This window comes from Episyrphus balteatus, chromosome 2, assembly GCF_945859705.1.
Source record: "Episyrphus balteatus chromosome 2, idEpiBalt1.1, whole genome shotgun sequence".
NCBI classification, from domain to species: domain Eukaryota; kingdom Metazoa; phylum Arthropoda; class Insecta; order Diptera; family Syrphidae; genus Episyrphus; species Episyrphus balteatus.
Genome location: NC_079135.1, coordinates 50510962 through 50583050, shown reverse-complemented (window position 1 = coordinate 50583050; position 72089 = coordinate 50510962). Strand labels below are relative to the sequence as shown.

General features: G+C 32.7%; 5 protein-coding genes across 5 annotated transcripts; 4 read left to right on the top strand and 1 right to left on the bottom strand.

Annotated features, from left to right (window-relative positions):
- Window positions 1-25028: 25028 nt before the first annotated feature.
- On the top strand, window positions 25029-40631 carry LOC129909434 (uncharacterized). The gene is made up of 7 exons (XM_055986520.1): window positions 25029-25085; window positions 25303-25392; window positions 25547-25552; window positions 34844-34916; window positions 36923-37414; window positions 39774-39800; window positions 39874-40631. Exons 1-7 carry the CDS (start codon window positions 25029-25031, stop codon window positions 40467-40469), a joined length of 1341 nt encoding a protein of 446 aa, XP_055842495.1. The 3' UTR covers window positions 40470-40631.
- A 1628-nt stretch (window positions 40632-42259) lies between these two features.
- On the top strand, window positions 42260-46984 carry LOC129910688 (kelch domain-containing protein 4). The gene is made up of 4 exons (XM_055988158.1): window positions 42260-42476; window positions 42538-42843; window positions 42899-43319; window positions 46251-46984. The coding sequence occupies exons 1-4, from the start codon at window positions 42363-42365 to the stop codon at window positions 46904-46906; spliced, it is 1497 nt and encodes a 498-aa protein (XP_055844133.1). The 5' UTR covers window positions 42260-42362; the 3' UTR covers window positions 46907-46984.
- Window positions 46922-47939, bottom strand: LOC129910689 (phosphomannomutase). Its single transcript, XM_055988159.1, has one exon. The coding sequence runs from the start codon at window positions 47805-47807 to the stop codon at window positions 47049-47051; it is 759 nt and encodes a 252-aa protein (XP_055844134.1). The 5' UTR covers window positions 47808-47939; the 3' UTR covers window positions 46922-47048.
- A 2528-nt stretch (window positions 47940-50467) lies between these two features.
- LOC129910251 (melanotransferrin) lies at window positions 50468-57468 on the top strand. The gene is made up of 8 exons (XM_055987551.1): window positions 50468-50657; window positions 54324-54751; window positions 54808-54941; window positions 55005-55165; window positions 55236-55732; window positions 55798-55962; window positions 56238-56904; window positions 56963-57468. Exons 1-8 carry the CDS (start codon window positions 50603-50605, stop codon window positions 57364-57366), a joined length of 2511 nt encoding a protein of 836 aa, XP_055843526.1. The 5' UTR covers window positions 50468-50602; the 3' UTR covers window positions 57367-57468.
- A 2326-nt stretch (window positions 57469-59794) lies between these two features.
- LOC129909808 (phosphoacetylglucosamine mutase) lies at window positions 59795-70211 on the top strand. The gene is made up of 3 exons (XM_055986904.1): window positions 59795-60116; window positions 68256-69702; window positions 69764-70211. Exons 1-3 carry the CDS (start codon window positions 60016-60018, stop codon window positions 69869-69871), a joined length of 1656 nt encoding a protein of 551 aa, XP_055842879.1. The 5' UTR covers window positions 59795-60015; the 3' UTR covers window positions 69872-70211.
- Window positions 70212-72089: the final 1878 nt, after the last annotated feature.

Sequence of the window (72089 nt, the reverse complement as noted above, 5' to 3'; positions counted from 1 at the left end):
TGGAGTCAGTTATAAGGGTTTTTGGTGATTCCCTAGAGGGGAAATGGAAAAGTTATTTTTAAGGCCAAAATAAACGATACTTGCCATAAGAACAAAATGGAAAAAGTTTGTTTTTATCAAAAACAGCTTTAAGGATTTTGATTAAAAATAAATACAGGGTGTCCCAAAAGTAATGGATCAAACGAAATATGCTGATAGGCCTATATAAGGGCTCTCAGAAGTTGGTAACTTGTTCATCCCAAATCCTTACGGTTTTCGATTTAATGCAATTCTTGTGAAATTTCGAAAAATCCCTACTTTGCAACAGTATATTGCTTCTTGCGCCCACTATTGATTTTTGTTTTTTAAAATTCTTTTACAAAAACATTGCCAAATAATTAGGAACAATTTATTAATCAAAATATTTTTTTAATTCCATACGCCATTTCGCTGCAAATTAACTAACAGTTTCAAGTTTTATAAAAAATCACTTTCTAACTTTTATTTATTTTGTATGGTGTGTGGATTGTTTATTATTTTAAAAAGTTGCCCTGTTATTGCAGTTTTCAAAAAGGTATAAAAGTTTCCAAAGTTGCAGTTAGATCGCAAAATATTACAATTTGAATTCAACAAAACAGGGTTTTTCAAAGCAAAAATACAAACAAAAATAGAGGCTTTTGTACAAAGAAAAATAAACAAATAACAGTTCGAGAAAATGTGTTTATTTTTGGTTGTTTTTTCTTCTGAAAAACCCTGTTTTGTTGAATTCAAATTGTAATATTATGAATTTTTTAACATTTTTAGTATTTTAATCAACTTTTAACATAAGAAGAAGTACGTGCGACCCAGTCGTGCATTATTTTTTTTTTTTTTTTTTTTCAAAAAAGTTCAAAAAAAAATTTTACAATAAAGTTATTAATTTTTTTTTCTGATAACTTAACAATTAGCTTTAATATTTGTGTAGTTATTTGAACCTCATCAACAGGTTGTTTGACCCAGTGGTGCATTTTATTTTATCTTTACCTAAGAAAACTTGAAGGTGCGGGGAACTAAGTCCACTGATGTAGTTAGTTCCCACTCAGTGGGAACGAAACCCACTTTAGTAAAGTGGAGTAAGTTCCCATGCTAGGTGGGAATCTAATTCCTAAAAAAAACGTGTGGTTTTCGTTCCCTCTGAATGTTAACTGAATTCCCATTTCACCAAGAAGAAGTTAAATAAGAATAAAAAGAGTGGCGAGTTTTTAATTTGACTTTTTACAGAATCTGGAAAATCAGCAGTTTATTTCGAAATCCAGTTTTCAAGAAACTGAAAAGAGTGTAACACTCACGGAACTAACCCAATTGGATATTAGTTCCATTTAATTTGGAATTAACATCCGCAAGACAAGGCACAGTTTAGTTAAAAAAGTGTTGTTATTGGCGCCTTCCTGGCGACTTTACATACCCTTAGCGGAGCAACGAAGTTATGTGAGCGGGACAGAGAACCCTAAAAGGGATTTAAAATACTGAGAACCCGTGAAGAAAGGCAGACAAGGTTTCAGTTAGTTAAAAAGACGCCGACATTGGCGACTTTAAATATCCTAAGTGGACCGTTCACGCAAGTTCGTTCCTCTGCTAAGGTAATGTTAGATCGCCAGGCAGACGCAAATGTTTGTATGTAAGTGAAGTGTTATAATTTGGCAAACGCGAAGCGGAAAAACATTTGATAACATGAGAATCTATTTAATTTGTACAACCCAAACGCGAAGCGGAAAAAAATTTTGCCCAGGGGAGAATCTATTTTGAGGTGTGAAAATAAAAATCCGCGCGAATCTTTATTATTTTGACTTTAGACTTTTTGGAGACAATTTTGATTTAATTGTTTTCTTGATAAATTTTTGATTAGATTAGGTAACAGAAAAAAGTAAGACCTAATTCGTTGTAAGTGTTGGAAAAATATAATAATGTGTTGTCCATAATTCATAGTTTAATTTGGCGCTTACGATAATATGGCGGAAAGGGCTCGATATATTTGCCTCATCATTTTAAAGAAAAAACATCAAAATCCGAGAAGCTGTCTGTTCCAAGAAAATGACCTTTTTTGAGCTTTTGTTAATCCACTATTTAAGGATTTTTATTTGCAAATATTTGATTGTATCAATTTTACTGTCAAAACTTAATATGCAAAGGTTATGCCTCAGTAACTGAGCACCAAACATGAAATGTTCATAATAATTTCAGAACTAAACGTATGTAGTTTTCAGTAAGTATAAATACACCATGAATAAATAATAAAAAAAGAATAAAAAAAAAGAATAACAATAAATCGAAAACTCCATCAAGCATAAATAATTCTTTATGTATTCTTTCATGACTTCGACTAAGTGTTGTCGCAAACTATAAACACAAAAACCTACTATGCATTCATGTAAGCCTTTTATGTCTCCATCATCCGATTCAATGACCAATAAAATACACACTTTATGTTCTATTAACGTCTCCGAGGTGTGAATAATAGATTCTTTTATGTTTACATGTGGTAATAACAAATCGAATAAGAAATACCCACACGGCAGAAGACTCTGACTGTCCCTGTCCCATCGACCGACAACAACATTCTCCCGCAAACCCAAGCTCCTCCTCAACCTCATTCGAATATAACGAAACGAATCTCACAGACAAGAAATGGCAGAAGAAAAATCCTAAACTGTTGGTATTATTTGTCCAACTGTTGACATTTTTATTATTCCGATTCGAAATCGGAAAATTCTCTCCACAATCGATTTGAATCGAAACCGACCACATTGATGTGTGTGTGTATAGGTAAAAACCTTTAGTGTAAGCTCTTTCTTTGGCAAACATCTGGAAATAAATCCAAAGAACTTGCACTCTCCAGCCCTTCGTTTTCCTTAGCCGCAACTATCTGCTCCTTTTTAAGAAGCATCCAAAGTCCTCCATAAAGACTGGGTGCGCACACACATCCCTATCAGCATCGTATCCGTATTCGTATCGCAAGTAGCGAAAATAAATAAATTGCTTCATATAAGTGAATTCTTGTTTCAATTATTTCCATGTTAACATAATAATTTAGTGAAACATAATCGACTCGCTTCCCACAGTATAAATATGCCGAATGTCGATGCTGCTTCTGCTGGTGCTGCGGCTGCAAACACGCTCATTCCTCCTTCGCCTTTGGGGGACGACAAATATTCCCGCACTCCCAATCTCAATCCCCAGAGAATCCCAACTGGCGGCAATCTTAGGTCTCCAGTATATCGGCTTCGGCATCCACTTTCCAGCCGATGAGCAGGCAGCCTGGCACCTGTATCTTTTGATCTTTTGTTGCCGGGATTTAATCTGATCCTATTGTCCTTTCCGTCCAAGTAGTGGTGATGCTGCTTTTGGACCATTTTGATGTGGTGGTGCTGTTGGTAGTATGGTAGTAGATTCCGAAAAACAGAGCATCAGCACCGTCGAGGCCGGCAATGAAGCAACTAAATCTGCTAGTGCGACCACAAAGCATAAATACAAGATAGTTTTGTATCTAATCTGATTATACTACCGAGTTGGAAATCTTTTTCATGCTTGCCGCCGTCGCCGCTGCCGCCACAACTGCCACGACAACGAGGATGAAGACCAAGACAACTACGTTATTCTGCACGGATGAAGCAGGAACACCTCTGACTTATGATTCCCTCTCCCAGACGCTATTTACATTGTGAAGCAAATCGAGGGGGATATATCCACCAAAGCAGTCACTTGCCTATTCAAGCTCCAGGAAAAGGAATCTTTGATTCTCTGTCCAAAATCGAATGAGTCGTTTTGGGATATGAACTTCCATAACAACAACAACAGGAACGAAAAACCCTAAGAGCTCCCATGGATTTCGAACAATGGACGTGTGCTCGAAAATATTTGTTTGTTGACAGGAATTTATTGGTCTGGACATAATCTTCACGGAAAACCCTGTGGGATTCTTTTTGGTTATTTGTTTTTTATTAAACAAAAAAAAACGAATATGAAATCTATGACCAAAGTAAATCGAACATGTTTTCTGATTTAAGCTAAGATGATTTTAAATAATTTGGTTTGAATGTAATTAAATTTTAATATTATTTGTTTATTCTTTTAAATAATTTAATCTTGAGGTAGCTCATAAAAAAGTTTTATACATGTATCGAAAAATTATATTTCCAACTCAGTTGAGAGAAACACATCACAGTGTCTTACAAATCTTTCTGCTAATTAAGGTGTTCTTTTCACGTTTTTCGTTTTAACTAACCTTTTCGAAGACATCATTACATCAGAAGATACTACTATAATAAACGAGCCAATAATATAAAAATATTGGTGACCGATCAAAATAAACTTAACCGCCCTCAAATCGATAGCATCTGTTTCCACAAAGTCCGTAACTACTACATGGAGATGTGGAAACAGTTAACCAGTTCACAATTTTCAATTTTTGTTTATAATATAATAAACAATTTTTAGAATTTCTTGAAGACATTGGTGCATACCAGTGGCGTAGATAGGGGGGGGGGATCAGGGGGATATATCCCCCTCCATTGGGATCGATAATTGTTTAACATAGTCAGTCATGAACAAATAAGTTAAAGAAACGCACTCCGAAGTTTAGTTCCTAAGTTCCTACTTGAATTAAGTCTAGTTAGTGCTCACAATTAGTACTCTTGACTAGCTTAAAGCTTTTAAGCATGGTTTACCAACTCTCGTTGCAATTAAGTCGTGAGTTTTAAAGAGTGAATTTAGACTTGGTCTAAGCTATGGATATCGCTAAAGATTTAAGCGATCAACTTAAAATTAAACGGGCAGAAGACGACTCACTTTCGAAAGTGTTTGAAGATGGTGATATAATTGTTTTGTTATTTTCTCCCAAACAAACGATCAAATTTTTTCAGGAAATCATACATTTTACTTCGAAAAAACACAAAGCGCCTTTAAATCAGTACACATTAAGAATTTTTTATTTAATATTTTTCAAGAATTTATATGCACTTGTAGGGTTTTGCCAAGAAAAAAAAAATACATTCATGTCGGCGATCAAACTGAAGACTTCAACTCTCTATCTCTTATCGCACATCTGCCACCTATTTTAACACACTATAGAAAAATTGGTCACAGTTTTTGTTTTAGTGCCAAGTTGATAAAAATATTAAATTTTTACTAAAATTTTTAAAAAGATTTTTCTCCATGAAAATAAAAAATCTCTATGGAAAAACCTTAAAATTCTTGATTTTAATAAGATTTCTTCAGTTCAATAAGAAAATATGTTAGTTTTTAGGTGGTCATATTATTCTCTGTGTTAAAAACTCGGAAAAGATATTTGATCAGAAGGAATAATACTTCATCTAAGAACTCATTGGAAGCGCTCGATAACTTCCCCGAAGAAAGCTTTCCCAATATACATATATATTTTATTAAAGATATTAGCTACACTGCTGGCTTTAACGTCAACTACCGAAAGTACTTTCTCCAGTTTAAAGATAATAAAAACAATACAAAGAAGCATTAAAACTTAAAAAAAATGTGCGAACTATGTAGATCTATCCCCCCCCCCCCCCCCTTAGCGAAAAGCTATCTACGCCACTGGTGCATACATTTAGGATTTAGCGACAAGAATGGCGAATACACATTTGTTAGCAGTAGAGGCTCCTCCGTGATTGACTACTGTTGTCTTTCATACTCAGCTTCAAATATCGTAGAAGATTTCAGTGTTGGGAGTGAAACTTTCTCAGACCACAAGCCATTAATCTGTTCCTTAAAATCCACAGAAATATCAACAAATACGAATCGCAGAAGTCTTCGTCGAATCAAATGGAACGAAAACCGGTGTATTATCTACAACACTAAACTCGAATCACTTATACCTTCCATAATTATACCATCGGATTCTATTGAAGTTCGTTGTAATTCAGTTAAGAGTAGTATCTATGAAGCGAATGAAGTTCCTATACAACAAACTATTAAATTTGAGCCCCAGAAGCCTTGGTTTGATTTAGCTTGTTTCTTAGCTCGTAAAACTGCTTTTAAATATCTCAAAACTGTTCGAAAATTTAATCTTGAAGTCTGCAGAAAATAAAATGCACGACTGGGTCGCACGAACTTGCTCTTAGAGTTAAATTTAAGACTTTTTATATAGAAATTTGGAAAAAAAAATAAAATTCGTTTTTTATAAAAATAAAATAAAATCTGAAATCAAATTGCCCTCAAAAACAAGTATGCAGTTTTGATTGATATGTTAAGATGCATTTTTAGAAAAAAAATTTTCAAAATCGTTAGAGGCTTTTTTTAAAAAACTAATTTTTTATAAATAATTTTTTGGAAAAAATGTTTTAAAATAAAATTGGTATGCCATTTTGTAGAATGTTTTTAGATGTTGATTAGTACTTTCTACAAATTGGTATGCCATTTTGTAGAAAGTACTAATCAACATCTAAAAACAAAATTTCAAAAAAATTCAATGTCCCGTTATCGAAAATTTGATTTTTTTAAAAAAAATTTTCAAAATTTTTTTAAAAATCCAAAAATTATTTTTTTTTATATTTAAATTCTATAAATGCTTCCTCACAAAAAGTTTCGTTGAAATCGAATAAGCAGTTTCGGAGATAATCGGATTTGAAAAAAACGGTTCAATGGCAGGTACCTACCTACCGGTAATAATGATTTTCAAAAAAAAAAAATTTCATTAGAAGATAGACCTTAGCTTAAAACTAATATTTGAATTTTTTAAACAAAATCGTTGGAGCCGTTTTTGAGATATTTCAATTTTACTAAAATCGGTATAAGACAAGTACCGTTATTTTTGGTCCAAAAAAATTAATTCCAAAAACCTCTCTGGAGAGTCGCCAAATGACGCGACTTGTTTCTTCAGCTAAAGAATGGTGGAAAATTGCCAAAGAGATACGTGCGAACAATTTTAATACACCAAAAGGTGTTAAATTATGTAAATTTAAAATGTATTATAAGAACTTACTAACGCAGTCAATTAATCTATCGTCCATCTCATAATGCTCTTCCTCAAAAACAAGTTCCTGAACTGGATTGCCCCATAGAACTTGATGAGATATCTTCTGCCATATCATTTTCAAAAGATCTTAAAACTCCTGGTTTGGACGGAATACCTTATGAGTTCTATAAAAATGCGAGCCCGTCACTGGTTGTTGAAATACATAAGCTATTTACCGAAATTTTTGAAACTGCAACAATACCATCGTCTTTCAAAAAGTCAATTATATACCCGCTTTTTAAGAAAGGAGATTCTAATGTGGTGTCTAACTAGGTATAGAGGACTGTCTTTTCTGGACACGCTTTATAAGTTGATTACTACTGTTCTCCTAAATAGATTGACGTCTTGGCTGGAAAAAAAATATCATAAATGAGTTTCAAGCTGCTTACAGGAGTAACTACTTTATTGTGGACCAAGTTTACAACCTTTCTTGTATTATACAGCTTCAATTTAGTCAAAAAAGAAAGCTCTATGCATTTTTCATCGATCTAAAAGCTGCTTTTGATAACGTAGATAGAAATGCCTTATTTTACTAATTATCGAATATATTAATCACTTCGAAGATGATTGCCATTTTACAGTCTCTTTATCTAAATACTGCTGCTGCTGTTTGGGATGGTATGGGTTTGTCGGGTTTCTTCTCCACTAACAAAGGTGTTCGACAGGGTTGTGTACTTAGCTCTCTTCTCTTTGTTCTCTTTTTAAATGATCTGAATGCCAAACTACCTATTGGTTTAATTGTAGATGGTCTTCAAATTAATGCCCTTTTGTACGCTGATGACATTGTCCTCTTATCGAATAATCCTTCTAGTTAACAACAACTTATCAATGACTTCATAACATACCGCAATATGTGGAACCTTGAAGTTAATCTTGGCAAATCTGAAGTTGTAATCTTTCGAAATGGAGGTAGAAGAGCCGCTTGTGAAAAATGGTTCTTCAATGGTACTGAAATAACTGTGTCAAACCAATATAAATATCTAGGCGTAGTTTTCAATTATAATATGTCTTGGAATGAGCACTTAAATAACAGATTGGGATCATCTAAAAACTCCATCAATGCGACATGGTCGAAGCTACTGAGGGATACATCTGTGCAACATTCCACTAAGTTTAAAATATATGATGCTGCTTCCAGAGCTATAATGTTGTACTGTGCACAGATATGGGGATATCGTGAATACAACCAAGTTGAAAAGCTGCAACGATTTTTTATAAAAAGATGTTTCCTGCCACCAGATAACACACCTAATTATGCTTTGCATATCGAAACTGGTCTACCTAAAGCTTTTCTAACGTCTCTAAAGATACACTTTTCGTACATAAGAAGAACCTTATCTCTTCCAAATGGTAGATTACCTATAATCTTATCTGAATCTGTTATTGCCAAAAAAAATCTTCTGGGCTAAAGAATGGTTGGATTTTTTTCATAGAGTGTCGATGGATTTTTCTTTTGAAATAAGTTTACATGAATGGCATGGACTGCATAGTATTCTTCTTTCAAAGCTGAAAGAAAAACACTGGAACGAATTTACCACCAGTGCCACACATTCTCAATTCCATGATGAACGGAAGTTCCAAACTATTTTGATGACTCAAACTCACGTGACAAGATTTCCTTCATCTTCAAAGCCCGTTGTGGGCTTTTGAATATTAATGGAAGAGCGTTCCAGAGAGATACTGATGGAATGTGCACACTTTGTAATATGGATGCTTCGGAAAATACCTTTCACTTCGTCGGAACTTGTCCAATTTTCAAAGGGTACAGAAGAAAATTTTTTGGTAGTCACGTACTCTCCAGATCTCAGTTTCTCAACGTTCTAAATGGCAACTGCTACTCAAACCTATACAATTTTTTAAAAGCTGCTACTAAATATCGCACTTTAATTTTAAATGAATTTTCATTATTAATGTAATTAAAACTACTCACTAAGCTTAGTTTTCAAATTTACTTGTTCAACCTGACAGGCAACTTAAAGTTATTGTCATAATTAATTTTATACCAGCATACACTATGTTTTTGTATTATCTTTTTTGAAAATAAAATTATATATCTATCTATCTATCTACCTATCTAATAAGCCCGGGCGGCGGCGGCCGGTGGGAAAATTTCTTTTGAATTTTGTTTCTATTAGTTATAGACCAAAACTACTTTGCGAAACGTGGTACAGTACAATAAAAGTACCATAAAAGAAGCCTTAAAAAAAAAACTTCAATTAACTGAAAAATTTTTAGTATACTCCAACCCTCGAGCTTTTGAGATAGTCTCTAGTAAAAAAGGTTGTTTAAATTTTTTTTTTTTTTTTTCAAAAATAAAACCAAAATTATCGATAAAAAAGGGTCTTTTTTTGGAGCATTTCAATAAATTGTATTAATTTATTGTTTTAATAGTTTTGATACTGGTTTTCTTATAAATAAGTCAGGAAAAAGGGCAATCCTTGAAAGTGCATCAGAAAAAACACATTTTTTTAAGTGAAAAATTCGGGTGAACCTATTTTATTGACCGGCAGTGTATGTATTTGACACTTGGCGGTTTAAAATTTGTTGCTGTTTATTTTTAGCCACTTTTTTTAAAATGGAAAAAACATACATTCTATTAAAAAAAAAATGTTGCGTCTCAAAAAATTATTACGTAATCCAGAAATAAACTTCTCAGTGAAAGGGTGCCGTTATTATGCTTAAGAAAAGTTCACCAAATTATTTCATAAAAAAAAAAACAACAAAAGTACCAAAATTTTCGCACCATAATAATTCTATTGAGCAGTCAAAATTTTCGGTTCATGACTTGACAAACAAATTTCACTTGGAGGTACTAGAGTCACCCTTTTCCAAATAAAAACAAAAATAGAAAACGTCAAAATTTGAAAACGTTCCCAAGACAAAATCCTGTATTCGGCACTGAGACACACAGATCGACAAAACCACTTTTGAGGCATTCTCTTACATGGGTGATAGTTTGATATCTTCAATTCGATTTTTTTTGTGAAGCCTAAACTAAATAAAATTGAGTACATTGTAGGTACATTAATTTGTTCTCAAAATTTCATAAAATAAAATGCACGACTGGGTCGCACTCACTTTCTCTTAGAACTAGCAACTTTTTATATACAAATTTGGTAAATGTATAAAATAAACTTAAAATTCGTTCTTCAAATGTAAAAAACAACTTTAAATTGAGCTCCAAAAAAAGTATGCAGTTTAATTTTTTTTTATAAAAATGCATATTTAGAAAAAAAATTCAAAATCGTTAGAGCCGTTTAAAAAAAAAATTTATATTTTAATAAATAATTAAAAAAAAAAAAATTAAAAATAAATTTTGTATGTCATTTTGTAGAAACTTTAAATCAACATGTAAAACCAAAATTTCAAAAAAATTCAATGTCGTGTTTTCGAAAATTTAATTTTTCAAAAAACTATTCAAAAATTTTTCAAAAATTTTTTTTTTCAAATTTTGTTTTTGATTTAATATAAATAAGGCAATAAAAATGTTTATGAATAAAAAAAATCTTAATTTAATTATCTGACGACCTTGCCACCACTATCCAGGCGACGCACTTATTTTTTAGTTTCTTATTGCATAAACACTATTTCTACGAACATTTGGTCGGCGGAAATCAAAGTTGTTCTAACTCCATAGGGTTTGTTAAGGACAACCTAGAACTTTTGCCTTAGTAAATATATTCTATGAGCCTTAGTTTTCCTTAAAACATTTTTTTAAACTTTAAAGTATGTATTCCTGTTTTTGTTTATTTGCTCCATATTGAAAATAACGCCCAGTAGCCAGTACCTATGTATTTTGGTTGAAAATAAACAAATGATAAATACGAAGTACATGCACTTTCTTCTTATTGTGTATATCTTTAACACAGATAAGAATGTCACCTGGTGTAAAACCCTATATAGCATACATTTTAAGCTCCATTATAAAATCTACTGACCGATTTCGGAACCCTTTTATTTTTTACATCAGTTGCCAGGAACAAACTAATTCGTGTATAAATTTAATCAACTTAACGAAATGAAATGCACTTTTATAGTTCGCAAGCAATACATAGCAATTAACAACTCTCAGGTCTGTTATTAGCATGCACAGCAGTCGACGAAACAGTGACTTTGCTCCTCTGTAATTTGCCCCAACTACCTGTAAGGCCGAAACCGGCACAAAAGCCAATTTCGAGGGAGGAGGCTCTTGCCAGTCGTTGTTGATGAAAATAAAAAGAAATTAACACGCGAATTAAAGTCGTCTTTACTGGAGCGGTAAACGAACAAAAAAACAAAAAATATAATGCACTACTACAACTAGTAGTATGCAATTTGTATATTCATTGGAAAATAAAAAAAAATATATAAGTACTAGAAGTCCGTCGAATAAAACTGTTGAACAAATCGCCACCGCCCGCTGTTTGTGGATTTCACTATATTGGCATCTGAATGCACGATCATATACATATAACAAGATGTTAATTGAGTTATGAATGCTACTTATTTCCGACACATGAAATGGTTTTTTTGCGTATCATCATCATCATGTTGGAAAACTCTTCTGCTATCAACGGACTTTTATATTAACATGATTGCTAACTCTCTTGCAAACTCAATTATCATAGAATATGATTTTCATTCTACGAGTATCTATGATTTTGTTCTTGCTCACTCTTAATTGAAAGTTATCAGTATCAGCCTTGAAAGGTTTTAGATGTTCTAGAAAAACTTTGATTCGATTTGGGAAGGAAAAATCTGTCTAAAATAAGAATTGGGTCCTACCTTATCCAACTTGATAAGCATTATACGACTTTTCGTTTTTCTTCCGGACCCTGACCTGTTAATAACAACACTGGTCGGCAAAAAAAAACAAAAAAAGTCGGGAGCAAGAACTCTGTAAGGTGATTTTACTAAACTTGAGTGTGCTGAATTCAAAAAAGTTTACAGTTTTTTTCCATCACGTCTAGTTTTTGAGCTCTGCTCATCACAATTTTAGCTATAAAGTCCCAAAAACTAATTTTAAATGAAATGTTTTTTGACATTTGATCTAAAAATATTATTTTTCAGTAATATTTTGCTATTTTTTTAAACCGAATCAGGAATCGAAAACTGAAATTTACTTCAAATCTGCTTCAAAAACCATAAGTTACCTTAACCACCAAGATTTTGAGATATCATACCTTTCTATACCAAATATCTTTTATCTTTAACATATGGACTTCAGTATTTGATAAGGAATCAATTTTGACACTTTATTTTATCAGCCATTTTTTTGTATTGTAATCCACAATCTTGACAAAAATAGTATTTAATGTGTTTTTTAAACTTTTTTTTCCTAAGTTTTTACTTTTAAATCGATTATTTCAAAAACAATTGATTGAAATAACTTTCTTTCAAAATTAGAAAAAAGTGTATAGTTTTAGCTTTTGAAAAAGCTATCATTCATAACTGTAAGTGTTGCCATTGTTTTTAAATATATTTTTTATTATTTAAAGTCATTTTTTAGAAAATTGCCATTCCCGCCTAAACGGAGGCAGATAGACACCCCTCCAATAGTAAAAATGATCGAATTTAAGTCCTCTACAAAATACAGTTATCAAATCTCGGCGCCCAAGATATATTACCCTCCCCCATTTTTCCTTCACTTGTTTTGGTACGATCTTTTTTAAAAATTATTTTTCTTTTATCAATCTAAGAAGAATTGAGCAATATAAAAGCACGGTTTTTATAGTAAATTTGATGAGGAATACGATAAAAATAATTTTAACCGTTATAAAAAACAGTAAAACATAGTTTTAAGGCTTTTTTCAAAGCATTTATCAGTAATTTCGACTTCTAACGCCTGGGAATCAGTCAAAAATATTTTTTTTTTGAAAAAAGAAAAATTGAGGTAGGTAGATCTATTGATACTCAATACTTTTTACTCAAACAGCTTTTCGATAAAAAAATTATTTAAGCTTTAAAAAAATTAAAAACTAAAAGAGCTTATTTTTTTTAATAAAGGGGTGCGCGCAACCCCTAAACATCATCGAAAAATTCTGAAAAAATTAGGGTAGCATTATTTTGTGTCGAGAAAACAAGTTATCGGTAGAGCAAATCAAAATAATGAAAAATAATTTTTTTGGTCCACCCTAATGTACATACTTCGTAAATTTTTGATTCTTCATGAAGACTTTTTGTTTTATAAATTCGATCCTTAAAGAGGTCTTAAGATCGTACTTTTTACTTTGTGAAGTCCTAATCCTTCATTAAGACTTTTTTTTCAAAAATTCACAGCAAGGAGCATAGTATTGCTAATACATAGAGATAAACCAAAGAGATATGGACTGGAATTGAACCCAGATTCTCCTTCGTGACAACCTATTTCAATAACGTTTAAGCCACTGGATACTACAAACCTTATTAAGAAGGAGTAACGCAAGGAACTTAAATGATCTAAATTAGCACAAATTTAAGAGTTATGAACTAAGAACTACAATATTGAAATTATACTATATTATAATCCTTCTGATATTAAACTGGAGAACATTGCATTGTCTAACCCAATAAATACTGAGATACCTACCTACTTACCCAAATGTACTTCTCTAAACTTTCCCACAAATCTTCTTACAAATCCACAGTCTCTTTAAGCATTAAACCACGCACATTTTTCAAATGTGCCTGCGCATTTGGGCAAAATCAAATCCAAAAATCTGCAAATCAGTTTGCATAGAAACCCCAAAAAAATATTTGGCAATAAATCTGCCTGCCAATTCTGGGACACTCTAAATTCCAAGCTGTGAATTAACAAAAATGTTCCATTATACTCTCTGGCAGCAGCAGCAGCACCTTTAGCATCATCTGTATACCAATGTTGCAGCTCTCAAAAGCGCAGCATCGAGCAGCGCTAAAGTAGTCAACACCATTTTATGCAAATAACCATGAACATTTGGTCACAATTTGGGAGCATTCCATAGTCTCTTTATACGATACCATATTATTGGCCAAAGCTAAAACGAACCGGTGCGGTGGTGGTGGGTGCATACCTTATTTATATATACGAGTGTAACTTTGCTGGCGCAATTTGAAATCTCTTCAGCACCCATGTGAGTACATGGCTTCCAGATTCAGGGACTTTATTTGGTCACGGATTTCAAGTTGTGGAATTTTCACAAGGTGCCAGTTAGTATTATTATTATATTTTTTGGTTGCTTCGCTTCTCTCAATCCTCTCGGAGATGCATGCCTTTTTCCCTTAGAATTGGTTGTGTTTGTTTTTGGGCAGCAGCAGCAGCAGCAAAGTCTGAATTCCATTTCATGGTCAGAAAGTGAAATGTTTTTTGTTCTTCTTCAGCTCCAGAGTGGTTGCAGGAATTGTGCGGATTTTGTTGAAAGAATTTATGGCATTCAGCTTCCAGAAGACACCACACATTTTTTCGTTTGTTTTTGTATTTCCTCGTCCTTTGCGAGTCCACGTTTGGACATAAATTTCATTGTCCCCCAAAAGCGTTTAGGCTTTAGTCACCTTTTTCTTCTTTTTCGTTCTTCATCGTCGTGGGTTTCCCATGGCAATATAGCAGATAGTTCTAACGCACTAACTTGATTGTGCTTCGTGTAAATTGGCAACAGCTTGATGTTTGAATAAATCTATAATGTGGGAACTCTCATCAGTGTTTTGAGAAGTAAGTAATGTCCCCGACTGAAGACGACCAGAATCGGATTTTAATTCAGTAATTTACGTGATTAGAATAAGATCGGCACATTACCTTGTCATCGTTGTTAGCCGCCACCGCTATTGCCGACCGGCCAGCCGCACGCTGCTGCCGCCACAGTGCCGGTTGCCTGTTGATTGTTCTTTATCAGCATTCAAGGCGGAGCGTATCAAGGAGCACGAGTTCCATGTCCATGCGACGAGACCCCACACAAATCCCTCGAGACATGAATGAGCTCCCTTGCTCGTTTGACTATTAACGATTTTAGTGCACTAAGGTTGTTCCCTGGCTCGATTTGCATATTCAAGTTGGAAGCGAATCACGAACATAGGGGTGCGTGTGGGTTGTAAGATTTGGAAGGACCGCTTTGATCGTTTTTTTTTTTTTTTATTATCTTTTTTTTTATTTTTTGTTACCCTACGTGCTTTTGAGAATCTATTGAACATTTATTGGTCAGTAGATTAGGTAACGGATGTAAAGGATACTTCTATCGATTGACGTGCGACGACGATAATGCCGACTTGTCGACATGTTTACACATCACATGCAGATTATACAGTTTGTACTCTGTGGATGGGGATTTTTTTTTTCTTATTTCAATCGGATGAATAGAAATATGAATTGTAGTATAATAGTGTATAGGTGCTAGCAAGGTTTTTTGATAGAAATAAAAATCTAGTAATAGGGTTAATACAAGAAGGTTAAGGTTTATATACAAAATATAAACGCTCCTTTAATGTTTGTTTACTAAATCTCAAATTTTAAATATCAGTCAAGGCATGGTTTGTATTAAGTACATCCACATGAGATATCTTTACAGTTCAAAGGAAAAACTCACTAACTGCTATTGAAATCATATGTAGACTGACGACCGAAGTTCTATCATTGACGCACGATCGATAAGAGTTTTTTCAGTTAGTGGGGCGTTTTTTGTATCGTTCAAAAATTAGTTGAGTTTAAACATTATTTAAAATAAACAATTACCGTTTTAAGTAGGTTTTCGAAACTCATAAGCATTTGGAACGGCCAAAAATCAATTTTAATAGGTAAACCGAAAAACTTTGTTTTGAAAATTTTACAATGTAAAAAATTTGGATTCTTTTTTTTTCAAAGTTGAAACAACTTTGATTTAAAGATGTTTTATAACTGCAAACAACTTTAAACTAACAATGTTCTACTTTGATTTTAAAATTATCGTCTTCAACGCTAGATCATTCATATCTACACGGAGAAAAAATAACGTCTGGGATAAATTTACTTCTGGTTTATTCAATCATATTATAATTAAATACCCCATAAATTAGTTAAATATACCAGAAATAAAGTTAAAATATACCAAATGTAAGGTAATATCCGCTTGCTGTGCGGTTTAAGGCTTTTCAACAAGAGTTTTTTTTATATTTTCTTTGTGAAGAAGATCGATTTCTTGCTGTGCGTTCTTCAAGGCCGTGATTTCGTTTCGTAAAAGTTTGATTTCTCTTCAATTTAGGAAGTTGTTTTTTTTTTAATTTTTTTCATATATTTAGTAAAATTTAAATTTCATAATGTAAATACAACATTTTTAAATTCGAACGAACTTTTGCTATAAAACCAAATAAATGCGACCGAATAGTGCGTTTATGTTTTGACGGAAAATGGTTTATGTAATTCTGCTGCATACACAATAAAACTATCAGTTAAAAATGTCAGTATAAGTATTTGCATCTCGGTCAATATTATTTTTTAATTTCTAAATGTAGCAGGTAGTTACTTTCTATAACAAAATGTCAAGTAATTAAAACAAATGCAAAGTACTTTTTTTTTACTTTCATTCTAACATTCTTTTTTACTCCATCATTATGTTTTATTCAAAAATGCTGTCGCCAACCTCATTCAGGCATTAAATATTTAAAAGAACTTGCATTTTAAGTAAACACATAAATAATATATTCCGTATAGAAAAAAAAAATGCAAACATGGTCGCGATAAATTTAATTATATAGAAATTACCTGACTCGATTTGCTTCGATAGTAAAAAAAATTGTTTTTTTATTCCATGTCATCAAACCATTAGCCATCAAAGTGCAACTAATAATAAATCCTTATACCTTTTGAAATCCTTGTGTAAAGGATTAAACTTGGTGTTCCTTGTCAATATATGTAAACAGTGTGTGACAGAAATGCATTTATGTTCTCTATAAAGTTACCTGGATTACACCGTAATGACGTGAAATTAAAAACAAAATAAATAAAATTAAACCAAAAAAAAAAAAACAAATACAAAAACAATGTGTAATGACAACATGAAAAATAAGTTAACAACGAATAAATGTATCTAAATACAAATTAAATGGTATTATTGTTGTTCCGTTCGGTTAACTACTTTAGTCATTAAATATAGATTTTTTTCTCTCTCTCGTCGTACTATAATTATATTTTCATGTTGACACGTTTTCACATTTTCCATCAGTTTTCAGAAATGTTTTTTTTTTTATTGTTTGAAAAAGAGAAACGGATGGAAACTATATAGCAGAGGTGACGGTGGTTATTTTCTTTTTTTTACATTGAAACCGTTTTTAATTAATGGAAATAATAAGGGAAATTAAATGTATTGCTTATCATCTATAAAGAATGAAATGTATATGTATCGTTTCAAAAAAATGTCCAAAATGACAAGTAAATTGAAAAGTTTATTTAACATTTTTTTTGGTTGTGTGTTAACTTAACCATGTTTTTCGTGGTGTAATTTGATTATAATGAGAAATAATAAGACGATAATTCTGACACTTTCGTAAAAATGTAACTTTCTTTGAAGAGTTTTTTTATTAATATATTGAGCAATTAATATTTATATTCTACTTATTTGACTGTAGTCGATTCGTTTTTAAATGGGAAATTAAAGGATAAGAAAACATTTCGAATTCTTAGAGATTATTGATAACATGTTTGTTCAGCTTCAGAAAAATATTTGCATTCAAAAAAAATTTGTATTGCAACTTAAAATATTTTGCATTAAAAAAAAATTTGATTGAAAGTAAAATATTTTCTGCATTGGAAAAAAATTCAATGCAAAATTTATGCATTAAACTTTTTTTTGGCTATTTGACCATACATTAGGCATTTCAACTATAATATTAAACCTAATATAAGGCCAAGTAGTCAAAATTGTAAGAAATTCGATGAAGATTTAAAAAAAAATTATCTAATGCACACACTTTGCATTGATTTTTTTTTTTTTGTTCAATGCACAAATTTTTTATTTGCAATAACATTTTGTTTAATGCAAAATGTTTTTATTTGCAATGAAAATTTTATATCTAATTAAAATGTGACTTTTTTGATTTTTTGAACAAAGTTAAAGACATGAGTGTGTAAGAGTTGAAGTTGTTTTCAAACAATTTTGTACTATGTTTTTTTTTACAATGACTCTTTTTTTGTAAAATCACCCTCACGCCTTTTGTTTAAACAATATAAAATAATTATTCTTAAAGCAAACAAAAATTAGAAAAAATATCATTAAAATCTTAGTGGTTTCTAAGAACTTCGAAACATAATGTCCCTCAAGTTAACAGACCAAATTGAGCAAAATATAGTTAAGTTTCAACTTTTTTCGACAAAATTCGTCTCTTAATTTCGTTTTTATCAAAAATTTCAACTGTTTTGGAAAATCTTGAAAAATTCTTTTGAAAATAGGGTGACCAATTCAAATTAGTTGAGCACTTTAATATTCAAGATAATTTTACAAAAAAAAAGTTGTACCTTTATTTTTTTTTCGAAAATGTTAAAAACAAAATTAAAAATCAAAAAATTTTTTTTTGATTCGTAGAACAATTTGTTATCAGCTAAATGTTTTATCGAGCCCGATTTTTTAATTATATTTAAAGGTATTTTCTGGTAGTTGCTCTGTTATTTTTAAATCAATTTATCAGAAGATTAATGCTTTACAAAAGTAGTAGAGCACTTAATTTAGTACTTGGGGGTATTTAACTACCACTTAATTAGCACTAAAAAATACAATAACAGAGCTAACGTTCTCCTTATTTTAATTTGCTAACTTGAGAGTCATCAAAATATTGCCTCTTTTTCGTCTTCATTTTCCCGACTATAATATTTTTTTATTTTTACAGTTTTTTTTACAAATATAATTTTTCAACTTCGGTGTATAATACCATTTTTCCAATTTTATTATTTTATAAATGTTCTTATAGCAAGGAAATATTTTCGCATTAGCTTGGCTCCTAGCTCTTAGGCGACGTAGAATTCAACACATTTTTTTTAAATTAAACGAAAATATCTTCTTGTACTTATTTAAACGTAATATTATCTTTCTTTTATACTGGCAGAACAAATTAATGATTCAAATATTGCACGAAATTCTTAATTTCATTCTAAAGTCCATGTATAATTATATCATTAACTGCAATAGTGCGCCTGTCGGGTGTCGGGGATTATATTACGTTTAATGATCCATTTTCATATTTTGTATAGGTTGAATCATAAATCCATCAACACTATAGTTTGAATTAAAATGTGTTGTACTCATCTGGAATGATTGGCTTATTATATCGCATTGCGGGCGAAAACGAATAGACATTTGCTGGCGTCGACAAAAATCTTTGAATGTAGATTCTGTCTGGTGTTTTTCAAAAATATGTTTCTTTTCTTTACACAAAACAAAACAAAATTGCAAACAAATTTAGCTCATCGTGGCGCCGATCTAATTCAAAAACTGTGTGTTACACGTGTTCTTTCCAACTCCTGCTCATTTTTGAAACAAGTTAATTAATAAAGTGCAACAAAGAAGAAGCATTCTTTTCTTCAATCTTTATATGAATTTACGATTATGAACTTGTATTTTTTTCCTAACAAAGAGCAGGATTCCATATTTATTTTAAGAATAGAAAATAACATGTTATGATTGATCTCCTCTGAGTAAGGTTAATCGAACAATAATATTGTTTTGATCAGGAAATTCCATGTTTTCTAGTATTTGTTCATATTTTTGAACTGGTAACCTACATTTTTAATTATGAATTTCTGCTAATTGAAATAGAGTTATCGATCTAGTACACTGAGCCAAAAAACAACGTAAAATCAATCTAAACCACTTTGAATCAATGGAAAATCACTTCATTTTTAGCCTAAAGTGGAAAATGATTGAATCAAAGTAGCACACTTTAAATCAAAGTTGTTCACACATTAAATCAAAGTTGTTCACACATTAAATCAAAGTTGTTCACACATTAAAAAAATAAAAAAAGTAAAACTGACATCCGCTGGGGATCGAACCAGCTATACCTGGGTTGACAAGCTTGTGCTTTACCACTGTGCCATCTCACTTATAAAAATTGATGTGACAAACTGTAAGTTAAGCATAGGACGACTTTTTAGAAAATTAATGAATATATTTTTCACCATTGATTCAATGTAGAAAATTACTATGCGTTTTTTCTCTGGGTGTAACACACCATTTTGCTTGCTCTTTACTGAATTGTGAATATTAATAGCTTTAAAGAATGCCAATAATAAATTTATTTATACTCCCCGAAAGTGTCACTTTCAGAATCAGTAAAACCCCACATTGATATCTTTTGTTTTATTTCATCTTAACAACAACAAAATCCCAGCAACTTATTCGCCATACTTGAATTGAACATTATGTTTGTGTAATTTGAATAAATTGATCCACCCGTGACTTTTCGCACCATTGTTCCCGATCTGTCCTCACATCCTCTGCACGAGACAATAACATAATGGAAGGCGATCAACCCGTCGACACATGCCCGACACAGAGAACAAAGCCAAGAAATTGGTTGAACAAATTTCTCGCCTCGTTTTCGCTGATCACTATACCTATACAAAGCTGGGAGCATATTTCTACCAAATTCAGCCCCAGTCAGCAGCAAGTTCCCTTCGTTTAGTTTTGTTTCGTTTATAAACTCCTAACAACATTGCTGGGTACTTTCCTGGGAGAGGATTGCTTTGCGTCCTTCCACCCGCTCGCTGCCAACAACATAGCTAACAGTTAAACACTTAGTCGGGGCGGTAATGGGTAATGGCGGTTACACATTCATTGAATTGGGAAAAAGGGAAGGGTGGGGATAAAATGTCCATCCATTGAAAAGAGCAAAAGGAGCTCAGCAGTGCAAACCGACCGAAAACGAATCCACTAAACCGCCTGAAAAAAGAATGTACATACACGAAAAGACATTGTAAATGTGACAAGAAACCAAATAACGTGCTGATTTAGTGTTGCGCGGATGTCCTCCGCACTTTTGTTGTCGTTCCGATGCGGCGATATACGAAAAACACGCGTCCTCATAAACGGGAACACATGTATCTTGGTTGTATGAATTTCTCTGTTTCAGTCTTGGTCTCAGGGGAGGTTGTTGTATATTGTGTTGCGAGAAAGCAAGCGTTTTAGCAAATAAAAAATTAATCTCAATGGGTTTGGATTATATTTTTATTAAATTGCATAATTCTCAGTTATTGATAAATTATATCTTAGCAATAAAAAAAAAAAATCAAGTTTTAAATCAATATTGGAATGATAATATACCCTTCTTAAGGACTTCCTAGATTGATAGTCTCTCAGATGCATGGAATCATTATTCTTTTTATGTACCTACGTTATGTGTCTTTAGGTTTAGAATTTTGTTTCCTCGAACAATCTCGTCCAGAAAGGTTTATTATAGAAAGTTGAACTTAAGTAGGATAAAAACATCAACATCCAAAAATTAAAAAGGTAGAGTAAATTATAAACTTAACCAATTTATTTATCAACTATGGTCTATTGACAAATTTCTTCTTTTTTTCCGTTGAAGATTGTTGATTAGGGCTGTAAAAGTAACGACAAAATGAGTACCCGCATGTATACGTTACTTTTGATGCTAGTACCCGCATCAATAATATCGTTACTCGTTACTTTCGTATGTTTCGCATATTTCGCATATTTCGTATGTTTCGTGTGTTTCGCATGTTTCGTTTCTTTCGTTACTTTCGCATGCTTCGTGTGTTTCGTACATTTCGTATATTTCATGTATTTGATACGTTTCGTATGTTTGGTATTTTAAGTACCTATGTTTCGTACATTGGTATAAGGGTGTAAAAATTTTTTTTTTTGAAAAAAACCAAAAACAATTTCTATAATCTAAGCTACATTTTAAGGTCATAAACATTAAAATTAGTTGCGGCATTCTCATGTAATAAGAGTTTAAAGGTAGCTATATTGATTTTTTTCGTTTTTTTTTTTAATCAAACGTGGAAACTTTTTTTGATTTTTTTCCAAATTTTTAGACAAAACTTTGGTAATTTTTTGTTTATATTCTTTCAGTAATCTTATCACAATTCTTTAGAGACCTTTATTTCAAAAGTGCAACGCGCAGATCTCGAAATATTAACACTTCAATACAACCATGTCGAACAATTTTTCGTTTATTTTTTCTATTGAGAGTGATTTTCAAACCTCGTTTTCTCTGCTTTTTTTTGTGTTGAAAATTTTGCACCGAAAATAAACTAATTTTTTGAAAAACCAAAAAACTTTTGTACATTCTTAAGCTTAATATCAATACCATTAACACCAAGGCCATAAACAGATTGGTTGCGTCGTGGATATACATATTTCGGCCAAATAGAGAAAATACAAAAACGTCTCTTTCTATATAAATTATCGATAAGACAATGATTATTGAACCTTGGCACTACTGTTTTAATCGAGACAAAAGTAAACTCCAGATAATTATCTGCAGTTAGCATTCTGACTATGGTTACGATACCGACACGAGATGCGAAATGCGACAAATTGAGTGTATCACTTCATTTCGTATCTCTTACATCGGATTTAGTATTGAAACTGGAATCGCGTCGTTACTCGTATGTTTCGTATCTCGTACGTTTCGTATGTTTCGTTACTTCAGTACCCAGTAACGAAACATACGAGTAACGATACTGTTTAGAAAGTAACGTTTCGTTACTCGTTACTGAAGTTAATACCCGCATTTTAGTAACGAATACATACGATTTGCTACAGCTCTATTGTTGATCTCTTAATTAAGGTTACTTAATGTAGGTATAATAAACTGTTAAAAAAGTGGTTACCGTCTCGAGAACAAATTAAACAATGAATATAAAGGATTAATTGTGTAATATTTCATTTGGTGGTTTGAAATTCAACTCCAAAACATTTGGCATTATTTTCAAAAAAAAAAAATCTAAAACTTAAACTTGTATTTTTAATAAATAAATATATTGTACCTAAAGCTATGATTACACGGTCAACGAAATCGGTCAACGCGTTGACTCTCTGACGTCAAGAAAAAATCCATATTCTCTCTGTCATCTCACCGTCAACGTTCACAGTGTCAATGCATAAAACATTGACTATCACACGATTGACACTATTGCGTCAATGTTGTCCTAAATTACGTTGACCCCCAGGTGTGTCAACGTGACGTTTACTTAGCAGTGTCAACGCGTTGGCTCACAAAACTTTGTTGATCACACGGTTTGACACAAAGGAAAAATTTAAATTTTCTAAAAATATTTTGTAAACAAAGAAAAGCGGAGAAAATGAGATTTGAAAAAAGCTCTCATAGAAAAATTAAACGAAAATTGGTTTGACATGGTCGCATTGAAATTGAAATATTTCGAGATATACGCAATGCATTTTTAAGATAAAAGTCTTAAATGAGTTCTAATAAGATTTTTGAACAAATATAAATGTAAAATTACTAAAGTTTTGTCTAGAAATTAGAAAAAAAAAATAAAAAAGTTTCGACATTTGATTTTAAGAAAATCGAAAAAAAAATCAATATGGCCACCTTCAAACGCTTATAGCATAGGAACGCGGCACCCAATGTTAATGGTTATGGTCTTAAAATGTAGCTTAGAATATACAAATGGTTTTTGGTTTTTTGTAAAAAAAAAAATTTTTTGCATCCAACATGGATGCCATGGCCACACCGAAAAGTTTTTTTTGTAAAAAAAAAAAAACAAAAAGGTGAAATGATGAAATGATGACATGAGAACCCCCTCCCTCTAAAACGGTACATCATTCAAAAAATCGCTCTACAAAAAATGTTCCCAATCCAACTTTCATCACATTTCTATAAAAAAAAACAATGTCATTCTGAAACGATGACACGGTATTAAATTCTGCCCCGTCAACGCTCGGACAGGGTCATTGCGATGACACCCAGTCCTAAAATCCTGTCAACGCGTCCCAATAGCATTGACAGAGAGATTACACGGTCATCGAAAATAGTCAATGCGATGACCCAAAAATGTGTGTCAACGCGAGAGTCATCGTACCCGTCAACGCAATGAAAGGAGTTTTCGTTGACGATCACACGACGTGACACTATTGGGACAGATTGTGACGTCATTTTTACGTCAGAGAGTCAACGCGTTGACCGATTTCGTTGACCGTGTAATCATAGCTTAAGTGCTTCGTAATTTTGTAAAAATAATTCTGCATTAACAAAAGATATAAGTTTATCTAAGAAACCTTAAATCTCAGATTAAATTGACGTGCAACTAATATTACAAACATGAAATTTATCATTAGGGAATAAAAAAAATACACCTCATATTGTTAGTATCAAAAAATATTGTATCTTAAAATTTTCTGAGGAAGTTTTGAAAACTTTCCTTCTAAATTAAAATGCACTACTGGGTCGCACGAACTTGCTGTAGTTCTGTTGTAGTAAGAGCTGTAGTAAGAGTTAGGTTTACTAAAATTTTTAAATTCTTTATATAGAAATTTGGTAAATGTAGGTAGGTAAAAACAAAAAAAAAAAATTAAAAAAACATAAAATTCAAAAGATCAAAATCTGATATCAAATTGAGCTCCAAAACAAGAATGTGATTTGATTTGGTTTATTAAGATGCATTTTTAGAAACAACGGTTTGGATACGAATATCTTCTATACTGTTAAAGCAATCGATTTAATACCAAAAACTTTTTTGGTAGGACCTAAAAGAATACAACTTGCTTATGTGATTACCCATAATGGCTTCTTCGTGAATAAGAAAAAGTAATAAATGTTTTTATAAAATTTTGTATCTTTGACCTCGAGTATCTTTCAAATGTGTTAGATTAATGAAAAAAGTATATATACTCCTACATATATATTTGTGGAGCAATCCCTTTGTCTTGACCGTTTGATTACTATAATTTTTCCTTTTGTTATAAAATTAAGATTAAAAAAAGAATTTTTAATGAGTTTCTCAAACTTTGGAACTTGATTGTCTTTTAAACTAAACGAAAAAAGCGTATAAGACCTTTTATTATGAGCGTTCATATTCCTACAAGAACATGTAAAGAAATCTGCTATAAAGTCGAGTGATAAAAAAATTATTTATTTTTGTATACCTAAGATTTATGTAAAAATGGAAAATTGCGAAGCGGAGGATCTTACCATTAATATAAAGCTAAAAAAACAAACAGTTAATCGATTTCTTGACCCACCCTGATAAAAATGTATGCAATGCTTTAAAAACATTTGATAATTTTTTTCGAAAACAGGTCAATGATTTTTTTTTTAAATTCGTTCTCAAATTATATTATTATTCTGATTTTGTATTGTGAACTCCGAAAAAAAAACATTTTTTTCCCTAAAAACAAATATTTTTGTTAATTTATATTTGTTGTTGTTTTTTTTAGACTGCCTTGCACTGGGCTGCCAAACATGGAAATGAAGATGTTGTCAAACTCATTGCCGGCACGTACAAAGCAGATGTTAATGCTAGGACGGTAAGTATATTCTCGTAGCTACAAAGAGTGACCTTTGGATATTATAGTTTTTTTATTTAATGATGTTTTTATATCTTTTCTTACATATACTTTTGACGCTACTTTGGAATTGAATCTTAATCAAAACCATAAATCTATATGAAAAATCCTACAGAATGGGGTGAGTTTATTACATTTTTGTGTTTTATCAAATTTTTTGTGCAACTAAATTTGTTTTTTTTTTTCTTTGATGCAAAAGGTTTATATCTCAAGTCTCAAGTTTTTGATTGAAAACTATTTTGAAAATCAAAACCATTTAAGTTTCGAAAAATTAAGACCACAGCTTGTTTGCAAAATTTTTTTATTTCAGGATGCCTTGAATAAATAATAAATAAAACTCAGAAATAGGAATACCTACACAGAACTTTTGGGAATTTTTGGTGCAATTAAAAATGTTTATAAACCGCTCTCACACGTTTTAACTGCATCTCATATAGAGAAAAATACAAACAATTCATTAATGAACGAACATCTTGTGTCAAATAAATTCTCATTTATACCTGTCACCTGTCAAACTGACTGTGCGGCTATAAAAAATATTTAAATTTTTGTAAATTAGTTAAATTAATAGAAATGCATTTGTCAACAATGCGTGCCATCGCCGCACCGACCTGCCCATAGGTGGGATCGCCGGATGATCCCAAATCTAATTCTACGATCATAGATAAACAAATAATGCCCGGTTATTCCTCACCTTTATCCCGATTCCCATTTTCAATCCTGATTTTTTTTTTAAAGTTTTCCTTTGTCTTGTTGTCAAAGAAAGATCTTTCTTGGTCACCTCTCTTTCTAGGTGAATGTCGCGTCGTCGTCGCTGTTGTCTGCGGCGGCGGCAGTGTATGGCACTATCCTCTTTTTGGTGGATTACCCACATTAATAATGTCCATAGACCTGATCCGTTGAAATGACATTCGTATATGGAAATCACAAACCTAACAAAAACATTTCTTCAGACCTTATTAATGACAGTAATTTCTTGAATGGTCATCAGGAGCAGCAAAAGGGTCTTGAATAATACACCTTTTTGAGAGGAACAGAAAAAATAATATGAAAAGAAAAGAGAACTTCAGCTAAGAGCCGACCATGAGATCCTCATGGATAGTCAGAGATCGGCAGCCGCATTGGTGTGATTGTAATGTGATGTGAATTTGAAACTTTTACGGTAACGCAGTGTGTGTCTCCAAAAGAGGTGTATACTTATGGTCATTGTTAGTATCTCAGTGCCACTGGTTATGATGCTTTGAGACCAACATGCCACCACCACGGCCGGCCGCACCGCTCTATGTCGCTTCGACTTTGACGCTCAGCCTTTTGACTTTTTCTTCTGTTTATTTCTGGGTTATTCCTCGGAATGATCTCCCGTGAAAAGAGAATCCCAGGCGGGTTTTTTTGTGGAAGTTTTGACTTGTTCTCCTTTTTTTTATGAATTAAATTATGAGTTTTAATTTTTCATCTGTCATATGCAACTGCTACTGGTTTTCCAGTGAAATCTGTAAAACGCCGCCGTGCGTCGTTTGTCTGGGATTTAGAATTGGTTTCAGAAAAAAAAGGGATAAGTGCTACATGATGTTGAGCAGTAATGTCCTAAGAGATATTTTTGGGATACAAATATTTGTTTAGGTTGATTTTGCTTTGATTCATTTAGATAATCTGTGATTAAAGTTGGACATTAATTTAAAAAAAAGGGTTCACATAGTTAACTGGGGGTAATTTATTATTGAAAAACTTAAATGATTGGATCAAATCATTTAAAAATTGAATGATTGTTATCATTTGTATTCACAATTTGGGGAAGAATATTAGTGTCAACAATCAGTAATTTCTTCAGACAAGAATTTGCAGGTTTACCTTTAAAAAAAAATTAAATACATATTTCATCTGCTCAAATAAAAATTTAAAACGACTTTTTTTGCATCAGAAACAGATTTTCCAGATATGATTTGTCGAAGACTTTATTCTAAAAATCCGAAAGCGAAAGTGGGTTTAAAAGTTTTGATTGAGTATACACAAACACTTAGGCATACACATTGATCATATGATTAGCAGTCGATAAGATAAAAATTTTGAAAATGAGAAAAAAAAAATTCTTACCTATCCCTCATGTCAAAAAAGTTTCTTGCTCAACTCTTTTGTTTAAACGAAGTTGTATTTGCTAGAAAATATAGTTTCATCTAGTTTTTATGTAAATCATACCTAGACCGATTAAATAAAAGAAAGTTTGTTTTCTTCTTGCAAAGATGCCTCAACAATTAAGGTTAGTTAAAAATATGAGCCCGTTTAAATTTTTCGTCTAAGAGAAAATATCGCACCTTTCGATTTTCCATAGAAAAATTAATTTTACTTCTTCTGACTATTGCAAGTAGAAATGTTGTGTCGGAAAAGTTTTAGGTGTTTTGTATAGAGAACACTGGACGATTTGATAAGCTTTGCAAAACCTAACGATCTTTTAGTAATTGAGATTTAAAAACTAATGTTTATCAATGTCAAAATTACCTATCTTTTGCAAAAAAATGAAGTCTTTATTTCTAACCGTTTAGATTTTAGACGATTTTCTTTTCCTACCGTTTTACCCGGATTTACCCTATTTAATGTGTGAATTTCGTTAAAATTTTGTAATGCAAACCGCTTCATGGATATCTAGCATTTTCCATTGAGTTTGAATTTTTTTTTATTATATACCCAAATAGAGCCAGTGATTATGTGATTTGATGATTTGGTAAAATTCAACGCATTTATAATATAAATAATATTAATCATCTACGGTTCATAAAGGCACAATTCGACTTTTTGGTTGCAAAAAGTATAACTCCTAAAAATATACATATAGAGAAAGCGTATCATTACTTCTTGTTAGATCATAATAAAAGAGAATTTCCATGAACATTTAATTAGTTAATTTTTAATAAGTGACCTATCTTCGTCGTTATACCAGTTAATTTTTCCTAAAACTAGTGTCTAAAGAAACAGTTTACACATGGGTTGCCTAGGGATATCCTGTCAAGCCATAGGGTTGCCACGCTTTAATTTTTTAAGTTTTTTTTTCGACTACGCGACCCTTCTTACGAAGGCAAATTCTAAGGGTTGAAAAAAATAATGATTATGCCAATAAATCCTACTTAATGTACTAGGTGTCGAGAAAATTATTTTTAAATTTTGTTTTCTGTTATACAATGTAATTGAAATATAAAAATTTAAACATTTTCAAAAAAAAAAAAAGTTAAATAAAAAATTTGCAGCCACCATAAAACAACGTAAAATCAATGAAAACCACATTGATTCAACTATTATTCGGAATAATTTTGCGTTGAAGCAGTGTTGCCAGGACCGGCTATTTATAGCCAAGCCGGCTCCTTCAAGTTTTCTCCGGCTCCTTTAAATTCTGATTTCCGATTTATCAAAATTTGGCTCCCTAAGTTTTCAATTTGGCGATTTTTGGCTCCTTCAAAATTAAAAACTTTTATAATAAAAGAACTTGTTTATTATGATCACGCCTTAAAAGTCTTCGAAGTAGAACCAAACTTTTTCGAAGTAGAATCTGACGTCTTGCTGAAAAGCGCAATTGTGAATTGTGAAAAGGTACCTAACCTACTTCCATTTTCATTCATATAGGTATGAGGCGTTCAGAATTATAATGGGTCAAGTCCACTTCTCTTTAGGTATGTTTTAAGGTGTTAAAAATTAAGGGTTTCGTTTTATGTCAAATAAAATAAAAGAAAGACATTTTGGAGCTATCTTTCTGTGAAACATTTATTTCAAAAGTTCCTTTAGTTTCTGAGAAAAAGCTTCTCAAAGTTCAGAATAATGCACAAATTTCAAATTGACTTGACCCATTATTATTCTGAACGCCTAATATTTTGTTTCCACTTTTCCACAATGGGCACGTTCAGGAAATATTAGGGACTAGATATTTAGGCAACGTCATTTTCTGAACGTAAATTTGAGTAAATTCGCTAATTAGTTTGGATGTGATGTTATTAGCTGCGTTCCTTTGGAAATATTTATCTACTTTTTAGTACTTAAAACTACTTTGAAATACTCTTGCTATATTGAAAAAGTAGTTCAAAGCAGCTTTAAGTACTAAAAAGTAGATAAATATTTCCAAAGGAACGCAGCTATTGTCAAATTTCGAAATCTACTTAACAATTTATAGATCGCATGGGGCAGACACCAAATTTCACTTCATTTTAATAAATAAATAAATAACATTAATTATAACCGATAATGCACATTTTACTAGTTTTTCACACAAATAAATTTAATTCAATAAAACAATCAATTTAATAAAACAATCAGCTGTCATGTTGACAAAAAAAACTTTCCTAAATGTTTAGGGAAAAATTGCTTGCCTGACTTTCCAGTTAGCTTTCCAATAAAATTACCTAAATTGGAAGGATTTTTTTTTGACAATTGACTAATCAGAGACCTCGAAATTACCTAAATATTTAGTCCCTAACGTTTCTGAACCTGCCCAAATGATGAAAAAAATAAAAAAAATGGTACAAAATACATTATTATGAGTTTTTATGAACAATTTTTGAAATTGGCGATTTTTGGCTCCAAGACTTCTGAAATTCGGCTCCTTGCCTCTAAAATTCTCTGGCAACACTGCGTTGAAGATGAACATTTTAAAATAAACGTGAGAATAAGGTTAATTTTTGTGGTTTTCTATTTCAAAGCAACATATTTCAAAATAGTTCATCTTCGAAAAAAAAAAACGTTTCAACTTCAATTTATTTTTTCCCTCAGTGTACGTGTCAAGTTATTACACTTTTTATTTTTTATTTTTGGTGAATTATTTCTCAAGCATCATATTTGACAGTTTTTATTTTTAAACGTTCATATCTCGGGTTGTAGATTTTTAAGTTATTTTTTGTATGTGTGTAAGAAAAAAGGTTTTTGAACTTTTTCTAAATTCGCCTTGGTTTACCCTACTCAATTTTTTTTAAATAATTTTTAAATTAAATTTTCTATGAATAATATTTTTTTACACATCTAAGACCTGCTATATTAGGTAAGTAGGGTCGCGTAGTCGAAAAAAAACTCAAAAAGCGGTGAAACTCTTTGCCTTGAGGGGCTATATCGTTAGGCAATCTATCTATGATCCTATGGCGGGATCTTAGACTTTTATAATATACGCTTTCACTCAAAAAATATTTTTAACTTCCGGTTCTTTTGTTTCTTATGAAGTGCAACAGTAATATTCCTTTACTGTGGGGTAATAAACAGCGAAAGCCGACTACACTTCGACCTTTCGTACTTGGGAGTGGATTCTGCAACTGCATAGCTCAAAGTTTTTTTTTAACAAGAGTCGCCTTAAAAAGTTTTATTTTCTAAAATGAATTTATTTAATTTAATTACTTCCCAACTTACTTGAGGAACAAAACCACAAAATATACAATTATTCGGATGCACTTTTTTGTACTATGTTGACCTGCATTACAAAAGTTGACGAAATCGTTTTGTTGTCCCAGACAAAGGCAATAAATCATTTTAATTACTAGCACGAATGAAGATTAATCGTCATTCGTCACTTGTTCAGAAATTAAAACAAAAATCTCAAACAGGTAAACAAGGAATATACAACAAGAATTGCAACCAAGTTGGCTGCATAATTACTTACAACAGATCATTGCACTGCAATTTTAGAGACATAATACAGAGGTTTATTGTTGCAAATTAAGACAACGTTTTCCAGAGCACTTAAGTCAACCCATTGACCTGGGTTTGCTTGAAAAGTATCAAAACTAGTAAAGCTATATATGAGATACTTTATCATTAACACAAGAGCGTATTTGATTCACTAGTGGAAATATAGTTAACTAACTGGGCCTAGTCTCTTAAGACTTATTTAATGTATACGAATGAAGTGACAATAGAGAGTTCTTAACTATTATATCTTGTCGAACATTGAAAAGGTTTACCAAAGCAAAGCATTTTGCAATATTCTGACAAACGCTGTCAGGCGCTTATATAACCGCCATATTTCATCCCTGTGCATATAACTTCATAAAAGTCAAACAATTCTACCAGATAAATGCAAAGACGAAGCCGCGCGCAAATGAACAATGACGCTGTAGCTTCCTATCGCACTATGGTATCCGTATAACTTAACAATAGATGAAATTCGAATCCATGGCTGCTATATACTCGTTGACATCGCTGGTAGCCATTGTCGATCCATTGAAAGAGTTGTCGGCCAACAAAGTATATTCAAGCATTTAGCTCCTTGAGTCACCAATCAAGTCGAGTAGTCAGACGACGACGGATGCGCGACATTATCAACCAACAAAACATGAAGTAAACACGATTTAATGCCATTTTGTCAGGTAAATCGGCCAAGATAACCGAGACAGCCACTCTGTTTCGTTGGTAAGGAAGAAAACCAAAACGACCTACCTCAGTGTTTTCGAAAAATACCTTTAGTTGAGTTTAATGTTGTGTCAACCAGACAAACACGGTCAAAGGTGGTCGTTTCCGTTTTGGATCTTTTGCCAGTGATATGTTTAGTCTATATTAAGGAGGACAATAATTGGTCCTAATTTGTGATTTGGTGATTTATCTCTCTATTTTATATAAATGGTGATCTGATTCAAAATAATATATTAATTTATTATATGTTTTTGCGCAGTATGTATTTCGATTCCTTTTGATCTAAGACAATTTGTTTACATTGAACTTAAAATTTTAAGCATGTCATGTTCCAAAAGTAACATTTAAATGTGATTGACAAATTTTCTTGGTTAAATATGTATTTTGTGATAATTTTGAGCCCTGAAAACGGCATGCCGATGATTGCGGTGTCATTTTTGGAACGCATTCTATGGCCATATTTATCTTATATAACAATCTAGTACCGCCTTCAGTCCAAAACAAAGTTTTCAGAAGTCAATTTTTGAGTTACGACTTTGCTGAATACTTATTGGACTCTAGGTACTAAGCCCTTCGATTTTAAATCTCACCATATGTCAGTCAAACGAAATCATATCGATAAAATAGGATCTTTTACCCAATATTGAAAAAACTCTATGCTCAATATAAGTGACATGTTTTCAAATGGCTACATTTAGCTTTTTTTCAATTTCGACACTTAACACTTGTACCATTATCCGTACATCATAAGCAATATCCACCTTCAGTCTGTGTTATGGTAGCGAATTGTCCTCACATCAGAGAAGAACGTACGTCCTTTGTCGTCGTTTACCCTTATGTCACTCATGTTTTACAACTTGATATTAAAAGTCTTGAAATTGAAAGACTGCGTCGAATTCAGAATCCTTTCTTTTTTTTTAAATAAATAATTTAAGCTTTAGTTTTATAATGCATTAAATTCAATTCAACAACAATTGACAAACCTTTTAGATTTCTTATTGTTGATGTCCTTAAACATCACTAGAAGGAATTTTTCCATTGAGCTAAATTTTTGATAACCATATCGAAAGAAGGGATTTCGAAGGTTTGCCACAAAGTGTATACCTAAAGAAACAAAAGGGAACAAGAGAATTTAAATATAAATTTTAAAATTCGATTTGCTAGTGATTTTCTACCCCTTTTTTGATTCTATATGATTGACATGTTTCAAAGGCGCCTGATGTTATTACATGGAACTCTTATTTTATTATTAAAGCATTTTTTTATGTATGTTAACATTATGGAAGATATGCCTTATTTTGAAATTGACAAATAAAAGAGTTTTGTCGTGTGTTTAAAAAATACACGAAGTTATTAGTGTGTAGTATGTGTATTAGATTCAAAAAATCTGGAATTTTTTGTTTTCAATATCCATTTTGTATGTGAGTTAACCTCGAATATAAGGTGTATGTGCTGCCGACTTCATAGAAATTTTGTTTGCGTTTGCAGTTTCGTCATGCAGCCTAATTAGACGCCATTTCTTTCTTTTGTAAGATGGAAAACTCTGTACTCATATGTATGTAAAAAGACATTTTTATGTTAAATTACAGGGAATTAGGTGTCGTGTCTGGAGGGAAGAGGGGGTTAAAGAGGCGTAGAGTTAAATTTAAAAAAACTGAAACGTACTTATTACAGGAAAAATTGTTTAAAAAGGAAATCAAGCTCTATTATGTACCTACTTAGATACGAAGATCGGACTAAATTTTGTTCTTCCGAGTTTCTTCATATATATTCCGTGCGCTATTTTAAAGATTCATACAAAATGTACAATTGCAAACCAAAATGTAATTTTTTAGTTGGAATTTCTTACAACTTGGATACATTTCTTACTATATTTAGTCATCAGGATCAGGACGCATATAGCTATAAAACTGTATACTTACGTTTACATTCAGGTTATACATAGATCCACTCCTAAAATTTGCTGTGATCTGTCGATCTATTTTTTTATATTTGAGAGGGAAGTCTTCAGAAAGAATTTTTCGACAAACTCCATCGCACAGTGAGCCTGAACAAGTTTAAGGTTGACCTAAAATGACGACAAAAACTAAAGATGAGGCATTGTTCCTGAAGGCCTCAGCAATAATAATCTGTTTTTCCCAAAATCGGATTAGCTTCCTTTTTCGAGATACCTCCCGTAAACCTGTTTTTATCGAAAAAAATTCATATCAACGCAAGGCTCGAGTACGATAACTAAGGCGCCGACAATTTAAAACGGTTTTTAGTAGAGGTATTCAATACAATCATTTTTTGTTTTGGGAGGGAGGGTCTATGTCCCCCCCTTTAGGCGGGAGGGGCAATTTTCTAAAAAATCAAATAAAAAATTATTAAAAAACAATGGCAACACTTACAGTTATGAATGATACCTTTTTCAAAAGCTAGAATTGTACACTTAACTATAGTTTTTAAACCAAGTTATTTTAAACAGTTGTTTTCGAAATAATCGATTTCAAAGTCAACAATTGTGAAAAAGAAGTTTAAAAAAATACATTGAATACTATTTTTGTCAAGACTTTGGGTTTCATTACGGGATAAATTGATAAAGTAAACTACCTCAATAAATTCCTTATCAAATACTGAAAACCACATGTCACATAGGTCGATTTATTTTATAAACTATTGGGTTTGCAGTAACGGTCTTGAAATCAAACTGTAGGAAATTTTGCTTAATTCGTAAATTTTTGCCATGGCAAGAGTTGAAGTGTGAGACGTTTTCGACCTTCAGACTGTGAAGTGATGGTTTTACGTTTTTGAAAGTAAGCGATCTATACAATAGTTGTTTTATTAGTTTTTATTACTCTTTTTATTTTTATACAAATATTTGTTTAGGTTTGGAATTGAGTCTCCTACGGACTAGCTTTTTGCTATTTCAGTTCAATAACAACTCAGTTTTGTTAAATTATAATACCAATAAATTTAAGTGTTACGTTTTAAAAATTAAAAAAAAAAAAACTTATATGTAGCTCTTCGTTGTAAAATATGATTTAAAATTTACTTATTTCAGGGATATACACCTTTACATCTTGCAATGCAGTTTGGAAGAGAAGATATTTTTGCCCTCCTTTGCAATGTTTACAGTAAGTATTCTATAAGTATTATTTATTTATTTAATTATTGAAAAAAATGTACCCCTTCAATATCATATTAATTTCAACATTTTCCATGATGTAATCATAATGTTGATGGATTGAAAGTTGCCGCATTTTGGTTATGTAAAAAGATTTTTAACAAAAAAAAAAATAATCATCAAAATCGGATTTGTTTTATTTAGAGCCGATTTTTCAATCTTCTAACAAACAGTCAGTTAACTATTCGACGAATAAATTTATTAGGCTCATAAACAATCGGATAACAACGTTGAACTTTTCAATCAAGAATAATTTATTCTACAGAATAACAAAAAAAAATTGTCAAATTCAAAAATATTCAAAACTAAACGTCATTTTTATTTATAATTGTTTTTGTTTTCTTGTGTTCCTCTGGATTTTTTTGTCAAAATTATTTCAAAGCAGCTTTGACAATTGACACAGTATTTTTATTGAAATTATTCCTTAGAATAATTTTTATTCGTCTCTGAAAGAAGCAGATAGTTTTATTCATAGGAATAAACTATATCTGCCTGTTGAAAAAATGATTTTTTCTCTATCAGGGGAATAAGTACTAACTGACTGTTTAACTGACTGTTGAAAAATTGGCCCTTAATCAAATTTTATTTCAAATTTAAGTCTAAAATCAAGTTAATTAGTATAAAATTAATCTAAATGAGTACATATTTTATGGAGTAAAATTTTTTTACAACATGAAACTCTATAAATAAATGAATAATAAAATGAAAACTTATTAAAGTTCAGTCGTAATGATATTGCAAACATTAGCCCTGTTCCTTTGGAGGTGGTAGTTTACTCGTGAGTAGAAATCTAGTAAAACAACTACACATTCCTATCTCCTCGAGTAGAAGATTATGTGTTAATTCTAGTTCTAGATCTACTCATGAGTAAACTACCACCTCCAATGGAACGGGGCTATTGTAAGGTTACATAGAATTTTAAACTAACCATTAGCAAGTCAATTTTAGCATATCTAGAATGAATGTATCAGTCGAGATGCTTAACAAAATTTGTCCAAACTTGGAATTTAATGTTTCGAACACTTTGAAACCTAACTAATGTTCTCCAGTGAAACGAATTTTATTCTAAAGGAAGTTCCTATATTTTGTGAAACAATTTTAAGTGTTTTCCAAATATTTATTCAAATCTAAAACTTCAAACATCACAAAACGTTTTCCGGTAAGATTCACACAGACGTTATGAAAATGTGCAAGACCACTGAAACTCCAATTTACCAATCTATATACAAAGCAAGGGACCGGAGACTTAATATCCACATATTGAACTTTTTATGATCTGAGGTAGCCGCTATTTAATTTGTCTTATCACCTGTCAATCAAATACTCATCAGTTTTACCACATGCATTCAGCAAACACAATTTTTTTCGAGTAGGTGCTCATTTGATCAAAGATTAGTGACGTTTGTTGTTGCCGCTATTTCTTTTGGTCGTCCAAAAATTCGATTGATTGGTATCATATTTTTTTTTTTGTGAAGAAGAGGCTTCAAATTTTGACGTATCTAATTGCCTAATTGACATTTACCTAAGCAAGATACAATTTTATGATTAGTTTATTATATTTACATTTACACTCACTGTAAGCGATAATATACCAAATGTGTGGCGGCAAGTTCTATTTCAATAAAAGTAAATCAAAGTATCTAAGAATTGGATGATAATGTCAGTTTTATTTGTTGTGTTAACAGGGGTTGATTAAAGTTGTAAGTAGGGGCTACTGATAAGATGGATATGAACCTAATGGTTCCTTTTTTTTTATAGATGTATACAATTTATTTGAAGAAATAAGCTTGTTCTTTAGTCTGAATTAAGATTGATTTTAATTCAGCGAAACTAATTGATCCAAACTGATCATGAACTTGAACCTTTTTTTATATGTTTCAAGTTTGCAAGGAAACATTTTTTCATTTCCCATTTGTTTTCACCAATAGTCCTAATTTTTTTTATTTTAACCAACAGAAGCAAATCGAGATCTTATGGACTGGAGTGGCAATAAACCCTTGGACTATCACAAGCAACGCACAAGTGTATCAGCATCAACTTACAGCAGTGAGTATGATGTGTTAATGCCTCAGCTGCCGGAAAAATTCCGTAATCTTACTGCTGGCGGAACGGTTGGTTTTTCACGTAAAAAGCGCTCTCAAGGTCGATATGCAACTATGTCTGGAAGTTCACTTCTTATGCGCAATCAATCGATTATGGCCAGTAAGAAACGTAAGACACTTCAATCGATGTTGGACCAAGATGCAATGCTTAAGCCAGCTTCTTCACCTGATAGAGTAATTTCAACAAACAATAATAATAATAATGAAGTTCAGAGTTCTGACTCTGGTTCTCCATCAAATAACTACTATGGCAAAATTCCAAGTCGTCGTAAGGAGAGCTTTTTGCGTAAGACATTCCGAGCCGCCAGCACTAGATCGGAAATGGTAACTAACAACCAGCACTCGGAATAAAATATATGACTAAAACTAATCTTATGTTAATATATATTTTTTATTACTAATATTTTTTTATACTTTCTTATCAAAATTCAATTCGCTTGTTTCTAACAGTTTTTTTTTTATAATATTTGTTTTTTAGTTTATAATTTTCATCAATTGGTTTTTGTTATTTCTTTTTTTTTTGTAACTTTATGCATGTTATAACACTAATATAAATTTTGATAAACTTAAATTAAATTTGTATTTAATCATTTTTATGCATTTTTATTATTCGTATGCTGCTTTAGTTTTACTATTACTATTATTTTTATAATTATAAATATTTGTAGTAAAATTTTCTTATTTTATAATTCTTTGCTGCGCAATGGAACTACTTGAAACATAAATAGAAATTCAGGCTATGCGTTTGCAATTTCTAAACAGTGATGGATATTCTTCGTGGAGGCAAGTTCAATGTGTATTTTTGAGAATGCGTTTTATTACAGGGATAAATAATAATAAAAGTGTTTGCGATTTACTTAATTTTCTAACTTTTAACAATGTTCGAAAAAAAAACAACTACACCGTCAAGTCATATGCTTTAATTTTATTAATTCAAACTTATTAATTGCCAACACAAACAAAACATTCATGATTTTTATTTAATTCAATTAATATTTAATTTAAGAAATTAAAAATGTGGAAACAATACTTAAGTATAAATTACAATCTACAGCCGAAACCATTTGTAGGTAACTATTGGTCAAGACGTATTCTTAGAACCCAGAATCATTGAAGTGCATTCATTGTTTCTGGGTGAAACATTTTCTTGTCCAATAAAGTTATTATTTATGTTATAAAGGTGTTTTTATTACAATTCTACTTAATACTTAGAAGAATTTAAAGGAGTGCACAACCCTATAATTCGCTTGTAAATACAACTGTTGATTAGTTGATAAAGATGATTGATTTCATTGAATAAAATTTAAACCTTTTGAACAGTAGGTACCATGGCTAAAATATTGATCAATATTATCTTTTTTTGGAAAGAAATTCCACCCGAAAAATATTCGTTCGCTTCGGAAACTGAAAACAACATTTACCTATGAGTTTTTATTTAGAAAATTTTCACTTCGAATTTGATATTCAAATTTCACATTTGACATTAAAATAATAGTAAGGAACCACTTTAATAAAATTTCTGACATGATCTAGAAAATCGTTTCTTTACAACGACACTACGGGGTTTTTTAGATCATCTTTAGGTGGGGTTTCAATAAAAAGATATTCCGTTCTAAAATTTTCAAGAATTTCATGATTTTTTTTTTTATAACATTCTGTTTCACAAAGAAATTTAATCTTTCTCGAGGTATAAAAATTCACATTTTCATCAAATCGAACAAATTTTGAACTTTTAAAATTCAAAATGTTATTTTTAATTTTGGATTTTTCTCAATAGTTTAAAAATGATTGAAACTAAAATTTAATAACCAGTATTTAAAATTTATTAACTAAGTATTAATTTCATACAGCTTTTGATCTACTCTTGCGAGTAATGCGCTTCTAAAAGACAATCGTAGAAACCCTGTTACATCAAAACTTTATTTGAAGTAACAAGTAAACAGAATAATGTTAATAATGAATCGTAAGGATCTACAATTCACAAACGTTACTTAAATAAAATACAAATAGCGAAACAGCTTAGTTTACAATCAATTTTGGTCGAAATTTTCAGATTTTCTCAGTATCGAAACTTTTTTCCAAAACAGTACCTACAGAAACCTGAGCTTAAACAAGCGTTGATGAAAAATAAGTTTCCTTTTTTGCTTAAAATTAAAAACAGTTACTGTTATGAACCAAATCTCTTCGCATTTAAAATTTTATTATTAAAATGTACACCAACATAATTTGAAAACAGGTTCTTGCATCAGCTCTTTTGTTTGTTGACAACGTAAATGAAAATAGATTTTTTTAAATCAATAAGGGGAAAAAACATATGTATTTATGTGTATGCACATTTGTTCATAAATTCACTATTACATGGCCGTATTTGTTGCAGGTTTACTGCACGTTTGGTATAATTCAAAAATACAAATAAAATTCAAATTCTTTATTTAAAATATGAACACAAACAACATAATACCTATTTATAAAATGTATGAATAATTAACAACAAAGAGCAATAATTGTTTATTGTAAATAAATAAAATAAATATATTTTTTGGTAAATTATAGTTTATTTAGAAACATGGGTATAATACAGCACTTTCCAACAAACTAAACAAATTTCTTGCATGCACTTTCTTGAATAAATTAATTGGTTTTTTATGACATTTAACAAACATTCAACTCATCCAACACGAAAATATTCTTTATTGACATTACAGAAATCAAGGCAAGGAGAAAACATACAGGTTAGTCAAAAGTGTAAACTATTTAAATTAACAATTTCAACTTTATTTATTATCTTCGTTTTTTGTATTATAGAAAAAGATTTGGGATTCCTGCGGATTGGTTCTTTGAATGTGAGAGTGAAGAAGACAACAGAAGCATTCAGCAACTTCTTGGGAGTGGGAAATGGCAATGGGAATACGAACACTCACGTGACGGTTCCAGCCGGTCATCAACACCATCCCCATCACCGACACCATCCACATGCTATAACAGCTGCGAATCCGATGATGCGGACGATCAAACCCTTAGGGACGTCGACTCAATTGACAACTCGAGCGAGTGTTCCCATCAATACGAAGAATAAATTTGAAAAAATCCATAAAACTTGGGGCTCAGCTGACAACATTCCTCGAGATGGTAGTGCTGGTATGCCCCCGCCCAAAGGAAGTGACTCACTGAAAAATAGGAAAACTAAACGAAACAATACATCTGAATGTGGAACCACTTTGACCGGCTATAGCAGCATGCCAACAACTCCGAATCAACTGAGAGCTCCGATTGGAATATTATCGGAGCAAATTGTTAACATTGGTGATTCTGATTCGGATATAGCTTGTGGATTTGGATCGAATTGGTCAGTGAGCCAAGGTAGCAATCAATCTAATGCTCCAGCCCCAAGATATGGATAACCCGTTTCTTTTTTTTTTAATAATTTAACTAAAATATGGAACAAATGTGTATTTGTTTATTTTTTAACTATGTATGTATGTAGTATGTATCCAATATGACAATTAATGTTTTATTGTTATCTCGAATATGATATTTTTAATAAAAAGTATGACTTTATAAAACTTTTTCTAGTACTTTCCATAATAAAGAACGATGTATGATCATCAAAATCAAGTTCCAAGGACTTATGTATATCATCAGCAACCACATGATTCACATATTAATTGCATATTACTAAAATATTGTTAAAACATAGTGTTGTTAACATAAATGAAAACTTTTTATTATTATTACTATTTTTTTTTTTTTTTTCAATTTGATTTCCTCATTTAAGTTTTATCAAATACTTCATTGTACTCGTTTTCGAGTAGGGCTTTTTTTCATTGTATTTACTTCAATAGATTTTGTTTTTATTTATTCTAACTTAAGAATTTATGTAAACAACTCTTAGTTTTAACAACTTTTATAAAACGCCAAAATATATGAACAATTTTGCTCCTCATGTTTTTTCAAAAGTAGTTGTTTTCGGTAATTTTAGCATTGTATTAAATAAAAGATAAAAACAAGAAAATTGGTCTCAGAATTGGGGAAGGGTATAGCCCGACTCAGGACAACACGACTTTGTACACCCCGACTCACGACAGCCCGACTCAACCCATAGCCCGACTCATGATAACCAGACTCATCGCAACTCGACTCAGGTCGAGTTCTTACCTGAGTCGAGTTGCGATGAGTCGGGCTATCTTGAGTCGGGCTATGGGTTGAGTCGGGCTGTCGTGAGTCGGGGTGTACAAAGTCGTGTTGTCCTGAGTCGGCCTGTGCTTCTACTTCAGAATTGATGTCACAAAAAAAAATAAAGAAATTGTCACATCTTAACGAGCACACAAATTTTAAAAAACAGGCTGGCCTGATATTTGTAAAATTTCTTTAAACTACGCTTCGCAAAATCATGTTTTTGTCCCTTGTTCTATTTCAACCAGAACGTGTAATGGTAATTATATCATTTAAAATTGAAGCTGAGTAATTTTATGTAAGTTCTGCAAAATTATCCAATTTGTCCTTATTGAAACACGGTATTACCAAGTTGAGATTTTCAATCTCTATAAAGAAAGAATACAAATTTTGACCATGGATTGTAACTTTTCGATTTTCGCCCATACGCAATTTTTTAACATTGTTTTTGTTTTCCTTGTGGAACCGCCGTTTTTGAAAATTTGAATAGGTAGGTATTGGTAAAATTGAAATACGACGGTATCCTTGGCCATAAACCAGCGTTACGGAAAAGGCTTAATTTTCCATATTGTCATAGTTGTTAGCTATTTACAAAAGGTGTCTATGGCATGCTTTTGAATTTCAATCCCAAACATGAAGGTTTAATTGTCATTCAACCGTCTTCGAAAGTTAGCAATTTATACCATTTATTCCAGAGATCTTTTGCGATGCTCAGTTTTGGCGCTTTAACTGTCAATTTATTTCTCTATAAAATTTTTATTAATTTTTGCGCCCCTATTCTGCTTTCCGATTCACGTGACAGTCCCAAATATGAAGTCATTGGCTTCGATTGTGTTCTCCTTGCTTGTTCCGCCCAAAAATAGGCAGTAAAAATCGGATAATGAAATTTAGTACCCATTTTTACGCCACCTATTGGTTGTTAGTAAAACTGTATTTTAAATACAGATTAGTGCACACTGTTTTTAGTACCAGAGGCTCTCAAACTTTTGTTTGCTGTCAAGACAAATGTCATTTTTTAAATTTGAACTGTCAAAACAATTTCCATGTGCGAAGTGCTAGATTTTTCTTTCATAGAAAAAAACAATAATTTGTGAGCAATTTAATTTATATAAATAAATAAAATGGGTAAAAAAGATAAAAATAAGAAAAAAGGCAAAGGTGCCGAAAAAACTGCAATGAAAACCGATAAGAAAAATGCAGCAAAACAAAAGAAAATTCTCGAGAAAATGGGTGAAGTAAGTAAACCGACAAATGATTACCTGAAATTAAAATTATTTTATTATATGTATCTCAAAGACTGATATTGCTGAAGTAGTAGCAAACTTGGAAGCTGAACAAGCCCGCCTCAAGACTGTCGTTGAAACTGTATGTCCTCCACCTACACCGCGATCGAGTTTCACAATTGTGTCTCATCCGGAGAAGGAAGAACTAATTATGTTTGGTGGAGAGTTCTTTAATGGACAAAAAATCTGCATTTACAATGACTTGTTCTTCTACAACATTGCCAAGAATGAATGGAAACAAGTGCAATCACCAAATGGACCTACACCAAGAAGTGGTCATCAAATGGTACCTGTTGCTAGTGATGGTGGACAGCTTTGGGTAAGAATCTTTTGAAATAGTCAGTTGTGTTCAGAAATTCACGATATAACTTTAGTTATTTGGAGGAGAACATGCAAGTCCCTCACAATTACAGTTCTACCATTATAAAGATCTCTGGGTGATGCGTTTGAAAACAAAATCATGGGAAAAGATCAATGCACCAAATGGACCAAGTCCTCGCAGTGGTCACCGAATGGTTGCATCTAAGAAGAAGTTGTTTGTTTTTGGTGGTTTTCATGATAACAATCAATCCTACAAGTACCACAATGATGTTCATATATTCTCCCTGGAATCGTATACCTGGTTAAAAATCGATGTTCAGGGGGCAATTGTTCCACCACCACGATCGGCATGTTGCATGGCTGCTTGTCCAGATGGAAAAATACTCATATGGGGCGGATATTCAAAATCACAAGTGAAGAAGGATGTTGACCGAGGAATAACCCATACGGATATGTATCATCTTGTTCCTGACAGTAAGTATAATGTTATTTTCAAATGTAAAGTTGGGTTGCAGTGTTTATAGAGTCGTTTTCATACGATATAGCTAGAATCTTTATCTTCAACCTCAAAGTGAACAAGTTTACGTATTTTTAGAGAGTAATCAGTTCTCTTCATAAAATTCTTTCCCTCTTTATTAACAGCCTGGCCATCCATGAAGGATGAGCAGCCTTGGCATTGTTCAACCGTGGTGTCTAGACCGATTAATATGGAATCCGGATTCGCTTGGTCATTGAAATGAAAATTTCTCCTTTATCGTCTCAAATCTTCCAAGGCCATCTTTTCTGGAGCATTTTTTTCGTCCATACGCTCGATTTTCCAAGCAAGTTTAGTGTACGTGTTTTCTCTTTGTAAGATATATCCACATCTTAGTCAATTATTGTATATTCTCTTCGATACACCCTCGAGATGTACTATTTGTCTATCAATTTTTCAGTGTTAACTTTCCTTTTCGGCTTATTCTGGACATGTTGATTTTGCAAGCCCAAAGATTTATCTTATTCGTGAAATGCTGTAACAGGCTCTCATAGTTAAATTAAGAAACCCATATCCGTGCATTTTTCTAATAACTCCGACGAGCTATCTCTTAGTTGCACTCTGTATTACGAAACTTCTGCATCAGCATTTTACGAGATGCAGTTCGGCATCGAAAGACGTATGCTATTAATATGCGGCATTAAAGTCGATAATGGATCTTGATTTGATATTCGTTGGTCTCTTGCATAGTTAAGATTTTAGCCTATATTTGATCTGCATGGCCGAAAGCCACACTGCCTAGAGCTAACGAATCATACACAAAAAGAAGAGATCAAGTTATGTTCTCTTTTTTTCAGAGTATTTCATTGAGATTGAACTCAAGAAAATGTTGAAAAAATGAGTGAAGAACCTGAACTCATCTTTTTGCATACATTGGATATGATCTTATAATTCGAAACTTGCCAGAGATGTAGTTCCTGCAATTCATAGAAATACCTTTTTGATTCCGATCGTAGGGCATATTTTTTTCAAGATGTTACAATACTCAAGAAAATTTAAAACACCGTGTTACTGGCAGGGACATCCGTTTTGTAGAAATGATTGGGCGCATTCACAAACCTAGGTGCTACGTAGTCGAGTTTCAACTAGCTTTTGGAATGCGAATTTGCACTACAAAGCTAGGTGACAGATGCAATAAAAAAAAATGTGTTTTGAGTGGTTTAAATGGCTTTTTTTCTTTGAAATTCCTCAATTTCGTGATTTATATTCACATACTACACAATTAATTTTATTTTATATGCTTTTTTCACCAATTCCACCAAATTTAAAATTCAAATAGAATTTGTTTCCATCAAACAGCTGACTGAGAAATGTCAGCTAGCTTTGAAGCTGAAAATTTTTCACCTACGTCGGAGGGGAAATTTCAACTAATTTCTTAGCTATTTTCAGCCAATCAGAACGAGTCGCTACGTAGCACCTAGGTTTGTGAATGCGCCCATTGTCTTAACGATGTCTTTCAACAGGTCTTTTACAACGTAAAAATTTGACTAATAGTGAATTTTCAAGTCAGTAAACCATATGGTTAGCTCCATTGTCAATAAGGGCTATCGTGAATTCCCATTTTCCTGGGAATGTTTTCCTTGTTTGAAGGATGGGAACTAAAATGATCGTCAAATGCATTTATTTGTATCAGTATTAAATTTTTCCGGAGTATTAAGCTGTTATTCTATTGATGATTTGTTTGTTCCTTGGAAATAAATTCCGAGGGACGCTTACTCAAAAAGATTGATTAGATCTTATGGATATAAATTAACTAGGAAAATGCGGCTTTTTTTAACAAGGTAGGAAAAATTATGGAAAAATTACCTCATAAAAAAGTCGGATTTCTTAAGAAAAAAATTTTTATCTCGGTTATTTATGAAATATTCCCAACAATGTTATACCATTTTGAAAAGAGAATTGAACACACAAACTTTTAAGGCAACTTGCCGAAACATCGTAGTGCATTTTTTTTACACTACGGCTCATTGAATTAGAGTCATGTAAATTTTTTTAGTACTAAGTTGGATAAAAAAGTAATATTTTCTTTAAAACTGATGCAGCTGAGTTAAAATTTTTGAATGCATTTCATAGCAGGGTTATTCAAGGTTCCGTAACAAAAGAAAAAAATGAGAAAAATTAAGATTTGTAGTCACGGCACATGAAAAACCGTCACAGGGTGACCATTTTTCCGACTTTTTTTCAAATGACCATAACTCACAAAATATATGGCTGCGATTTTTTTTATTATTTTTCTGATAACTGTCACCACCTACCTTATCTACCGTTTTCGTTTCGACGTTAACTTTTGGGACACCCTGTATGGCAGATGAGCTGATGAATCCTTCTTCTGCTCTAAAATCAACAAAAAAATCCTAATAACTTTTTCTAATTATCTACCTTGTTTAGTCTTTCTCTAAAGTCTAAACGCAAATCGCTTTTCTTCCCATCGAAGTGCAATAGTTCAAAAATGGTAGGCACTTTCCACCTGATCCACCGTCCTGGAGGGAAGTTGAAATTGAAGTACGATGCATGGTTCAATGTTCACACACTCCAAGTGCATCCATTTGTATCATCTTAGTTTATTTCACTCTGTCACTGCCTTATGAGCTCTTAAATTGGTAACTGTGACTTCAACCTTCACATTGTGCTAATTTATCTTATCTTACCTATGTGCAAGATTTTGATATCTTTTAGAAACTAGTTATTTTAACTGGTTATTTTGTTATTCGATATCTTATCTTTTGCACTTTCCTAGATTTTGTCGATACTAAAATCGTCTTATAATGTCTATCTTATGTTGTTCAAAATACCCTTCTTTGCATTTCCTTCATTACATATTTGAAAAAAAAACTTAAAATAAAAAACTAACTTTTATTTTTTGCTTTTAGAAACATCACCAAACGAAAAATTCAAGTGGGCGACTGTCAAGTCTGGTGGAATAAATCCTTTACCTCGAAGCAGTGTCGGATGTGCTGTAGCTGCAACCAACAAAGCATACTGTTTTGGTGGGGTTATGGATACCGAAGAAGATGAGGAAGATCTACGTGGTCAATTCGGTTGTGATCTTTACAGTCTTGATCTTGCTTCACCTGCGTGGCGACTTCTTGAAATCGGAAAAGCCTCAAAGTCAAAGACAAATGATGAAGACATGAAGGAAGACGATTCAAGTGCTCCAGCACAAACTACCACAGACGGTGTTTTTACCATCACAGTTGGTGGTTCATCTTCAGCTGCCCCAAAAATGCCTAGTTTATTTAAAACTCCGTCCAAAACTGGCCCTTCACCGAGAATGAACCCAGGACTTTGTGTTTGTAAAGGAACACTCTACATGTTTGGTGGAATATTCGAAGAAGATAACAAGCAATACACATACAATGATTTCTATTCTCTGGACCTGCACAAACTAGGCGCATGGAAAACAATCATTCCTAATAACTCGAATCCTCATGATTGGATTGATTCCGATAGTGATGGAAGTTCTTCATCAGAGAATAGTGACGACGACGAAAGCTCCGAATCTGATTCTGATATGGACACAGATTAAATGAAAACAACATAGTTTTTAAAAGTATAGTTTTATTTTTATAAACTTAATAAAAATTAAAGCGATTTTCTATTAGAATGTTTGTGTTTCTCAAATGCTAGCAAATGCAGTTAAATAGTTTTGTTTGACATTAAATCCGTTTTTACAGACCGAGTAGTTCGGTTAGAATTCTTCTAGTATCATCGGGAGTTTCAACTTTATGTTCAATTGTCCGTGGATCAACAAAGATCTCGTAATCATTGCCGCCTGGTTCGGTCTTATCGCCGAAGAAGTGAATCTCTTCGAAATTGTGGAATTTTTCGATGTGTCGAAGGCAATAGGTCTTATCCCACCCATGTGGAAAAACATCAAAACTTATCTGTCCCCCAATGCTATAGGTCAGATCAATGTCACTGAATTCACGCGTCAGAGCGTTTATCATTGCCTTTCGTACGCCATGTTGGTTATCATATTCGGCAAACATATTTCGCTCTTCTCTGGTGCATTGACGGCCGATTGGACAGATATTCATCATGCCATTGCGAAATTCGAGGAATGTTCCTCTCTTAATTGGCAATTCCAATTCGGAGAGATATCTCAAAACGTAGTTGATGAACCGTTGCAAAGTTTTCTCACCCAAATGCTCTTGAATGGATTGCTTGCCAACTTCTTTGCCAGCTTCGATCTGAACCAGACCATTTTCTGGGAATATAAAGTCGAATTTCTCTAAAATCTTCTTACCATTCAATTGTTCGAACATCTTTTCCAAATCAGAACCACCAACAATGCCAATTGTTGCTCGGGGTTGTACTTTGGAGTAAAAGAATTCTTCGAATTCGGGTGTAATGACGGTACGTGGAAATGTAAGAGTACCATCGACATCAAATAAAAGTAGAATTTCATTGCGTTCTAACTTGGACATGATGAAAAATTAATTAAGATAATTTGTGGATTTTGTTTGAAGAAGATGATACAGAGCTCTTGATTCTGTTTTCCACGTATTTTGTTCTTATCGGTTTGCCGACTAGAAACGAGAGATAACAGAATGGAATGACAGTTTGTTGACAGATATGAAATGTCAAAACTGATAATAAGCGTGTCCATTTAACTGAAAGAAATTTATGATGAATTCCTTTCAATTGAAAAATCGAATTTTCGGCGATCTCGAAGCGAATTTTTTCTGAAAATCATGTTCCATAGAAAAAAAAATCGCCTCAAACGAAGCAGAATTCGAATTTTTTTTAATCCTTCTTTTTTGAGAGATTTACACGGATTTGCACACACACTTATAACATTTGACATTTCTCAAACGTCAAGCTGAAAGTTTTCTTCGTGTTGTTTGTTTATTTGAGAACACCAACTTCAAATAAAGAGAAAATTTTAATTGAATATCGTATTTTTATTGCGGAAAAATATGAAATAAATAAAAAAAAAAACAATGTGCGATCAAAATATATTTTTTCCTGGCATAGTTCTTGTGAAAAAGTCAAATTACTGTGACTTTTCTTCTCGTAATTATCGTCAGAATAATTTTTCTCTGTAAAACCACAGCATACGGCCAAAATAATAACCTTCTACTTCATCTTCACTCAGATCTTAATAATAACTGCAATTTCCCTTTGATTCTGATTAAAATAAATCTATATTACAGAAGAAAATAAACAAAATTATTGATCAAAGGAATCTCTGGTTTTATTTTGCAGAAATTGTTTTGGTTTCAGCTTGACGTTTGTGTAAAAATTGTTGTCAAATGACACACATACAATCGCAAAAAGAATTCGGTCTGTTTTCATGTTCCTTTTTAACACCAAAAATTCGATTTTTTTGAGGCGATTCAAAAAATTGAAAGGAATTCGACATTAATTGTTTAAGCAGTTCTGAAGTTTTCAATAGCCGCGTTCTTTGCATCAGATTCGTATATGTCAACTATTACATGAAGCCTCAAGAGGCGCGCCTCTTTTCAAAACTAATGAGTGCAAAAGAGAAAGAAGATAAAACGAAAAATTATCCGACCGGAGAGTCGTGGGAAAAATTCGGAGACTCTTTTTTGACGTTTCTTTTTCCACTCTTTCTTTTTTCAACATTCCCTTTCATTTCTTTTTGCTTCTTGTAGAAAATACAACAACAACAATACTTAAATCAAAAGAGAAATGTCAAATTTGAGTCTTTGACTCAAGAGGCATCGTGTAATAGTACGTGCCTCACAGAATGATTATCAAAAGAAAATTCGAAAAAAGAGTCAAGCCTCTTGAGGCTTCATGTAATAGCTGACTATTTTTATTGAAAATTGGTAAAGTTAAAATGCGATACCGGTCGTCAAAATTTGAGTTAACCCTCTGTCGGCACACGGGTGCGAATTTGGCAGGACAAAAATTAAAAATTACGATTTTTCAAAAAAGTGGTCACATAAAAGTCTCTTTATAAGGGTAAAAATATTTTTTTTCGGAATTGTGAATACAATAGGGGTATTCACGATCCGTTGTAACAAAAAGGTGTAAAAATGCAAAATTTTTTTTCTACTACTACAACTACAATAGACAAATTTTGCACCAATGTATTTTATTTTTGCAATAGGGTTAGGGTATAGCAAAAGTGTAAAAAAAATTTTAGTCTGTATATTTGTTTGTTTTATTTTAAGAAAATGTTACACTTTTACAACGATACAAGACCATTTGCATCGAATAGTAAATACCCCTAATATTCGAATTCCTCGGAATATTCTACATCAATTTCATACTTGATTCTCTACAAAATATTTTGAAAAAATTTCTAGTGACATGAAAAAGTATAAACCAAATTCGCACCCGTGTGCCTATCACGTCACAAAAAAGAGGTGTGCCTACTACAGAGGGTTAAGGCTGTTCCGACCGTATACAAAAAACTCCGCTGACAACTTTTTTGTATAAGAAACTTCTAAACCGGAACTTTCATCGACGTACGTTCAGTTTGGAATTGTTTTCATACAAAATCGCAGTGCGTTACTGTCGACGTCGTCGCTCGTCATTGTTGAGACAGAGCCTTTAAAAGCTAAAAAAAATCCCAGCCGGAACGTCGAACGTCAACGTTTTCGGCTGTGGAACTTTTTTCAAACAATTACCCGTACCACTATTTCTTAAAGCCTATTACGCAACTGAAGCGAAACGAAAAAATTTTCAGTTGCTAACGAAAAAATATCATCGAAGTCCAAATAAAAAAAATATTCAAAATCAAGAAAAAAAATTAAAAAAATAAAAGGCATTAAAAAATGTCATCCATAACACCTTTGAATCAAGAAAAATGTATGGAAAATTTCGTTTCACTTCAGCTGCTTATTAGGCTTAAAGGGTTGACCAAACCAGAAGTCAACGTTCAGGTCTGGAATTGTTTACATACAATTACCCGCTACCGCATATCTTTACTTGTACCGCATACTTTTCTGTGTGCGAGCTCTTTTGAAGCACACGATTCCTCTACCCTTGGAAACAGGCACATCTAATACCTAAAGCGAATGTCATCAAAAAAAGAATCTGTTAAAAACTTGAAGGAAATCAAACAGTTCTTTCTGTCAAAATCTAGTACTTTTGTAACAAGTTTGATATTTTTGATTTTTGTTGTGTCTTCTTGTGTTAAAATTTCGTTTGAAACTTGGGCGTGTCGACAAAAAATGATATTTTAAAAATTTCCTAATTTTACCTCAATAAAATAAATTATAAAGTGCCTTATTCTTAAATATCAATTATGTCTTATTTGTTAATAATTTGCTCAACTTTATTTGTGCTCCCGTACATCCATGGTTAGTTTATTTAAAAAGTGAAAACAAGTGACTCAAAATCTTCGAATGCTTGTTTAGAGTTGGGCGTAGCTTCCAAATTACAAGACAAAGTGATTTAGAAAACTATTAGCGATAGTTAATGTTTAATAAATGAAATATGTTTTTATTTAATATGGTTATTAACTAAAATTGTTGAATTCAATTATTTAAAAATCACTCAATGGATTTTATTTGCTCAACAGGTGTCATGGCGTCATGATTATTCAAGGGACAAGTGGATCATATTTTTTCCATTCTTTATTTCTTTTTTTGCTATACAATTATTCATCATGTTAATCTTTAAACCAAACTTAATTAAAAACCTTAGCTTTGGACAATATTTTCCATCTATTCCAAAATTATTTTTCATATTCTTACCAGCGATATGGTTCATTCCACTTCAAGTAAAGTTTTGAATGCATGCGTCCATATAAGCTGTGGCAATCTTTTATACTTGCAACTCTTCTAAAGTTGAATATCCTCGCGCTTCTTTCTATTATACAAGCGGGTTGGCACAAACCAGAGTAATCAGATAAAATTGATTTTAAGGCGCCCAATATTCCATAGAAGTTCCTTTCATTGATTAAAGTTCACGGTCTACGTAAAAACCTTACCCAGGCATGACAACAAACTGGCAAGCTTCAAGTAAGCCTTAAATCAAGTGATGCTAGGGTTTAAAAAATTTGAGCTCCTTGCCCTTGACTTGAAATTCAATGTATGTTTTTTTTTTTTTTTTATTTGTAAATATTTGGACTATGGTTGATTTATAAGACCAAATGCAGATGAACTGGGACGTGTATTTAAGTTTTGCAAAATGATTTTATACGTTAAAAAATTACTATGGACAGGACTTGTATGCAATTTAAATCAAGAATTTACCTCTGTGATACTTCCTTGCTACACTATCCTGGGTAGTTGGATTAAATCTTCATTGACTAGAAATGAGTTGTCTTTTAGTTATCCACCTATGTCTGTCTGAAATTCTCTGTGCTTCGGAGACCATTTAACGGTATATTTTTGGAAAAACTTGCTTCCCGGTGTTATATAACTTTCGACAGTTATACTTGGGAACTACGCAGGGATTTCGCAAGGATTAAATTTGACTACTATTTTTCTCTACGTTTTGAATGAGACTCAACTTGTCGTTTCATTCCGATAGTCGCGAGCCCAACTTCCTCAGTGGATAATCGTCGGCACGTTTAAAGAGTCAGCACAATTAAATTATTGTCTTATTGCACTTTGATTGACCCAAAACAATATCCGAATGATGATACCGAATGGACAATCAAAGTGAACATTATAATTGAAGTGTGCTGAGTTCAACGCACGACGATTTCCTCTGGTAGTTATGGAAGAGGGCACAACACCGGTTTAAAAGACTGCAGCTAGTCGTTTAACATTTGTTTAAAAACCATTAGTCTGTTTCTTGAAACGTGAGCCTTTTCGATCCTTTTACGACTAATTGTATGTGAGCATCAGCCGAGCGAAATAACGCCGAATTCCAAAATTCGGCCTTATTTCACTTTACAAAAGCGAAATAACGCCGAATTTCAACATTGGGCCTTATTGCGCTTTGTCAAAGTGAAATAAATGCAAAAGAAACTTTGAATAAGATAATGATAAGAAACAAATAAATCCCACCTGTTTTAATTGGTGGAAGGCAAAGCGGAAAAAAATTTCTTACATGAGAATCTATTTCATTTTTGGAACCCAAACGCGAAGCGGAAACCAATTTTGCCCACTGGAGAATCAATTTTAAGGTGTGAAAATAAAAATTCGTGCGAACTAAATCCCACTTACAGTTATCCAATTGGGCCTTATGTCCCTGTGCCAAGAATATGGCATTTCAATACCAAACTGACTGCAAGTGGTTACATAAAAATTTTTCCCAAGCTATACTTAGCAGGATTTGCCTCATTGCAAAAGTGAAATAATGCCGAATCGGCGTAATTTCACTTTATCATTGGCCGAATTTTTCACGGCACCATCTTCAGCCTTCCTTCAAGACTCCATTCCTATAATTATTACGCCAAGGAGTACTACGGTGTTAAAGCACCATAAAGCGTTTCAATCAACTCGGTCGCTAGCTTTTTAAAGTTGAGGTTATTCTGCACTTGAATTGGACTGGTGCATCGGTGTTGGTATGCTAGACACGTATCCCAGTCTTGCTTCGGCAATCTAAACTGCTGTACTTTCAGATTTATATCAGGTCGATGTTGCAGTCCGCGTAGTTCTTCGTTCTCTACCGAGTTTGGAGCCAGAACTTTTCATCCGCTACTGTCAACACCCATGAATGAATGAAATGATTACACTGGTTAACAAGGGTTCTGTTGCCGGAACCAAAATATACTTTTCTGAAGGTTTTCGGTGTGTTGAACTCGAATCCGAAGTCAAAAAAATTCTCGCAGCTCGCGTTTTTTAAATATTACCGTTAGAAAATGCAAAAAAAACGTTTTTTTGACTACTTCGGACGTTTTTTTTTTCATGTAAGAAAATTTTTTTCTTTTTTTTTAAATTGTAACGGTTTCTATAAGACCTGTTTTTCTTCTTTCAAAATCTGTTTAAATCTTTCCGATATCTTTCGTATAGGCCGAGATATATTAAGATGAAGTAAGTGTGTTTTGCTCAAAAATCATAGAGGATGTAATAACTTTATAACAGGGCCTTGATTCTTTAAGAGTAGAAGCAGCAATATTGACAAGAGTGATTATTGACAGCATTTGACAATGTTGGACCTCTTTGCTTGATGAAAATTTAACTTCCCCTTAAGGCCAAACATTAATGTTGTAAAAGAAGTTATTAGTGTAAAAATTTTAAAACTTAATGAGGTCAGTTTTCAAAGCTAATCGCTATAGTAAATTGTGGCAGAATTCAACATTTACCGAATGGAAACAATATATTATTCTGACTAAACTTTTGGAAAATTTCTAGTTACTGAACAGAGATTTGCAAATTTATTTATCAATGAAGGAAGCAAAGTCAAAAAAATTTAATTTGCATATTCATGGTTATGGCTTCTGGGGGACGAATGTACTTTGTTTTCGTTCAATAAACAAAAACAGCCAAACACATTTTCGAATCAATACAAGCAAACCCACCAAAGACAGATGTCTTTTTTCTTAATAATGTATCAATACCATCAGTATCACCCAGAAGTTGAACTTAATTTTTATAAAATTAAATTATCTTGTAGGTTAGGAAGACGGATATTTCATTGGATTGATCCATTATGGCAGGCTTCTTTCCTGGGTTCTTATCCTCATAAAGATTGTTTCAACCTTTGTTAGAATTTAAGAATATTTCACGGTCCGATTGAACGACCAGTGACCGACATGACGGTTACCAATAAGAAGTAAAATATCCTTAACTTGTTTTTAGAAAAGGTTCCAGTCGTTGCGCAGCGAACAATCGATCTCAATCGGTGAAAAATTTTCGAGTTTTATATATTTTTCAAAATATAATAGAATCATTATGCTATTCGAAACTAAATCAAAAAAATGTCAATATAAAAAAACTTTTATTCCTAAGCTCTAACTGAGGTTTATCTGACTATTGAAAAATTAGCCCTAAAAGTTTTTGTATATTGTTAAATATAATTTCTCTTATAAGTTATGATTTAGATCGATATTTATTCTTTTATTTTTAAAGCTCAATATGGATTTATTGAACAAAAACCAAGCAATATGATATGGTGTACGAAAAGCCTACAAGAACTATATAAATGTACAAACCTGACTAAAGCTATTGAACGTGATATAACGTTTTTCGATGATGTATTGCTGAATGTAACATGCTTTCAAGCATACAGCGCTCAAGAGTGCATAGAACATATAGACAGAGAACGTGCACATATAACTTCACTGGATGCTGGTGATGTATTCATGGGTGGACGATATCATTCATTGATCCCAATTATGCAAGAAAAATTTGAAGGCGGTTTTACCAACTACTATTCTGTTGCTGTAATGAAAAAGAATGATGTACCAGAACTGACGAGTATTCGTGACCTCCGTAACAAAAAAGCTTGTTTCCCATGGGTTGGCAGCTTGGCTGGTTGGATAATTCCAATTTATACGGTTAGTTAAAGAAATCTTATATTGAGTTGGTATTTAAAAGTTTTCCGTTTTTTCAGCTACAACATGAAGGTGGAATGGAAGTTATTGACTGCAATAATCAAGTTAAAACGGCTGCAAATTACTTCAACGATTCTTGTGCGGTTTATTCATTGATAGATAAGTACAATCCGATTGGAGACAATTCTGACAAGTATGTTGTTAATTCTTTTTTTATTTGAATAAAAAAACAATAAAATTGAAAACATCTTTGTAGATTATGCAACTTGTGTACGGGTAAAGTACAAGAAGGCAGATGTACATCGAATGATCCTTACTTTGGCTATCCTGGTGCATTCAAGTGTCTTCTTGAAACTGGACAAGTTGCTTTTCTTCGGCACACAACAGTTAAGGAAATGATAGAAAGCCCCGAATTCAGTAATATTTTTTTATTTGCTTAAAATTGTATTTTATTTTGATTTATAATTGTTGTTTTATTTTTGTATAGATACTATTTCTGCAGACCGTTTTGAATTGTTGTGCAAAGACGGTCGTAGAGTTCCTATAACTGAATTCATGCAATGTAATTGGGGTCTAGTTCCATCCGATGCGATCATTGCATCCTCTGCTCGATCCTTTGACGAGCGCAAAAAATATCAACGATTTTTGGAACGTGTAGCCGAGGTTTATGGAGAAACTCCTATGTTAAACGATACAAATACAAACGATAAATTTAATCGAAAATATAACAATGATCAACAAAGTGGTGGCAATAGAAATAATTACGACCAGGATAGATACAATAGTAGAACCTACAATGATAATGGATATTCTCAAAATACTTACAATCAATATGATAGCAGTCGACGAAAAAGACAAATTGATTCAAGTTTTCGAACATCAACCGATCGTAACAATGTTGGAAACGGAAATGAATCGACTTTAATAGAGACTTTTAAAATTTTCGAATCGAAGAAGCACGGAAAGCCAAATCTTTTATTCCAGGTTTGACATTTATATTTGATAATTATTGGATTTTGTTATTAACAAAAAATTTCGTTTTATTATAGGATGTTTGTAGATCACTTGTTCGGGTGAAAGAAGAAGAACAGTCATTTAGTAAATATTTATCAAGTGTAATGCATTATATTTATGGAATTCGAGAATGTCCAGTCGGCAGAATGACATTGTGTGTTACCTCTGATCCAGAATTGGAAAAGTGTATAAAAATGAGGGTAAGTTTATATTTGCTAATTTTAACCTTTTGACGAATGAAACAGGTATGTAAATATTTTTCGTACTACTTATACTCTTCTTTCACTTCTAATTTGAAATTTTCTTTAGCTCGATAAGTAGAGCAGTGGCCGCCCGCTCTATTATTAGTAACAATATTATGAGCTTTTGTCTAATTCAAATTTTCAATGAATAAGCTCTTTAGAATTTAAAGTAGTCGAACAAATCCTCTTTCAGAATTCTTTTAATTATTTAAAAATGTTAATTTTTTTTGCAGACCGCTCTTAAAGCTCAAATATTAAAACCAGAACTGCTTTGCTATAAGGCCCATTCGCATATAACCTGTATGCAGTCAATTCAAACAGGTCGTGCTGATGTTGCTGTTCTTGATGCTGGTGATGTTTACACAGCTGGATTGAATTACGGACTGATTCCTTTTATGTCCGAAGTGTATAACCTTGGAGAACCAGAATATTATGTGGTTGCTGTTGGCAAAGAAGAGGATCCTGACACGGAACTAACATACCTAAAAGGAAAAAACACTTGCCATACCGGAATCAATATGGCTGCCGGGTGGACTTATCCGATGGCATATTTCATTTCAAACGGCTGGATTAGACCATATGGTTGTGACAGCATTCGAGCAGCTGCAGAATATTTTACAAAATCATGTTTACCTGGTGCAATAAGCAGTGAATACAACACTGGGGTTCCATATGACAGTATGTGCGACTTGTGCCATGGCACTAGCTATCGTTATTGTCGCAGAGATGCTTCCGAGGACTACTATGGACACACTGGTGCGTTTAGGTGTTTGGTTGAGGGTGGTGGTCATGTGGCGTTTATGAAACATACAACAGTAATGGAGAGCACAGGTGGCAAACGCAAGGAGTGGTGGGCTCGAAACACCCTCAATGATGATTTTGAACTGCTTTGCACTGATGGTATATTTTCTTTTTGTCTCATAGATTTCAAATGCATTTCATTCAATTTATTTTTCAGGAACTCGTGCTGAATTAAACGAATATCAACGATGTAATTTAGGAAAAGTGAAGGCAAACGCCGTTGTGGCTAGAGGAGGCAATGGGTTAAATGTAACTGAACTCAATGCATTTATTAATCTCCTGACATACGCCCAGCAACTGTATGGCCGTAAAGATGTGGACGCATTCAGTTTTAGTATGTTCTCGTCTGCAGCTCCATATTACGATTTGATTTTCCAAGATGCAACACGTCAATTGCAAATTATCAAACCAGAAAAACGAAGTTATGATGTTTACTTAGGTGGCAATTATATGAGAGCGCGTAGAATAACTGATTGCTATGCAGGAGCTAGCCAAGTATCTATGTCTATTTATTTAATATTGCTGATAATAAGTCTAAGTGCCTTTCTTAATATCAATTGAACTTGAAAAGTCAATTGAATTATTGTGTAATTAGTACAAGAGTAAAATTAAATGTGTCTCGAATATTTTTTTAAATTATATCAACCGTCCAAAAACATTCCATTTTTTGTTGGAATGTCGACTTGCACATATAGAATCTAGTTATGCATTCTGACTAGGTAATTAAATTAAGATTAAGATACAAGTTTTGTTTTGAATTATTTTGTAATTATCCGTCCATTTTACATTTTACGCCAAATGATAAATACATTTTATATTTTTTAACAAAATATTTTTGTTTTTGTTTTGTGTTTTATTATTGAGAGAGATGGGAAGACGGAGAATTTTGAATCATGTTTTTACACAGCGCAGCGGCTGGTTAATATTTATTTGAGTATTTTTTTCACAGGTAATAATAAAAAAGTGAATTTATACTTTGCGGGATAATAAGCGCCTGGGAACTAAGCCCATATGGCAGTAAGAAATATAATGAATTTTTTTTTGTGATAAGGAATTAAAATACCTACATAGTAATATTTATTATATGATGCAAAAAGACCAACATTTATTAGATTAGATAAAATTTATTTTACTGGCAAGTAAAATGCAGCTTTTATACAACCAAGTGATTTTTTTAAATTAGATGGAATGAAATTAATTTTTTCTTCGTAACGTTTAAACGGCAGTACAACTTAAAAAAAACAGTTTTTCTTGAAATCATTCGAAACAAATAGAAGCAACGCTTTTATTTCCAAAGATAGAAGATAATTAACCTTTAGTATTTTTTTTAAATAAATTATTAGAAAATATCTCCTCCTGCCTAAAGAATGAGGGATGTTTTTTTTTCCTTTCTTGCAAACTCTAGTATTTCATAAATTACAAAAAAAAAAAAAAAATACACTGAGTTACAAAAAAGTGGCACCTTTAAATAACGGCTTTATTAGGTGTTTGGGGAGCCAATATTTATTTCTTAGAGAACAAGGACTTTTCGAAAAAAAAAACAAAATTAAAATCTACATTCTAAAATTTATCAAGATTTTTGACCTTTTCCTTAACATAGGTATCTCTTATTTTTAAACTCTTGCGTTAACTTTATATTTTTGATTGAATTACTTGGTAGTATAATAATACAAACAAGACTGCGTTCAAAAAACTTATTTTATTTTACTTACTAGAAAATATTGCAAAATATTTTTGTTTGCCCGGAATTGTATCTGCTATCGTGAATTTCCCCGGAAGAAAATTTAGGTACATTTTTGTCCGCCAAGAAAATTTAAGTGGGAAAAGAGCTGTCGACTACTTCGAAAAAAGTTCAAAATACAGGAAGGTTTCCGAGCGTAAACAACTTTTCGCCCTGAACTCATAATGAAGGAAAAATGAAATTCGTATTCAGGTGGAATCTTGTTCACGTGAAAGTCACGATAGGTCGATAATATTCTAACATTTTAAATCAACTCCTATATTAATCATGTCGCAATCGATTTTCGTTAGGAAGGTTCTCATCCTTAAATTTTTAATTTCTTAAAATTAAATTTTATTTTGCATTCACTGCAACGGCCGCTTTTTGCAAAACGTGGAAAATTTACGAATGTAAAAACTTTGAGGGTTTTGAATGAACAACAACTACTTGTATGTGTTACCACCAAGTTGATATGCTGGAGTTATAGCTATTTCACGGGGATCAACCCGAGCATCATCTTTTAGTGATTTTTTTGTTTTGGGGAAAAACTACAAAAATTGTTTTTTAAACCAAAAACTATGCTTTCTGCTTCATTGCGACTTTAAATTTAATGGAGTGTGACAAATTGGGGGCTTAGTTCAAATTTATTCACAGTCATTTAAATTTAGCAGGCTATAGGAATTCAGAGTTACTGCATCAATTATGAAAAACTTAATTAATTTCAGCTAAAATTTATCGCGATCTAATAGATATAGGTACCTACCTACTGGACTTTAATAAATATAAAGTTATTAAAAGATCAAATTTCTCTTACGAAAAACATTTAAATATTTCCTCATAGAGATTGAAAAATAGATGGAGGTTAAATTAGCGCTGAAAAATTAAATTTTTTAATAAGCCCTGGTAATATTAATATTAAAAAAATTCCAAAATTATTAATCAACGTGCAGATGTGGAATTTTTTTTATTACAAGTACCGTTACCGCTACCACATACCCTCCGGTGTGGTCAAGCCATCTACGCAAGAATCTACTTTTAAAACCAAAAGATTCTTACAATTTTCTAAATTTAGCTTTGCCAAACAACAGATAATCTACCCTACAAACATGATTTTCATCTTTTCCGCATTGGAGCAAGACAGCTCTATCCAGTTCAATATAATTTGTATGAAACAAAAAAAAACTGAAAAAACCGGCTGCTAGAATGAATTAAAAGAATAAAATGAAATGTCAAAAATAGGTTAGGCGCTTTTGAAGTTATCGCTCCTGCCCTCGTTCGTCGTTCTCATACTTCATACAAATTATTAGTTAATCGTCGTCGTTCGATTGCAGGCACTTGAGGGTGGCGTATGTGAATCATCAACCGTTTCCTAGTGCATAAGATTTTCCTAGTTTTTCCTGGGTGTTTTCTGTGCATTTCCTGGCAAATTAAAAAAACTTAATTAATAACGTTTACATTTGTAGTGTTTGTTTTTTGTCAATTGTTTCAAGATGTCGATTAATTTACGTACCATTTACGCATTTGCACGGGAAATGTATCCAAAAAATAGCACAGAGAAAATCCAATACGGAACTGCTGGATTTCGTGGAAAGTATGTGAGAGTGCATTTATTTTTAGAACTAGTGCAGGTATATTTTTAATTTCTATATTCCTGTGTCCCAATCAACGTGATAATGTTCATTTTCTGAAAAAAGAATAAGAAACTGAAACGTCACCATAGAAAAAGAAAAGGCTTAAACGTGGGTGCATTGAATATGAATATTAATATCCCATTCACCTTGAGATGGTTCCTTGTGTAGAATATAGATAAGTTGGAGGTTGGAGCTGAGAGAGAGAGCAAGAGCAAACAATCTGATAATTTCTTATGTATTTAATTATTGGATTTCTGTGACAATAGGCAATTTACAATAAATCGCATGATATATGCAGATAAATTGTCGGAAAATGAGGGGAGAACTAAGATCAAGAACCATTCATTATGTTTTTATTGTTTTTTTTTTCTGTGAATGGACAATGAAGTGAAAGTGTGATAAGATGTGATGGTTGTTAGAGAGCGAAAGAGAGAAAGAGAACTTGATACACAGTCTGGCTAACAAGAATTTCTCATTCTATTTTATTATGATCCCAAACTTTCTGAAAAGTGTCTTCTGAGTCAGAAAAAAAAGGGTTGCAACTTGTTCATTTGGAATCTGGGATCGGAGAATTCCAGTGATTTCCTCCGGATTCAAAAAATCCTCTCATAATGAATTTTTGCTCTAGTTCAGTTTTCAATTTAAATTGGGTTGGGGTCACAAGCAGAACAATAGAAAACAGAACACTTTTTGAACAATTCTTATTAGGGGTATTCACGTAAACGCGGAAAACCTCTAAAACCGTAGAATTTTCTATCGGTGGAAATGAGCTGTCAAAATTTGTATGGGAAATAAATTCCACAAAACGTAGAATTTTATCTCACAAATTTGAAGCAGAAACCGTAGAAAAAAGATCTGATAAACTTTGGGTGAATTCAATCACCTATCGGATAGGCTATCTGGGATACCCGAATTTGAAAGCTACATGTCTTATTATTCAGATACCCACAAATAAAATTTGTTAATATTGAAAAGAGAATATTATTAATTTGAGCAAAAATTCTATCGTTATGAATCTAGTTATGTTTATTTCTTTATTATTTACAATTTAAAACCCATTGAAATAAAATGCAAGACTTATGGTGTTTTAGTTTGGTAAAAAAATCAATTTATTTTTTGATCTAAATCTGTCAAAAACTGTGCGACTACTTAATTGTAGTTGAACAGATCAAAAATTGTTTTTTTGACAAATTTAGATCAAAAAATAAATTGATTTTTTTACCAAACGAAAACACCATTAATCTTAAATATCCATTGGATTTAAGATTTTGTTTAGAGCCCCCGCACCATAAACAAAAAATACCAAGACTGGAAAATTTCGTACGTCTTTCCCCGCAAAACCCTTTTGTGTACAGTGCTGTCTGTGAATATATGTGAAAGCCACCACGTTGGTAAATGACGTTAACACGCACACATTTATAGATTCACGACATTCACCACACAGCGCACACGAACACAACGATAGGTTCACGACATTCACCATACCTCGCAGCTTGTAGGCAAACGTCAGTTGACCGCCGAGTTTCCAGTCTTGGTATTTTTTGTTTATGCCCCGCACACTACAAACTTTCTATCGGCCGATAGTTTAGTCGGGTTGGGCTACTAGTGTGCGCACAGGCAGCCGACTAAACAGTCGGGTCGCTAGGAAATATTTTAGTTTGAAGGCAATTGTGTAGCAAAACAAACTTTTTGATCGGCCGATACTTAATCGTTGTAGTGTGCGCACTCTCATACATTTTGATTCTGATTAAAAGAACGACTAAACTGTCGGCCGATTGAAAATTTGTAGTGCGCGGGGGCTCTTAGTGTCCAGAAAAAAAAACCAAAATTAAAAAAATTAAATTAAACATTTTTTTTTTCAAAAACTTAATTTTTTTACATTTTATAATACTTAAAAATGATGTCTGTAAATTTTGATAGAAATTGACTTATGCTTTGATGAAATATATGAACTTAAAATGTATGTCAATTTTTTTTGTTTTATTATTATTATTATTATTATTAATTTTATTAAATAGTAAGTAAATTACAAATTCAATAATTGCTTAAACTAGAATTAGCTGCCAGGGCTATCTACTAGATATAGTAAATATATACATATATATACAGAGATAGATACAGAGGAAAAAAGAATGGATTATTATTACTTATTATTATAATTTTTTTTTTTTTTTTTTTTAAATAGAGTTTTCAATTTTTAGAGTTTTTATAATGTTGTAAACTAAGTTTATGTTTTCGATATTTATATTTTTTAAAAGATGAATTAAGTTGTGGTTGGATAGTTTTGCGCATGTTGAGGATACTTTTGGGCAGGAAAGTAAATGGTTCATCGTGAGGGTGGAATTTTCTTCGCAGAGATGGCATATGGATGGAGATGTTTTATTGAACAGGTGTTGATGTGTTATATATGAATGTCCTAGTCTGAGCCTGATGTAGACCTTTAGTTTACTTGGTGGCATGTTGTTGGGATAGATTGCTTTGTCCCCGTGAGGATTGACATTTTTGTATAGGTGGTTATAATTTGACCAAGCGTCTTTTCTTTTGAATTTCCAGTTTTCAATAAGGAACCTTATGGTGTCTTTTTTGTTATGTTGAAAAAATGATTTCAATGGTTCTTTTATTGCGGATTTGGCTTCTGCATCAGCTGTTTCGTTACCAGCGATTCCAGCGTGTCCGGGAATCCAAACGATTTTTAAGGTTTCAGAGTTCAAGATTAGATGGTTGCGTATATTTTCTACAATTTCAGTGGAGTTGGAAATATTTTGTAGGGCTTTTATGGTAGAAAGGCTGTCAGAAAATATAATTGTTTTATTTTTCTGGGCGTGAGTTATTGCCTTATATATAGCGAATGCTTCGGCAGTAAAAGTTGAGGTATGATTTGGTAATAGTCCTTTGGAAACAACTGAATCGGTACTATCAACAACAGCAAAAGAGGTGTATGTTTCTGCTTTGGATGCATCCGTAAAGAGTAGTTTCCAACCGAGGGACTTGAAGTTCTCCGAAAATTCCAAAAATAGAGTTTTGTATATATCCACAGAGGTTGAGTTTTTTGGATAGTTGCAAAAATCGGTGTTTATGGTGTAACTTGGAAGGTTCCAAGGTGGTTGGCTAATACTGGTGTATTCTTGCAAAGAGATCTGTAGGTTGAAATCTTTCGCGAACGTAAGCGCCCTGCATAAGGTTGATTGTATTTTTTGATTTTTCTTTCGATTCAATATCTTTTTGATTTCTGGATGGATAGATGTTTTATGGGTCGAATTAATTTTTGTAATTATTTTGGATGTAAGAAAATTGATTCTATCAGATAAATTGGGTAGACCAGCTTCGGTTAATATGTTGATAATTGGTGTCGAGCGTAATGCTTTCATGCAGCATCTGGCGGCGGTGTGGTAAGGTGTCGTGATAAGTCCCAATGATGATTTGGAGCATTTTCCGTAGATTGGTAAACAATAGTCAATTTTTGATAATACTATGGATTGTGTTAAATTAATAAGAGTATTAACGTTAGCGTAACTATTTTTGGATGATAAATATTTAATTATATTGACCCTGGCAGTTAAACTTTTTCTAAGATAAATACAATGGTTCTTAAAATTAAATTTAGAGTCAAAAATAATACCAAGAAATTTCAAAGAATTTACATTTTTAATAACATTGTTGTTTAAAACGATTTTAACAGATTTTGTACAATTGTGCTTTTTACATATATGAAACAATTCTGACTTTGAATAAGAAATTATCGAACCTGAGTAATTACTCCATTCAAGAAGAGCATTTAATATACAAGTAAAGATATTTTCCAATTCGTGGAGGTCCTTAGTCTTGGAAAAAATAATTAAATCGTCGGCATACAAAGAATGTTCAACTTTATGGAAACTGTCAATTATGTTGCTTACTTCATTAAAAGCTATGATAAATAAGACCACTGATAGTGGTGATCCTTGAGGAATGCCGTTATTGAGTTTGTGTGTGTTTGAGTTGATGTTGCAATATTTTATTCGAAAGTTTCTGTTAATAAGAAAAGATCTTATGTAATTATACATTTTTGGCCCGATTTTCCATTTTAATAGTTGATTAAGGACAACATGTGCCCCAATCCTATCAAAAGCTTTCTGAAAGTCAAGGCTGAGAATGGTGGCATGATTTCGCACAGATAGTGTTGAGGAGACGAAATGGTCAATATGAAGAAGAGCATCGAGGGTAGATTTACCTTTTTTAAATGCCACTTGGCGGTTGTCAACTAATTTGTCTTTTTCGAGGAACCAGAATAAGCGTTTGGCTATTATTTTTTCTAAGATTTTTCCTGTGCAGGGGAGGAGAGATATTGGACGATATCCAGAAATTAGAGTGCGGTCTTCATTGGGCTTAGGTAGTGGAATTATATTTGCCGTTTTCCAAGCATGTGGAATTATTCCGGTGTCGAAGATGTTGTTGTAAAGGGTAAGTAGACGGGTTTTTAAAGCCGGGGGAGAATTTTTTAACATAACATATGAAATGCGATCAAAACCTGGTGTTTTGCCTTTGACTGTGTGTACGCAAGAAATTAGTTCGGACATGTTGATTTGTGTTTCAATAGACATAGCTGAAGAACTTGGGTAAAAAGATATATTTGTATTATCAAGGGTTTTAATTTTTTCGTTGATGAAAGAGGGTTGGAAATTGGAGTCGTCCGCAAATTGTTCCCATGTTTGGGCAAATTGTTCCACAATTTGTATAGGACATGACAATGTTGTAGTGTCTGTTTTTATTGTTTTTATTGTGTATGGAGTATATGTGCCTGTAAGAGTTTTAATTTGTGCCCAAAGTTTTTGGGGGGTTGAGTCTGGGTTTATATTGGTTGTAAAATTTTCAAAACAATTCTTTTTTTCATTTTTTACTGCTTTGCGAAATTTTGCGTTTAGTTTTCGGTATCGAATAAGGTTGTTATCAGTAGGAGAACGTTTAAAATCGTACCATGCTTTTTGTTTTTGTGTTCGCAGAGACTTTATTTCCTGATTCCACCAAGGGACTGTTTTTTTGTGAATCTTGTCGCAGGTTTGAGGAATGGCTAGGTTTGCTGCACTGCGTATTGATTTGTGAATCAAAGCAGATTCTTTATTGATGTTAGAAGAAACTTTTCTCGAAAGCAACTCTTGAGATACATTTGATCTGAATGAATCCCAGTTTGCTTTATCGAGTAGGAATTTTTTTGGTTTTCTTAACTGGTGATTGTAATGGCCAGTAGTGAGGTTAATAAAAATGGGAAAATGATCGCTGCCACAGAGGTTATCCGATGTATCCCAGGTAGTTTTACTGAGGAGAGAAGGCGTGATGAGTGATAGATCAACGTGCGTAAACGTTCTATGGGTAGAAAAGTGGGTTGGTCGACCGTCATTAAGTATGGCTAACCCAGAGTTAGCAATAAAATGTTCGACTGTTTTGCCGCGTTTATTTATTTTTTCAGAGCCCCAAGACGGACTCCATGCATTAAAATCACCTGTTATTAATACCGGATTGGTAAATCCATTGATAATGTCTTCAAGGTCTTGTATTGAAAAGTTTTGATCGGGGTGAATGTATAGGGAAATAATTGTAAATTGAATATTGAGATTGATTTGAACGCCTATTGCTAATATATTTGAGTCAATTGTGACAAAAGAATGGGGGATTGAATTGTGGACGAGGATGCCAACACCTTGTTTTGAAGTCGATATAGAATCAACATTATGGAAGTATGTGGAATATTGCTTAGGAGCGAATGGATGGCGATCCGATGGGATATGTGTTTCTTGCAAGCAAATGACTTTTGGTTGTGTGTCTTTTATAAGTAGTTGTAATTCGTGTAAGTTATTTATGTAGCCATTTAGGTTCCACTGTAAGACAGTGAAATTTTGATTTATTGAAGGTTCATTATTTTTTTTGTTGGTAGAAGGAAAATTTTGTTGAGAGGAATTGGAGGTGTTGATATTATTGGGGTGTTCATTATGACTCCACGGAGTGGATACAGGATCGGTAGGGCTCCGTGAAGAGCCCGATCGATCCGGTATTCCCACCGTGGAGTCGTTATTCTGGTCAATAGGTTTAATTTTAGATTGATTCATCATCATCTTGATCCATGTGATTATTAGGTAAGTAGTATTTACTTTGTAAGAGAAGATTGTTTGTTAAATTTGTTAGAGGAGATGAGAGATTAGGAGGTGTATGTGTTGGAGTAGTTTCAACTAAGTTGTTATGTGTGTTGTTTTTGCCGTTAGATGTTTGTGTAGAGTCGTTTGACTCATTCTTGGAAGAAGTAACAGAAGTATTTTTTTGTGGGATACGTGCAGGAATTGCGGGTGCGGAAGAGGGAATATGACAATTATCATTGCCTGTTGTTGTTGATGTATTTGTTTTAGTTGGAGGTAAATCAGTTGTTGTAGATTGGATTTGAAGATTTTGTTTAGAGGTATCAGTGACGGCGGTAGAATTGGAGAGAGGGGATGGAGTTGGAGGAGGTGTTGAATGTAAGGTTGTAGAAGCTGTTTGTTTTTTGGTTGTGGATGAACTTTGTATCGTAGAAGAATATGTTGTAGTAAAGAACTGTGTGGGGTTTGTTTCTTTATATATTTTTTTCGCGTCTGCCATAGAGCATTTGCGTATTGTTTTTATTTTTAGTATTTCTTTTGCCTTGATATATTCGTTGCAGGATTTGGAAGACGATGGATGACTTTCGGTACAGTTAGCGCACGAGGTACGCGTACAGTTTTCGGGTTGATGGGGGGCAAGGTTACAATTTTCACAAGCTTCTGAAGAAGTGCATCTCTTAGTGGTGTGACCAAGGAGTTGACACTTGCGACAGCGCATTGGATTAGGGAAGTATTCTTCTATTTTTACTTTATGCCAGCCTAAATCAACAGTAGAAGGGGGCGGAAGCGATCAAAAGTAAATAGTACTAGTCCGGTGGCACGAAGATTATTTTCAGGTGTTGTTTTTGTAAATTTATAAACGTCGGTTACCCCTTGGCTTTGCATTTCTGATATAATGTGATCTACCGACGAATTAATAAGGCATGGAGCGTATGCTATACCTTTGCAAGAGTTTAGGTTAGAATGGAGTTTAACAGAGATTGGGCATAGGGTACCGAGTTTTTTTTGTGCAATGAAATGTTTGGCTATTTTTAGGGATTTTACAAGGAGAAGGAGGCTGCCGTCGCGCAGTTCCGTTATGCTTTCATACGCGGTACTTATACCATCGATAGCTTTTTTAACGAGAAATACACTGAGAGACGACAAAGGAATTTTTTCATCACTCGAAGAAATCACTATGAATTTTGGATCGGGAAGGGAGGAATCAATTAGCACTGATTTGTTCGGTTCAACATAAATTAAATCATTGTTTTTACGTTTCCTAGACCCAGGCACAGATTTATGCTCTCTACCAAGAAGCTCAAATCTGTTGCCCGAGTTAACAGGCGGCCCTGAGGCCATGATTTATATAATAACCCACTTGATTAAACTATATGTCAGTTTTTGCGATGCCGAGAAAAGCAAACGAGACAATAGATTTTAGAAATAACGGTTAAATATAAATGGAGTATATAAGAAAAGAGAGCGAGCAAAACTGAGAGACAAGTTGTCGACTTGAAAGACAGACGGTGACTGTTTTTTTGTTTTGTTTTGTTAGAATAAATAAGAGTATTACGTACACCAAATTTAATCAAAATCGTTAAAGCCGTTTTCGAAAAAATTGCAATACCTCGAAAACTGTATATGGGAGATATGCGTTAAAAAGGAGATAATATTGAAAATAAAAAAAAAAAAACGGGTCTAGTTAATTACGCAAAAATCATCTGTACCAAGCTTCAAGCAAATCCATCCATCCGTTTAGGCCCTAGCTCGATGTACAGATGAACGCACAGACCAACGGACGACATGAGGAAACCCACTTTTTTTATCTTCTCCATCATCGTAATATTGGTTTTGATTAAAACCTCGAATTTTTTTCTATACGAAACCAATACTTGCCCTATAGAGCAAGTACAAAATTATAAAAAAGATAATTATTATTTTGTGTTATTAAACATAAGAGTACATTTATTTGCTTTGTGCTTAACATTTTCATAAAACATCTTTTATTCGCAGGGCTGAATTTCTTGACAGCGTAATGTTTCGTATGGGAGTCTTGGCTACTTTGAGATCTCGTTTAAGAAACGGCGCAGTAATTGGTGTTATGATCACCGCCTCTCATAACCCTGAACCAGATAACGGGGTGAAGTTGATTGATCCCAAAGGCGAAATGCTTGAAGAAAGCTGGGAGAAGATTGCAACGCATTTGGTTAATATCAGTGACCAAGAACTTGAAGTCGAGGTAGGCAAGATAATAAAAGAAAATAACATCGATGTCGGTTCATCGTCGCATGTGTATGTTGGTATGGATAATCGTTATCACAGTCCAAGACTTCTCAAGGCAGTCGCTGATGGAGTTATAGCGGTTAAAGGCAACGTTAAAGAATTTGGTATTGTAACAACACCAATGATGCATTACTTTGTTGTTAGTGCAAACACAAAGTGTGCTTATGGTATGCCAACCGAAGAAGGCTACTATACGAAGCTTATCAAAGCATTTGAATCGATTCGAGGTGATAAGCTGGAAAACTTGAACTACAAAAATAAACTTCTTTTTGACGGCGCCAATGGTGTTGGCGCAAGAAAAATGCTTCAATTCTTAAAACGTATGAAGAATTCATTAAATGTTGAAGTCTTTAATAGTGGTGCTGGAAAAATTAACCACGAATGTGGAGCTGACCACGTTAAGGTGCAGCAATGTTGTCCGATTGGAATGCCCACTGCTGAACCAAATACAAGATGTGTGAGTGTCGATGGTGATGCTGACCGTATAGTTTATTTCTTTACCGACGAAGATGGCCAGTTTAACCTTTTAGATGGTGATAGGATCGCTACACTTGTTGCTGACTATCTAATGAACTCTGTTAAGAAGGTTGGACTGGAACTGTCAATGGGACTAGTTCAAACAGCTTATGCTAACGGTGCTTCTACGGACTATATCAAGAATGACCTTAAAGTACCCGTTGCTTGTGTACCAACTGGTGTTAAACACTTACATCACAAAGCCCTTGATTACGATATCGGTGTTTATTTTGAAGCTAATGGACACGGAACTATTGTGTTTAGCGATAAGGCTAAATCTACGATTAAAAAGGCTGCTGCTGAAAATAATGACAACGAAAATGCCAAAATATTACTAAATGTTATAGATCTCATAAATGAAACTGTCGGCGATGCTATTTCGGATATGTTGTTGGTTGAGACAATCCTTCATGCTAAAGGGTGGGATGTAAAAGATTGGCTTCGTACTTACACTGACCTTCCTAACTTACAACTGAAAGTCAAAGTACAAGATCGCAATGTTATCACAACAACAGATGCTGAGAGAGTTTGCGTCACACCTGTTGGTCTACAAGATGAAATTGACAAAGTTGTTGCTAACTATAAAAGGGGACGTGCATTTGTTCGACCTTCGGGAACGGAAGACATCGTTCGAGTGTATGCAGAGGCATCCACAAAAGAGGTTTGTTTCGATAAGTATTCTTAAAGTATTCATAACTGATTATTTTTTTTTTTATTTCAAGGATGTCGATAATCTGGCATATCAAATTAGTGAACTCGTCTACAAAATGGCTGGTGGCGTAGGCCCAGAACCTTTGGGACCTGCTGTTAAAATCAACTCTCACATCTAAATGTTTGCCAAGTTTGCTATTGATTTTGATGTCTTCTTCGAATATAAGCAAATTTAATTAATGTTTTAAATCACATAGAGAATTTATTTTATACCATATTTATAACAAAAATTGTGTAGTGTCTAGATAGGTATAAAGCACGTTTACTTTATTTGCTACATTCCACTGCCGTTTTGAAAAATGTTTGAAGTGTAGCCATTGCTGTTAAAGTAATTAAATATATAAAAAAAATATTAAGTCAAAGTCAAACAAACTCCTTAAAAACCTATTTTATGTTTATTACGTGCCTTATCCCATCTTTAAAAAATTAATAACCTAATAAAGAAAATACATTTTTTTATAAATTGATTATTCAATGGAAACGACGTTGGAAATTGCAGAGTGACAATTCTACAACTAAGCTCCAATTTATTCGCGCTCCATTAAATTTAAAATCGCCATTTAAAAAAGAATTATGAAATTCGTATGCTTTATAGTTTTAAAGGAGGACTTTAAAATAATTCACAGTAAATAAATTGAGCCTTGTCGATGGTTTTCGAACTACAGCAATATAGCCCCAGATGAATTTACCTAATTCAAAAAATCATTGATATAGAATGTGGTTCTTTTTTGCTCATGCCTGCGACGAATTCAATATGAATGTTTCCCCTGAGGGAAGCACATGGAACTTTCTGATGAAAATTCAGCAAAGAAATCACTGCTTCTTTGGAAGTTTTTTATTCACTGAAGTGATGAATGCATTGAATAATGAGTTAAATAAACTATTTTCGGTGAAAAATGTAATGAGAATTCGATAGTGAAATCTCAAAATAAGTGGCTTGTTTTGTTAACAAAATAATTAAAAAAAAAAACAAAAATATTCTGTCGGTTCACGTTTTTGAAATATAACCGTTAGAAAATGCAAAAATACTGCTATAATGTGTATTTCACCATAATTTAGAACGGTTTTCATTAGAACTGTTTTATTCTTTCAAAATCAGTTAATATTTTCAATATTTCTTTTATTGACCATACTTGGATCATAACTATCCTACGTATCTGCTTCACACTAGTGATCCGCCTGTGGGGTTCGCCGGTTCGATGTCTCAAGAATATTGCGTCAAAATTGATGATGTTATGAGTATTTTTATAATTCACTTATGAACGTTTTATACCAGAACTTTAAACTTTAAAACGTTTTCCCCAGAAATAACGATATCAAAGTCCACCTCATAACTTAAAAACTATTGCACCGATTCTTTTGAAATTTGGAACACTATTTCTATACATAATTAACGTGGTATATCTGGAGAGTTTTTCAAACTTATAAATAATTTTTATTTTACAATACAAACAAGCAGGTTTCTTTTTTCGCTAAAAATCGCGTTTTTCCCTTCAAAGTGTTCTAAGTGAAAAACTGACATTTCAAAAAGCCCTCGAAGGGTTACCTGGGAAAAACTATTATTTAACGAAGAAATTTTGATTTCGGATGAATGATCCAATAACAAGTTATAAGGAGCACTGCAATTCTACTTTTTCCAAGACACGACCGAATAACCATTTTGATATATAGATTTGATATATAGATTTAAACTGTGTCGTCACAAAAAAAATCACGAAAACATGCCTTTTTTTACGAATTACCTTATCCCCGCTTAACAAATTAATATTCATGTATTGTAAAGTAAGTAAGTCATATGACTAAAGCCATTTTAGTAAGTTGTTAAGCCAAAAAGCAGACTGATTTTTAAATTAGTAAGTTACTAAATGGCTTTTAAGTAAATCATTTAAAGTTTTGCCCTAATGAATCAGTGAGCTATTTACGGTTTTTGTGGATTTTGAAGCTCTATATCTCGGAAACTACTCATGTTAAGTAATTGAAATTTGGAATTGATTCCTTTATAATTGCATAACAAATGTTACACGTTTGAAGTTTTTGACTTTTTTGGTATAGCAGTTAGAAGGGGTTCGAAAATGAACTGATTTGGGTCCTGTAAGAAGGATGTAGTGCCAAAGTTGCAAGAATACGATGGGTACTATCGTACCCTTTGAATAAACGCTAAACGAAATCTGTCAACGCGTTGACTCTCGCATTTAAAAATGACGTCCAAATCTTTCCCAAGGATGATAAAAAGTAAAATTCTTCCAACGCGTTTATTAAAGTATTTATTAAAAAAAAAATAGATAACATTATAGCAGCTTGTAAATAACAAGAATTTGCTTGGAGGAAGAAATTCAC

Excerpts from the sequence above, each read along its gene's own strand:
- LOC129909434 (XM_055986520.1), top strand. The coding sequence starts at position 25,029 with ATGGAAAATTGCGAAGCGGAGGATCTTACCATTAATATAAAGCTAAAA. Across the intron at positions 34,917-36,922 it reads CCTCCTTTGCAATGTTTACA|AAGCAAATCGAGATCTTATG; the intron begins GTAAGTATTCTA and ends TTTAACCAACAG. Across the intron at positions 37,415-39,773 it reads AACTAACAACCAGCACTCGG|AAATCAAGGCAAGGAGAAAA; the intron begins AATAAAATATAT and ends TTGACATTACAG.
- LOC129910688 (XM_055988158.1), top strand. The coding sequence starts at position 42,363 with ATGGGTAAAAAAGATAAAAATAAGAAAAAAGGCAAAGGTGCCGAAAAA. Across the intron at positions 42,477-42,537 it reads TTCTCGAGAAAATGGGTGAA|ACTGATATTGCTGAAGTAGT; the intron begins GTAAGTAAACCG and ends TGTATCTCAAAG. Across the intron at positions 43,320-46,250 it reads GTATCATCTTGTTCCTGACA|AAACATCACCAAACGAAAAA; the intron begins GTAAGTATAATG and ends TTTTGCTTTTAG.
- LOC129910689 (XM_055988159.1), bottom strand. The coding sequence starts at position 47,807 with ATGTCCAAGTTAGAACGCAATGAAATTCTACTTTTATTTGATGTCGAT.
- LOC129910251 (XM_055987551.1), top strand. The coding sequence starts at position 50,603 with ATGTCTTATTTGTTAATAATTTGCTCAACTTTATTTGTGCTCCCGTAC. Across the intron at positions 54,752-54,807 it reads GGATAATTCCAATTTATACG|CTACAACATGAAGGTGGAAT; the intron begins GTTAGTTAAAGA and ends CCGTTTTTTCAG. Across the intron at positions 55,963-56,237 it reads AAAAGTGTATAAAAATGAGG|ACCGCTCTTAAAGCTCAAAT; the intron begins GTAAGTTTATAT and ends TTTTTTTTGCAG.
- LOC129909808 (XM_055986904.1), top strand. The coding sequence starts at position 60,016 with ATGTCGATTAATTTACGTACCATTTACGCATTTGCACGGGAAATGTAT. Across the intron at positions 60,117-68,255 it reads ACTGCTGGATTTCGTGGAAA|GGCTGAATTTCTTGACAGCG; the intron begins GTATGTGAGAGT and ends TTTTATTCGCAG. Across the intron at positions 69,703-69,763 it reads CAGAGGCATCCACAAAAGAG|GATGTCGATAATCTGGCATA; the intron begins GTTTGTTTCGAT and ends TTTTATTTCAAG.